General features: G+C 33.6%; 5 protein-coding genes and 1 long non-coding RNA gene across 7 annotated transcripts; 3 read left to right on the plus strand and 3 right to left on the minus strand.

Moving 5' to 3' along the window:
* Nucleotides 1-6,477: 6,477 nt before the first annotated feature.
* On the minus strand, nucleotides 6,478-9,759 carry LOC132713060 (uncharacterized). The gene is made up of 2 exons (XM_060695524.1): nucleotides 8,944-9,759; nucleotides 6,478-6,739 (listed from the first exon to the last, which is right to left on the minus strand). The coding sequence occupies exons 1-2, from the start codon at nucleotides 9,628-9,630 to the stop codon at nucleotides 6,662-6,664; spliced, it is 765 nt and encodes a 254-aa protein (XP_060551507.1). The 5' UTR covers nucleotides 9,631-9,759; the 3' UTR covers nucleotides 6,478-6,661.
* Nucleotides 9,760-9,780: 21 nt separating this feature from the next.
* LOC132713077 (uncharacterized) lies at nucleotides 9,781-21,892 on the plus strand. The gene is made up of 7 exons (XM_060695539.1): nucleotides 9,781-9,903; nucleotides 14,891-15,090; nucleotides 16,021-16,093; nucleotides 16,792-16,864; nucleotides 17,807-17,913; nucleotides 19,690-19,832; nucleotides 20,846-21,892. Exons 2-7 carry the CDS (start codon nucleotides 14,935-14,937, stop codon nucleotides 21,890-21,892), a joined length of 1,599 nt encoding a protein of 532 aa, XP_060551522.1. The 5' UTR covers nucleotides 9,781-9,903; nucleotides 14,891-14,934.
* A 9,285-nt stretch (nucleotides 21,893-31,177) lies between these two features.
* LOC132713061 (uncharacterized) lies at nucleotides 31,178-39,170 on the plus strand. Its single transcript, XM_060695525.1, has 8 exons — nucleotides 31,178-32,715; nucleotides 34,487-34,594; nucleotides 34,902-35,131; nucleotides 35,505-36,606; nucleotides 37,512-37,677; nucleotides 37,885-38,171; nucleotides 38,478-38,663; nucleotides 38,990-39,170. The coding sequence occupies exons 1-8, from the start codon at nucleotides 31,561-31,563 to the stop codon at nucleotides 39,026-39,028; spliced, it is 3,273 nt and encodes a 1,090-aa protein (XP_060551508.1). The 5' UTR covers nucleotides 31,178-31,560; the 3' UTR covers nucleotides 39,029-39,170.
* LOC132713063 (uncharacterized) lies at nucleotides 39,112-40,978 on the minus strand. Its single transcript, XR_009623397.1, has 2 exons — nucleotides 40,197-40,978; nucleotides 39,112-39,814 (listed from the first exon to the last, which is right to left on the minus strand). It is a non-coding gene; the product is annotated as an uncharacterized LOC132713063 (long non-coding RNA).
* Nucleotides 40,979-45,615: 4,637 nt separating this feature from the next.
* Nucleotides 45,616-59,930, minus strand: LOC132713064 (cilia- and flagella-associated protein 141-like). 2 transcript variants are annotated; one of them, XM_060695527.1, is made up of 4 exons: nucleotides 59,601-59,930; nucleotides 49,856-49,896; nucleotides 48,323-48,452; nucleotides 45,616-46,706 (listed from the first exon to the last, which is right to left on the minus strand). In XM_060695527.1, the coding sequence occupies exons 1-4, from the start codon at nucleotides 59,658-59,660 to the stop codon at nucleotides 46,605-46,607; spliced, it is 333 nt and encodes a 110-aa protein (XP_060551510.1). In that variant the 5' UTR covers nucleotides 59,661-59,930; the 3' UTR covers nucleotides 45,616-46,604. The 2 variants fall into 2 exon arrangements, with proteins under 2 accessions (XP_060551510.1, XP_060551509.1); XM_060695526.1 differs by lacking the exon at nucleotides 59,601-59,930 and adding an exon at nucleotides 57,702-57,877.
* A 2,175-nt stretch (nucleotides 59,931-62,105) lies between these two features.
* On the plus strand, nucleotides 62,106-66,032 carry LOC132713073 (angiopoietin-related protein 7-like). The gene is made up of 2 exons (XM_060695536.1): nucleotides 62,106-63,483; nucleotides 65,055-66,032. Exons 1-2 carry the CDS (start codon nucleotides 62,529-62,531, stop codon nucleotides 65,699-65,701), a joined length of 1,602 nt encoding a protein of 533 aa, XP_060551519.1. The 5' UTR covers nucleotides 62,106-62,528; the 3' UTR covers nucleotides 65,702-66,032.
* Nucleotides 66,033-70,627: the final 4,595 nt, after the last annotated feature.

Consider the following 70,627-nt stretch of genomic DNA (forward strand, 5'->3'; position numbering starts at 1 on the left):
ACATTGACTATTGAAAATAATTTATAAAAAAAACAACATTTACATGTACTTGCAAAATTTTTTGTGAGAAAATGCCCTTAAGGAAATTACAAGACAATAATTGCAAGAGTTACAGGTCTTATTAAATGACCTTCAATAAATTGACCCAAAAACATGTGTGAAGATCCCAATCAATGCTTCCAGTTGTTATAGAAAAAGAACTTCCCTCAAAAAACATTAACCAGAATACTAGTACATTGAAGTTCACAAGGGGGGTATATTTATATTAAGTGAAAATTCATGCCGAGTTATAAATCTTAGACAGTGACAAGTATACAAAAATTAAAGTTTGTATGATTGCACCAACAATGGTTTATCACACAAAGTGTTCTATCTGTAAATTACTGCTGGGTTTTAGAGTAATATGATCTCTATTATTATATTTCTTAAACAAAAAAACAACATTTTATTAACTTATAAAAATGTTACATTTGAAACTATGAAATAGTTTAAAGCAATCTTAAATTATAAAACCACAAGCATAATAAGCTTTAGCCTTTATAGGGTAATCTTTACTTTATTGTTGAGTTTTAACTCACAGTAATGCCACATGGTGGCTTTCCTAGGGCATTATATCGGGCTCAAGCAGGAAGAGGTATACCGGAGAAGAACCGCCAACCTTTGTAAGCTAGTCAGATAGCTCACTGACATGAAAAAAAGACCTCAAGTCAAAGTTGAAACCCAGTGGTGAAGACAATGATCTTAATCACTTGGTCAAAGAGGCCTCATATTTCAGTAGAAAACAGTGCTGGGCAGATCAAGGACACATCTTTCAGTAGTCCTTAATTCTGAAAAAAAATGCTTGATGATTTTGATCTAAATTAATTGCCAATTTTCTGACATGGACTCATTAACAATAATATAAAAGTCATGAAATAAACAAAGTGAGAGTATCATAAATATCAACCTTTTTCTTGTTACAAATTGTTTCGAACTTTAAACATGACTGCTTTTAATCCAGATCAAATGCATAACAATAATATCAGAACAAATATAATATCAATTTTGTTTTGTAGACAGTTACACATAGAAGAAATTATTGTAATCTAGATTATTTCCCCTTTAGGTTTACACTACATTACTTTATATAAGAACAAGAAAAGGATTATTGCAATCGAAAGTTATTTCCCCTCTAGGCTTACGCTACATTACTTTGGTGAACATATAGGAACAAGAAAAAGAATAATTGCAGCTTTCACAAAACCTACACATAGAAAAAGTTTACAAATGGAACAGTCAAACATATACACAGACTACCTCAGACTGTAGTTACCTCATTTCTTTTCCTATTTTATTACCGTACATTATAATCTTCAATTATTCCCTAAATTACAAATGGAAACTTTCAGAACAAAGCAAGTCAAATACAAATTTGGATTATTTAAGAAAAATTATGTAATACTTTTAAACAAATCAACTAAACTTATATATTCTTTTCTAAACAAAGAAATAATGCACCTGTCACAAGCCCTGAAACCTCTGTCCTGAGGAAGACGGGGGTGGGAGTCAGATGGTAAAAGCAATACCAATTCCTGCCCCACCCCTACCCCCTCCATTGTGGATGAGAGAGGTAACAGATGACTGGTACATAAAAACATATTCTTCTACAGCTGTTCCTAGATGTTTTATTTTGAAAACTAATACAAGCATTTAATCAACAAGAGCTGTCTGTAGGACAGCATGCTCGACTATTCTAAGTGCTTGATAGTAAAAGAGCCTTGATATTGTTAAATTTTTTAAGTTCACAAAAGGGCTATTTTTTTTTTATAAATTCATGTTATAGGCCTTACAGAGAGTCTAATTATACAGAATTGGCTTGACTATTCGGAAGGTAATGTCACAAGGGTTTTTTTTATTGAGTATAATAATACTAATTACCTTTGAATACATAAATTTGACAGAAAAGGTACAAAGGCTTGTTATTAAGATGTTTTATCAAGTAAATCACTGCTTTATTATTATGAATGCATAAAATTGTCCCAAAAAAGGCGCAAACCCTTCAGTAGTTATTGAGATAACAGCTTACAAACAAAACGTTACCATGAATTTCTAAGTTGAAAAAGGGGAGAAAAATCAGCCTAAATGCAAGATTGAATTATGGATCTTTGTCAGTGACCTACAATTATGACCCTAAATGCATATGTGAAGTTTTAGATAAATATCTTTAATAGTTATTGAGATATGTAAAACTTGCATGTAAACATTAACCAAGAGACTAAGTAGAAAAGGGGATATGAATCAGCCTTAATGCAAGATAGAGTTATGGAACTTGGTCAGTGACATACAATTATGACCCTCCAATTATGACCCTAAGTGCATGTGTAAAGTTTCAAGTAAATATCTTTGAAGACCGTTAACCTTTAACCAAAATTTCTAAGTTTCAAAGGGGCAAATAATTCTGCAAATATTGCAGACAGAGTTATGCAATTTTGCAAACTGATGTACATTGTTACTATAAATAAGTATTTTAAATTTCAATTGAATATCTCAAGCAATAATTGAGATATTTGACTTTACAAAAAAACTTTAACCAAAATTTCTAAGTTCCAAAGGGGGCATAATTCTGTCAATATGGTAGGCAGAGTTATCCAACTTGTCAATCTGATGTACATTGTTACTATAAATAAGTATTGTAAGTTTCAATTGAATATCTCATGCAATAATTGAGATATTTGACTTTACAAAAAACTTTAACCAAAATTTCTAAGTTAAAAAGGGGCATAATTCTGTCAATATTGTAGGCAGAGTTATCCAACTTGTCAATCTGATGTACCTTGTTACTATAAATAAGTATTGTAAGTTTCAATTGAATATCTCAAGTAATAATTGAGATATTTGACTTTACAAAAAACTTTAACCAACGCAGATGCCGACGCGGACGCTGACGCCGACGCCGACGCCGGGGCGACTACAATAGCTCTCATATTCTTCGAATAGTCGAGCTAAAAATTTATAGACAAAAATATCTAGTAATATTAACACTTAAAGAATGTTGATTATAAGAAACTGACAAATACAATGTATATAGTAATATTTTTAAATCACTAACTTAAAAATGATTTATAAAAAAAGAAAAAAATCTTATATATGACATAATAAATTGTAAGTCTTTAATAATTGACTATAATGGTTAGACCCTAAGATTTAGTGTGTCAAACATACAAAAATATGCTTTTCCATGGTTTAATGTCAAACACATCACTGTTCTTTCTTTGATGAATAGGAACATGCACAAATTCAATAAAGTTGTTTATTAAAACTATGTTAAAATAATCTATTCATTTAAAGATGATATTTTATTATGTGTAAGAGTTTACAAAACAAGAACTGTCGGAGGACAGTAACGCTCGACTATTCGAAAATTTGTCACAAGGGTGTTTCATTGAGTATAATAATGCTTACCTATATGAATACATAAAATTGTCCGAAAAGGTACAAACCCTTCAAGTTTCAATAAATTCCCTTTAGTAGTTATGGAGATACAAGCTTACACACAAAAACTTAACCAAGAATTTATGAATCAAAAAAGGAGCATAATTATGCGAAAAAGTAAATCAGAGTTATAGGACTTGTGCCAATCATCTTAGATAATCACAGACAACAAGAGTGTGAAGTTTCAATCCATTCCCTTTAGTAGTTATTGAGATACCAGCTTACACGCAAAAACTTAAACAAAAATTTCTAAGTCAAAAAATGGGCCTAATTATGCAAAAATGCAAATCAGAGTTATGGGACTTGTGCCAATCATCTAAGATAATCACAGAGACCAAGTGTGTGAAGTTTCAATCCATTCCTTTCAGTAGTTATGGAGATACCAGCTTACACGCAAAATCTTAACCAAAAATTTCTAAGTCGAAAAAGGGGCATAATTATGTATAAAAGCAAATCAGAGTTATGGCATTTGTGCCAATCATCTTAGATAATCACAGAGAACAAGTGTGTGACGTTTCAATCCATTCCCTTCAGTAGTTATGGAGATACCAGCTTACACGCAAAAACTTAACCAAGAATTCATAAGTCAAAAAAGGGGCATAATTATGTAAAAAAGCAAATCAGAGTTATGGGACTTGTGCCAATCATCTTTGATAATCACAGAGAACAAGTGTGTGAAGTTTCAATCCATTCCCATCAGTAGTTATGGAGATACCAGCTTACATACAAAAACTTAACCAAGAATTTCTAAGTCGAAAAAGGGGCATAATTATGAAAAAGAGCAAATCAGAGTTATGGGACTTGTGCCAATCATCTTAGATAATCACAGAGAACAAGTGTGTGAAGTTTCAATCCATTCCCTTCAGTAGTTATGGAGATACCAGCTTACATACAAAAACTTAACCAAGAATTTCTAAGTTGAAAAAGGGGCATAATTATGTAAAAAAGCAAATCAGAGTTATGGGACTAGTGCCAATCATCTTAGATAATCACAGAGAACGAGTGTGTGAAGTTTCAATCCATTCCCTTCAGTAATTATGGAGATACCAGCTTACATACAAAAACTTAACCAAGAATTTCTAAGTCGAAAAAGGGGCATAATTATGTAAAAAAGCAAATCAGAGTTATGGGACTTGTGCCAATCATCTGAGATTATCACAGAGAACAAGTGTGTGAAGTTTCAATCCATTCCCTTCAGTAGTTATGGAGATACCAGCTTACATACAAAAACTTAACCAAGAATTTCTAAGTCGAAAAAGGGGCATAATTATGTAAAAAAGCAAATCGGAGTTATGGGACTTGTGCCAATCATCTTAGATAATCACAGAGAACAAGTGTGTGAAGTTTCAATCCATTCCCTTCAGTAGTAATGGAGATACCAGATTACATACAACAAGAACTGCCGGAGGACAGTAACGCACGACTATTCGAAAATTTGTCACAAGGGTGTTTCATTGAGTATAATAATGCTTACCTATATGAATACATAAAATTGTCCGAAAAGGTACAAACTCTTTAAGTTTCAATACATTCCCTTCAGTAGTTATGGAGATACAAGCTTACATGCAAAAACTTAACCAAGAATTTCTAAGTCGAAAAAGGGGCATAATTAGGTTAAAAAGCAAATCAGAGTTATGGGACTTGTGCCAATCATCTTAGATAATCACAGAGAACAAGTGTGTGAAGTTTCAATCCATTCCCTTCAGTAGTTATGGAGATACCAGCTTACATGCAAAAACTTAACCAAGAATTTCTAAGTCGAAAAAGGGGCATAATTATGTAAAAAAGCAAATCAGAGTTATGGGACTTGTGCCAATCATCTTAGATAATCACAGAGAACAAGTGTGTGAAGTTTCAATCCATTCCCTTCAGTAGTTATGGAGATACCAGCTTACATACAAAAACTTAACCACAGGGACGCCGACGCCGACAAATGGGTGACTGCATTAGCTCGATTATTCTGCGAATAGTCGAGCTAAAAACTTAACCAAGAATTTCTAAGTCAAAAAAGGGGCATAATTATGTAAAAAAGCAAATCAGAGTTATGGGACTTGTGCCAATCATCTTAGATAATCACAGAGAACAAGTGTGTGAAGTTTCAATCCATTCCCTTCAGTAGTTATGGAGATACCAGCTTACATACAAAAACTTAACCACAGGGACGCCGACGCCGACAAATGGGTGACTGCATTAGCTCGATTATTCTGCGAATAGTCGAGCTAAAAATGCAGTAAGAAAGCAAGAATAGGTATTTGATACCTATTTAATTAAAAGGCATTGGTATATGAAAGAATGAGATTTTTAACATGGTTTATTTTAGACTTTAAATATTAACCTTCGATGCAGATCTTTGATTTGAATAAAAATCAAAATTTAATCAGCTCATAAAAAAGTGTTAAACAAGCAATATCAAGGTTGAAGGAAGCACTTAAATGAAGTAAATCGTTAGTATTTCAGTCCATATTAATGTATTAACATATATACATGTATACATATGAAAGGAAAACATGTTCATTAACTTACATGTCAAAATATCAATAAATAATGTATTAGTGATTGTAATGTGGCACATTTTTTTTCTTTTTACAAAGACTTAGCACTTACATAGGCAAGAATACCAGCAGCTTTATAATTAGATGTGAATCCATAGGTATAATTTTTAACTTTGTAGATATGACATCTTAGGATCTAGGCTACATGTATACAGTATAACTTCTACCTTTCTCATTATACATAAACTCTGTAGATATAACTCTATGTTACTTCTACAACATCAATCAGCTAACAACAAATTACCTCGTGTTCCTGCAAAGTAGCTGATTTACAACACTGTGAATCAGGAAAGAATTAATAAATAATACATTGTATTACTGTAGTTTCATCAGGTAATGGTATATTGCAAGTAATGTTTTGCAATTCTCAAAGACACCTGGATGTTATATTTTACCTTTTGTTGCTACATGATTTTTAAGATTTCTTTCGAAAAAAACAAAACAAACAAGTACAAATATATCAGACGGAAATTATTTTGTCTTGCAAAATCAAATTGCAAAATAAAGAAAAAACATGCAGTATTATTGTTTGTAACAAATGGGAAGCACCAGATCTAAACTTTCAAAACAATAATTTTATAATTGTATTAACTAGTTCTTCATTTATGTAAAAAGTGAATATCATAGAATATAATTGTTTATGTAAAATTAAATCTGTCATTCCACTCTGGTTTCGGTCCTGATGCTTTCTTTCTTCTAGATGGTGAATCAGAATCCTAAAATATAGAATATTATACTATAATCAATTAATTTAACTATAAATATAGAAAATTATACTGTAATCAATGAATTAAACTATTTTAAAATCTGGTTTTGATTTGACTCATTTCTGGGCAAGTCTTAAATGTTCTTTTATTAAACTTTCCTTAACACCATTGTGTTTATCATGCTATCAAATGTGTTGTGACAGATTAACTTCAAGAAAATTTGATATGTCACTAAATTAATAAAAAATATACATTGTAGTATTGATTTTTTTCTTGCATGAATAGAGCATATTGTTAACAATTTTGTTGTTAACAAATATTTCATTGTTGCAAAAAACACGGATTATTTATTATATACTACAATGAACAATACAGTACAATGGTGAAAAAACTGATGAATAATCATTAGAATGACAGAAATCAAAACCTCATAGATTTTTATACAAATTATTTAAACTATAAAGTTTTACTTAACAAATATCATTTTGTTGCAAAAAACATCGAGACTTGTTAAAACAAAACAATGAACAATGGTGAAAATACAGGTCAATAGTAATGGCAGAGCCTGAGATAGATTTTGATACTTGTATAACAAAAAAACATAATTATTATTATCAGTTTAGACATTTAGTTTACATTAACATTACAAAAGATTTAAAATTAAAGAGAAATTATTTTCGTACACAATAAGGCAGCATGCAATTGTAAGACTTGATTAAAAAATTTGGCTTAATAACAACCAAATTCATACAAATGGATAAACGCAACACCCCTTTTTATTTTTAAAAAAGACTTTAATAACATATGTGTATATTTCTATATCTTTTGGTACTGTTTACCAAAAGAGGATATCAGAGAATATTGTTCATAGTTAAAATTTATGTGACAAAATGCACTTAATATGTAAAAAAAATTGATATAATGTATTAAGTAATAGAAAGAGCATCAAAACACAGGGTTCTCTGTGACGCTTTTTTCGGCGTCCCAGTAAGCATGCTTATTACAGCTGGATGCAAATATTTCAGAGCAAGGATTCCGCGTACGCTTAATTCTGTCTGGGGGACGCATAAGCATTACCGATTGTTTAAACACAAGGCTATCTGATATGTACTAGGGGGCAAATCCTCAAGTTTTAATCAGATTGCTGAGTGTTTTGATGTTCTTCTTCCTTTGTATAATAGGCAAAAATAAAAACATGTTCCCTGTTGTCACAGTGTGAAACACCAGAAAAAAAGTAACCAATGAAGGAGGATCTGTATATGATTTCTATCGCTATCCCTTCTTCTACTGTCTTGCGTGCGAGTAACTAATACCTGCACACCAGTAAGGCCCCCACGATTACACGTTTAAACGGATTCGTTTCGATTTTCATTCGTAAACGGTTACGATATTTTTTACCGTTTAATCGAAATAACCATATTGTCTTAAATTATCTTAATCATTACCTGTAATCATGGGTTCTATCTATTCTAATTGGTTGATTCCAAAGTAAAAAAAAATGGAAAATTGGTGTTTACAACCCCCCACACAGCATCGCCGTGCAATAATCGCTCGTGTCATAATACATTTTTGGTAAAAATGATTTCCTTTGATCTTTCAAATAATGAAAGGGGGATATATTGCAGAAAATAGTTGCCGACTCAATCGTGATGAGCCCTGAATATGATTTACTTGTACATGTATTTAAACTCGAAAGTAAGTCATCATTTAGCTAACTCTTATACATTGTGTAGTTTAATTCAAAGAAGTACCACCGTTTAAACGGTATCGTTTCGGTTCTTAGCAATCGTGTAAACGTTTACAAAAAAATGTAAACGTGGGAGCCTTACACTCCAGTTAATGCACTGTGCATGTATATGTATATGATTTAACTCTGACACATATTCAACAGAAAGGTCCCCAAACTATGATACAACATATCTCAACTTCAAGGGACCTAGACAGGGACTTTTAACTGTACCTGACTGCTGCTTGTTAAAAGTCTGAAATCACAGTATATTTACACTAGTGTGAATTGAGAGAGTTGAAGGAAATTCTTTGTCACTAGTTAATAATTATCATGACTTAAACAAAAGTCTTACAGATAAAAAAATAAAATAAAAGTTTCTGAAGTGCATCATTTTCAAAGTTAATTTTAAATATGAAAGAGCATTATAGTCTAAAAACAGGACAGACTAACATGCTCTGTATTGAAATGCAATATCAATAATCACCTTTCTAATAGCAGTTTTAGATGTTGACTTTGAACGGGGAACTGCAGGATCACTCATTACCGGTTTTGTATCTTGAACACTTGTTTTAGATCTTCGTAGTTTAATAGCATAGACACTTGTGTCTTTTTCTCCTGTAATAGGTGGTAAAACTTTTCTGATACCAAATGATGAACCATTTCGAGATCCGTGATTTGATGACACTGCCGAGCCTGATGCACTTGCTTTTCCATTACCTAGTCGTGATTCCATATTAGATTTACTTCTTGATTTTACCTTTGGTTTTGAATCTGAGGATTCATCATCTTGACGTCTTAACATTTCTTTAAGCTTTCTATTCATTTTATAAGCTTCCTGTAGCAAATCCTCAGTGTCTTCTTCAGTTAAATCAACATTTTCCAACATGTTTATGACACTATTTGGGTCTGTAAGATCTAACTCTTCGGTGTAACTGGTTGGACTTATTTTACCACAATTTGGCTCATTTGTAGAATCTGTATCATTCTTTGATTTTTCATGACCATCACTGGTCATTTTATCATTTACCTTGTCACAGTGATCGCCTAATCCAGTCGGTACCTCATTTTGAGACGCGTGTTTTTCCTGTTCCAACATATTTTCTCTTTTATCAGCCGTTGAAAGTACATCAGAAATCCCTCCGTCTTTAGTCCGAAATTCCGATTCATCCATATTAAACAATTAAATCATTTACAAATAAGCTTCAATATAAAACAGCTTAAAATAAAATAAATGGCAAATATCACATTCCAATTCATTCAAGGCGTCATTCGATACAGAAATAGCAACTAATAAGGGGAGAGTACTCTTATAATACTGTTAGACTGGGCCAACGCATTTCATCTACAAACAATAACTGTTGTATTATTGATGGAAACCAATCTAAATGCAGACGATGCACGTGTGAGGCAAACGAGCAAGTGTAAATAAATGAGAAATACAAATGTATGTGTATTAAGTGTTTTAAAATTCTTGAAGCATTTTAAATGATATTTAAAGTTTGAAACATAATTTTTATATGAAATTTAAATTCACAGGGCGAGACAATAGCATGGTTACCATGCAATTATCGTATAAGTATCTAATCTCCCACCCAACCTATTCTCAAACCTTTCATTCATGTGCTGTTATTTTTTTTTACTAGAAGTGACTATGATGTCCTTAACTTGTGTGCATAAAAGCTTAGTTTCAGACAGACATGTGTGCTGATGTCAAATGAAAACAGTGCATAGGAACAAATATTTACATAACATATTTTATTACTTAGCGGGCTAGTTAGCGTTTTTTCATACAAATTGCAATTACCATTGTAAGTCCCATAAATACACCATTCACTATTTGTGAAAATGAATATTATAGACAAAAATACCTTAAAGCAGGTACCTGCTAAGGCTCCCACGTTTACAATTTTTTGTAAACGTTTACACGACTGCTAAGAACCGAAACGATACCGTTTAAACGGTGGTACCTCTATGTACTATACACACCATGTATTTGAGTCGCCAAATGATGTCTTTCTTTCTATTTTTAATACATGTACAAATAAAGAATGTGCAGGGCTCATCACGATTGAGTCAGCACACATTTTTTGCATTGTATCCCCATTTTTTACTAAAAATGTATTATGTCACGAGCAATTTTGCACGGTAATGCTGTGTGAAGGGTTGTAAACACCCATTTTCCGTTTGTTTACTTTGGAATAAACCACTAGAATTGATAAAATCCATGATTACAGGCAATGATTAAGAAATTTTGTAAGACAATATGGTCATTTCGATTAAACGGTAAACAATATCGTAAACGTTTATGAATGAAAATCGAAACGAATCCGTTTAAACGTGTAATCGTGGGGGCCTTAGTACCTGCATCGTGTAGGGTACTTCATTGTCATGTGATAGTCATATAACAATCACTTTATCGGCTAAACTAAACAGTAGAATTTTAGAGATACTTGAAGGGGTTTGAGATTAGGTTCTTTATTTTAAGAGGCCATGTCAGTTTTAAAACAGAGGGTTGTGCTTTTCCAAAACGGAAATAGAGCTTTTTAATTGTTGAATTTCAGTCAAATTTTACAGGAATGTTACATAAAGATTATAGTGTACCTTATTATGTAAAAACTTTTTTTGAAGATATATTTTATTTAAACTAAAAGACCTCTTGAATGCTTTGAGGTTTGAGAACTGGTTAGTCCACGATAACTGTCACTGGTGCCTTAATTAATCACAGAGCTAGGTAAATCTTTAAATGGTTAATCTAGTTGAGTAGTTCTCATTAGAGTATATGTACAGATTATGCACCAGTCACCTAAGTCTGTCAACACAACCTGGGGTTTAATTTTTTATCTTGCTCAAGGTCAATGTATTCTGGTCAAATTGGTACCCTCTTTGCAAAATCTACTATTTAAAACAGTACCCTCTAAGGCTCTTTGTACTTGCACAAGTCATTCTCTGCTGAAAACAAGTAGGCAACATACATTTTCAGTTCATAAAAACACCTTATTTCGGCTTCTCAATGGCAGGGATTACCTACTTGCTATTGATTTTTCCTATGACACTACCCCTCTCTCTCTTAGTTTGTCATTGTCCATGTTGGACATTCATTACCGAGTGTGTTAGGTCCTTTACTACAAACCACTTGCCCCTCACTGTTTAGGGTTCAAATCGTGCCTGTGACTGAATTATTTTACTTGAGGTAGTTATAAAGCTAACTTACTGTTCTTCTCAGAAGTGAGACATATCTATCTAACTTCTTATTCCATTCAGAGGCAAAAAGGTCTATATCAGGTTTGAATAAAGTTCCACAAATTCTTTCAAAAATGTCTGGTTTCAAAGACCATTCAGTACTCTCCGAGAAATTCCTTGAAAAATAATCAGCATACACATTATCTACACCAGGAATATAGGATGCAGAAAGAAAAATATCCCTAGACAAGCACCATTCCCAAAGGTCTTTGGCCAACAAATCCATTGATAAGGAAGTCATTCCACCTAGGTCATTTACATAAGCTATAGCCGAAACATTGTCTGACTTTATCTCTATATGGGTATCCCGCACCTCATTATACAAAGCTCGGACTGCATTGAAAATAGCTAATAATTCCAGATAATTTATAGATTTATCAAACAAAGAAGAATTCCATCTTCCATTAACAGATTTATTAAGTTCTTCATCATACGAGCCCCACCCAACAAACGAAGCATCACAATAACACCAGTATTCAACTAGTCCAGGCCTTATATGTTTTCCATTTTTGATGGTGACATTATTTTTCCACCACAACAACTCCTCTCGACTATCCTTACTGAGGACAACCTTATTATCAAAATTCATGTTAGAACCAAGACCTAACAATTTATTTCTTTCTAAGCTTCTATAATGCAATGGGGCTTCAAGAACTGCATAAAATGCATTGATCACTAACCCTATAAAAGAGGCCAGATCTTGGACAACAACAATCTCCTGTAGAAGATTAGAAGCCGAAGAAACTATTTTTTGAACTTCTCATCTGTCAGGAAAACCATAAATAAAACGGAGTCCAAAACAAAACCAAAAAATATCAACCTCTGTGTGGGGACAAGAACAGATTTCTTTTTATTCACTGTATAACCCAAAGAAGATAAAGTGTCACACATTAAAACTGTATCATTCCTACAAATTTCTTTATCTCTGTTCATGCTTAAAGAGTCATCTATATAATATGAACATCTTATACCCTGATACCTAAACCAAGCATAAATTGGCTTTAAAATCTTGGTAAAAACTCTAGGAGCTGATGACAAACCAAAACACAAGCAAACAAATTCGTACAGAACTCCGTTCCACATAAACTTCAAAAACTTACGAAAATCTTTGTGGACAGGAATAGCAAAATATGCGTCAGTTAAATCAATTTTACAAAAATAATCAAACTTTTGAACCAAATCTAACACCAAATTAAAATGTTCTTGTTTAAAATGTTCGTAAACGATAAATTTATTCAAATGTTTCAAATTAATAATGGGTCTAAACTTCCCACCAGGTTTGGATACCGTAAATATGGTAGAAATATATTGTCCAGGTTCTGGTACAGACCTTTCAATGGCACCTTTCCTCAAAAGGTCCTGCACTTCCAAATCAACAACATTATGTTCTTCCTCATTAAAATGAATTTGTTTAGGAACAACATTCTGGAAGAGGACTGACTCAAATTCAATACAATAACCAGTTACTGTTTGAAGAATCCACGCATCATGAGTAAACTGTTTCCAAACATCCAAACAAAGTTTAAGCTTACCTACATGAGAGGTGTCCAGTCTGTTTAGTTTGGGGCACTTGAAACTGTTGCTGACGCCCTAGCTCTTCCCCGTCTCAAAAGAGGGTTTTGCTGCCCATACTGCTGCTGGCTATACTGTTGCCTGCCATATTGCTGACCATAAGGCTGGAACCTGTTTGGTCTTCTTCCCCTGTAATTAACACCTCGACCCCGAAAGGATCTCTGGGGACCATAATAAGATGTACCATATTTTTCTTTTGCTAAAGAGAAACCAACATCACAATTTTTAACCTCTTTTGCAAGGTCATCACCAAACAATTTTGTGGTAATGGGTACATTAATATTACAAAGATTGGTATATTTCTTATTCAGAAAAGGCCTACATTGGTATCTACGTCTTAAAGACAGATTAAACTGAACTTGACCAGTTAAAGAAATCAAATCAGTTAAGATACTTTTTGCTTCAACATTGCTTTTAATATGATGCTTGAGCACAGAAGCCAATTTAACAACTGCAACCATCTCAGCCGCAACTATATTTTGGATATCTACCAAACAACGATCCTGACTCTGACCCTTCTTGCCTAAAACTTTCCAAACATCAAGGTTAACAGATGGTGGAGCCAAGAAATCACAATTTTCTGGCACGTTATACTTGTGCAAAATATCTGAGACACTTGACTGAGTAGTGCAAGAGGAATTAACTAGTTTTGCCAAATTCTTGTCAATACTTGGACCTTTCTCGGAAACCAAGATCTGGGGTAAATCCCACTCATCATCATTCTCTGAATTTTCATCATCATCACCAAACAAAGCCTTTTCAAGGTCTCTTCTATCTTCTTCATTGGGGAAAATTCACAGTAAAACAGTCATCTGAATCAGCTAAAGAAATATCATCAGGGTTCACCTCTACCCGTAAATTTGGTCTATTTCGAAAACTCTGCGAGTTTTCCTTATTGTTCAAACCTAATTTTGTTTTCAAAATACCAATATCATGAGGAGATAAATCTTCCAAATTAATGTCACTCTTCTTTTTCTTACTTTTCTGAGACTTAGTCTTAGACTTGGCAGTAGACTTTTTAGTCACAACTGATTTTAATTTCTTTGGGACACGAGCCCTAGACTTTTTCTTCCGTTTGACAGGAGAATCATGCACCTCAATTTCTGCGCCAACAGCAGGCGTTACAACAAATTCAGAAGGCAAATCAGCTTCTTCGAAGCCTTCGAACTCTTCCCTAGAGTCAGATGAATCGGCGCATAGACTAAGGACTTCGTCCTCGTTTTCCTCGTTGCAGCTCATTATTCCTTAATAAAAAGGACCAACGATAAAAAACTAATACCAACACTACGTGCCGGCAAAGAGCTGTACAAAATAAAAACTGTCTCGACCAAGAAACTTACCGATAAAAGATGAAAAAAGCTAAATAAAATTCAGCCTGAGACTACACGTGTGTACCTATCCAGCGCTCGGTAAACTATGATTATCAAACGCTCGAGTGATCATGATGTGTGTGACGTAGTACGACTAGTTTATTTTGCGTTTTTATCTTTGAAATGCGGTACCTATCTCGCGAACCTCGATAAACATGCTATTTGTATACATGTGCAAGGCCGAAGGCCTTACGAAAAATAATAAACATGACTGTGCAGGCAAATTGATTGTAATTTGATTCATTTCAGAACTGTATGACCAGTGCATATGTTTAAAGATTGTCAAACATATAATGGAAGTTAAGAACGTGAGGTGCTGTGACACAGCAGCCTTAGTGGCACTCATTAACATGCTGAAAGTGAACCTGAGTTCAACACCTGAGATTTACAATACACTTTTAGCTGTGCTTTGTGACTTTGATCCATGTAAACTTGGCAGCAGAGATAGAGTAAGAATGAAATTCTCACAATTCAAGCAGAGACATTAATAGTATCTTCTTGTTCTTAATTAGAAAAGTCCATATGTTTTTTTGTTACGTGTAGTGTTTCAGTTTCTGCATGACAAGGATTAAATCACTATTCTGTTTTAAAAGATTTATTGTCATCAGTACATTTTTTGTACTAATTCAATTATGATTATTTTTTCTCTAAGCACTATCAACGTACTTGTCTTATTATATTGAAAAATGTGTCTTGATTGTTGAAAATTGTCATTTATTTTAACTTCTTTATAATTCATTTATTATTATGTAAGTTAGTGTAATAATTTTACAGTAAATGGACCCCATTGGAAATAAGCTTTTAGCTTAATGGGCAATCCTAGGGTTACATAGAACATACTCATTAATTAATCTTATAATTATTTTTGTTGCATTTATGTGTGTGTTTTTATATATATGCAAGTTGATATATGTGATAACATTGTATGTGTATATGTCTATTCCCCTGAATAAATCGATACGATCAAACATTTTTCAATCCAGTACTTTCACTCACTGATGTGAATAAGGAGTGCAAAAAAGTGCAGGGTTTCCATATGAAGTAAAAATAATTTTTTAAGACCACCAATGGGACTGGATCAGTGTGCTTGATATTGAAATCAAATCGAACATTTGGCAAATCATTGCAGTAAAACTCTAGTACAATGTATCTGCATCATTCATATCATTTGTTCAGTAGCAAGCAGGAAAATTATTTTTAAATTATATTTTACATAAAAAGAAGGTTTAAAACAGAATTGTTAAAGAAATAGAAAGAGAAAGATACGTTTTCTTTGCTGAAGATTGTTATTGCTATACATTTATTGATGAATTTTCAAAGACCATTGCATTCATCTGTTCAATATAAGAATGGAAATTTTATATATTTTATGATTACAGACTGTGAGATATATTCGCTTGTTAATCACAGACAAAGTACTAGCTAACTGTCTTCTTATGTCACTTCCACAAGGTATGATAGCTTTAGATATTTCAAATGTTTTATTTAAGTATTAAGCACATGTGATTTGAAATTAAATATTGTTCATTGGTGTAGGGCTTTTTTCACAGGTATAGGAAGTTGCCTTTCCCAAAATTTGGGAAAAAATAACAGTATTTTTGCAAAAGAGGAAGAAAACACTAGTAGGTAAAATTGTGCGGTATATATCTGACAAAATGTTATTATATTAGAATAATAAGAATAAATAGTGGTCAAGTTGTTCCCCTTTTGATATCATGGTAAAAATGTGAGTACCTTAAATGCAATTTGTTTGTATTATAGAACCTGATAGTCTTAAAATACTGCCAGAAATGCTGCTTCCTCTTGCAATTTCCCTTTAATATCTTTGATAAATTCTTTACTATCATCATTTAATTTTTTATTGTGTCTAAGTCATTAGTTATTTATGACAAGGCAGCAGTAGATGTTTAAAATCTATAGATATGAAACTTCATAATTTATGTCATTCTATGTCATGCCATCAGTTTAAGACCAACAATGAAAATAACAGATTAGTACTTTCTATAGTTTGTTGTAAAATTTAATATCATATTTATTATATTTGTTACAACATTACATAACATGCACTAATTGATACCAAAATAAGTCAATCTGTCTTTACTCTTATTTACGATGTTATCATCATTTAGTATTTTTCCACATTATTTCAGCCTCCGAAGAACTACAGAATCTACCGTTTTACACCGGATCCCTGCCAGATATGAGGAGAGCTCTAAAACAAAAGTTTGTATTGTTTAAAACTTTTAATATGATGTTTAATTGAGGTCACTTTGAAGTATGCAGTCTTGGCTTACAATGGCAAAACTAACTTGCATTTGTGGAGACATGGTAACCTCTGCATACTAATAAGCAACAAAATATAAATGTAAATCTGTACTTTTTATCTATTAAGCCCTGGTAGTTTCAAGCTAAAGTAACTATTACATTTGTTTCATTATTTATATACATTGTATATTATTAAGGTGTGCTCCCTTTTGGTTGCATTTTGTTTTCTAATCGAAAGGTTCTTCCCCAGAATTTTTCTTTCACTGATGTTTGATACTACAATAACTTATTTCTGCTGATTTAGATTATGAAAGTAGCATATTTACGGGAAAAGGTAATATAGGGGAGATAGTCTGTCCAAATTAAAAGCAACCTGATCAACAGAAGTAGAACATTGTTGTGTCCACCATACTAACATTTTGAGTAATTGAATCATGGTTCAGACTGTGTTGGCTCTAAAATTTAATAGGAGTTAATTAACCTTTTATTGCACTAAGGTGACAAAATATGGTAACTCTTCAACACTCATATAATTATGTTTCTTCTTAAATATGTGTAGGCATATAAATAAAAAAAGGAAATAGCAGTCTTATGGCCAGTTATTGTCTGTTGTTTTTTTTTGCTAATTTTACACTAGAATGATGATTAATGTGTGAGAACTGTTTTTGTTTTGTTTTTTTCTAACAAGGTGTACAAAAAGATGTTCCAAGTAAATTTTTTGTTATCTCATTTGTTATGAAATCTGATATCTCATAAGTCTGCTTGATGTTACTGACCAGTATTGGTGTCATATTAGGAAACACATGTTGCCTTGTATCCCTCAGTTGAAACTAAGAAATTCATTATCAGTTCTATAAGCTTTAATTAGTAATATTACATAGTATATGTTGTTATATTCAGGTTTCAAGGAATGAAAGTAAGTGTACAGTCCCCAAAAAGAAGATCTGAAGAGCCTAGTAGTGTACCTGCTGATGCCTTAAATCAGAATATAACGGTGATTGTTACAGGTATGGATTTATCCATTCTTTAAAATAAGCATTTTCAAAAGATTATTTGCCATGTCAACTTGGTTCTTACCTTGAATAACATACAATCAATTATCTTTTGATAACTGAACAACAATTGGAAATCATTATTTAGAGTGAGCACAATGGTTAAGTGGTTATCAGTACTATATAGATTAATAATCTATTAGATGAGTCTGTAAGCAAGGTCCTGTTTGCTTTGCCCATTTCTGGCAAAAGAATCGGTGCTTTCATCTGGAACGTAGAAAAATTTACCTCCAAAAATAAAATGACTGGCACTATTCTTGATAAACTGCCCATATGGGTTTTCCAATGTCCATTAAATGTCCATCCCTGACATTTTAATTCAAATCTTTGTATTAAATATTGAAGACAATATCTCTTATAAATGTTTTTGTTTCTATCACAGTGTTTCATTTTGGGTAGTTGACAGAATTTTGTAGCACTGTGGTTTGAAAACTGTCCTAAATTGATGAGATATTCAACATTGCTTATTTTATGGCCTACCTCGACAACTAAAGCATGAAATATGCTGTATAACCGTCACAGTGTTGGTGCAACTTAAAATCAAACTCAGCTTAGGTAGTTGAGTTAAAATCAAACAAAACTACTAACAGACTTGTCCTGTTTTAAATTTTGAATCTTTTTAGTCCCCTACCGGTTTACCGGAGGGGACTTTAGGTTTACTGTCCGTCCGTCAGTCCACAAAACTGGATCCCGCGATAACGCAAAAAGTACTGAAAATATTTTAATGAAACTTGATATATGGATAGATGGCAGTATGGAGATTATGCACATCTTTTTCTTTTCTTCCTATGTTGAAAATTCTGGTTGCTATGGCAACAAATAGACTGAAAATATGGCAAATTTTACACATAACCTGGATCCAGTGATAACACAAAAAGTACTGAAAATATGTTTATGAAACTTGACATATGGGTAGATGGCAGTATGGAAATTATGCACATCCTTTTTTATCTTCCTATGTTGAAAATTCTGGTTGCTATGGCAACAAATAGACTGAATTTCAAGATTTCTGATTCTAGTTTTTTCACTATAAGTTCTTTATTTCTTAAGGTATTTTCTTCAAACTTAAATATAAGTTGCTTGTCATCAACCACATCATATGTGACAAGGTTTACAACTCTAGCACAAAATTTATCAGAATTACCTCCCTTGAACTTAAAATTTTCATGAAAAAAACATTGTTTTTTTTAATAACTTCTTTTTCTGAATGTATCTACTTCAAACTTCATATAAATGTTTCTTATTGTCACTCAACATTTGTGAGTGTTCAATACTCTAGCAAGACTATTTCCAGAATTATGCCCCTTTTGAACTTAGACTTTTTTTTGAGAAATTGGTAATTTTTACTCCAACTTCTTCAATCATGATAGGATTTTAAAAATGTTATATTTTGATAACAGGGATGTTTAAAAAATAACTTTAGAGTGTCCTTCAGTCCGTCTGTCTGTACATAAAAACTGTTTCCTGTGATCACTTTTAAAGAACTTTTTCAACAAATTTACTTAAAATAGGAACCTAAGTGAATGGCCAATGGCCCTTCAGAATGTTGCTTGGGCTCTTACCGGTAGGGGACTTATGGATTGCTTGTAATACTATGATAATTGCTTGTTATTTTGAGTTTTAGAGGTTTACAACATCATATACAAAATTTTAGTTGCCAACAGTATTGTAGAGTCTTGTTTCCACTTTTTTGCTGCTAGCACTCAAAACTAACGAACAATTTTATTCCAGATCAAGACCAGACAAAGCTTATTACAGTAGATGAAACAAATGATCCTAATAAAGTACGGACAGAACTGGATCCATGTTCACCTTTCCATGGCAGAAATAAGAAAACAACTGCAACAATAATACCATCTTCTCAACCTAAACCTGTAAGTTTGGATCATTCTGCTTCACAAATATCAAATAAGGGTAACAGTTAGTATTAAATGAGGGGAACAATTAATATTAGATAAGGGGAAAATTTTTTTATCTTATAAGGTGAACAATAAGTATTTTATGAGGGGAACAATAAGGAGTGAAATATTTTCAGTTTTGTTTTCAATATATTATATAAGCTCCACTGAGGCCCAAATGACAAAGATCAACTTGGTTACTTAAAATGAAACAATATGCAAATGATGATAAATAAATCTACTCAGAATCAAATTGTAAATCAATAAATATTTGTGCAATTTTTAGCCTAAGTTAAAGGCACATTATGCTTCAGAAATGAACTTTTTTCCCCCTACACATGAATTTTATAATGTTTTATTAAAAAACGGTTTTAGAGCATAATAGATGTTTAAGGCTTGAAGAAAGTAGCGCTGAATTTGAAATCTTTGTCATAAAGTAGCAAATATTAGTAGTAATAAAGTAGTATTTTGACTTCCATACAAAATATCAAATCACTTTAAATGTACTAATTGCCAAAACGCAACAGGATCAAAGGATGGCTCCGGGAATTCGAGTCAAATTGGCCAATGCAAAACTTTTTGGAATTTATAACAGGACACCATAGATAAAAAGCTTTAAAATGAAAAAGAAATCATTTCTGAAGTATTATGGACCTTTAAGTTTTAAAACAATAAAATGCTTATTTGTGTGTCATTTATCACAATAAAGATGAGTATTCTGGAAAAACAAAGTGAGTTAAATATATTTTGTTGCAAATGTTAACAATATTTCCAGTTGCCATGGCAAAAAACTTCAGTAGAGTAACTTTTTATAATTTATGTACTGTATAATGATAGGTGCTTCTTTAAGATTTGCTGACAGGTTACTAAAAGATTGTTTAATGTTGATCAAGGTGTTATTATTGTACATCCAAATGTATTGTATATTTCTGTTGGAATAAGCTACATTTCAAGAACTCCTATGTTAATTTTTATTCTTTCATTTCCAGGTTATCACATTTACCAAGTCTTCATTAGCAAGCTCAAGCCAAGACACACTAGCTATGATGAATTTAAGCAACCCTGTGATAAACAATGTCACTAATCAACCACCTGTCACACTCATTTTGGATGCTCAGAGTCAAAGTTCAGCTGCTAAGGTGTCTAAAAATGCATCACAGAGTAGATTGGATGATTTAGTGGCACTGGTTAAATCTAGAAGCAACAGTAAACATGCTACAGTGCAAGAATGTGTTACTACATCAGCTGAAGTTCCTGTGACAAATGTTTGTCCCAGACCTGTCTATTACGCGGGATCAGATATGAACTATTCATTATTATGGGGACAAAGAGAGCAGCCCTTTTCACAAAACTGTAAACAAAATACAAACCCTATCTCTCAAGCTAGATTGCAAACTCCTCTGGTACCATTATTATATCAGCCTTATACATACCCAGTACAAGGAAGTGCAAGTTACCAATCCTGCTTGGCTGGGTATGCAGCAAATTCTTTGTTACCATGGACACCATTGACCTATTTTCAAGGTTATACCCCTAATCCTCATTACCCAACTGCACCTCTTCATTTTGGTCAGCTATCATCCACATCAGGTATTGATGCTACACTCGATTTGTCCTTGAAGAAAAAACCTGAATCTCAAACTCAATCAAGGCACAGTGACAATAATGGGAATAGCAATGAAAATAATAAGAAAAAAACAAGTCAAAAAAGAAGTGCTTCAGTATCAACTGTCCCAAATGAAAATGAAATCCTACAGCCAAAACAGAAGGTAAGAAAAACGTCGACTGAAACACCAGAAAGAAGTATGTCACCTTATATAAAGGAAACGGCAAAATGCCAACCAGCTTTGAACAAAACAGCGTCATACCTGAGCTCAGGAGATGATCGCAAGAGTATAGATGAGAGGCCAAACAGTCTTAAAGCATTGCAAGAATTAACTTTAAGAATAGATGGAAATATGGAAATATGGGAGTCAGTTCAACACAAAGTCAAAATCTCCTGTCTTCAAGGAGGTTCTTGTCAACTGGAAGTATAACAGACACTTTGAAACAAGCTCATGTGAGCTTTAAACAGAAAGTAAATGAAAAAGTTTTATCGAAGAATTTAGATATTATACGTAGCACTGCAGTCTTAAAACACTATGCTGGTTCTAGTTCACAGAAATCAGCATTGCCTGGTAACAATTCTGCCTCAAATATGACGACATTGATACGTCCAGCAAATGTATCAAATATTAAACTGCTTCAACCTAATACAGGTATAGGTATATCTACTGTAGAAACTGATCAAGGTATTGACACTTCATACCCAAATAAACAGGTAACTGCTGTGAGAGATGAAGACATAGTACAACTGCATGGTGAACCAAAAGTTTCCCATAGTGCATACTATACAGAACAAGTTTCAAATTTTAAAAATAAGAAAGCTTTAGAAAGTGAACCTTCTCTTTCATTGTCCAATAACCAACAAAAAAGGCCAGTCTGTATGCGATCTTTTCCCTACAGTCAGCATATACAGTTACCTGATGGAAATATCTCAACACTTGATTTTCCTGCCCTTCTATCACTGAGCTCTACAAATTCTGTTAAATCTTCATCACAGTTTGATAAATCTGATGTCAAGGGTGAGAGCGTTTTTTACTATACAGAAGACTCAAGTGCAGATGTCTCTGATACATCCATATTTAGAAATAGGCCTAATGAAACATTGACAAGTGAAAATGGCAAAGATTATGCCAGTAAATATTCCTTATATTTGAAGAAAAGTGATATATCAAGTGAAACAGAGGGGAATATACAACCCAAGTCAGTTACTCTATCAAATAAAGGACAGCAAAATGTAGCAGAAAATGAAACCTCTAAAAGTAAGGAGACTTGCCTGATAATTGAAACAACATCAGAAAATGGGACAGAACAGGTTGAATTTAAATTAGATAAGAAAAGAAGCGCTAACCTATTAGGAGAACTGCTCAAGTTTAAACCGTTATCACACACTGATCATGAAAGAATTGATTCCAACAGCATAGATTCTCAATCCACTAGATTATTGTCAAGTGATGGCCAGAAAAATTCTTACCAAAGAGTGTCAGAGCTGAACAATCAGACTGAAAGAAAGAATGATGTTTACAAGTCAATAGACAGTTACCAATCAGTACCTGGGAATATCGATAGTGTTACAAACAGTGAAACAGAGTCATCATTTTCCTCGCTAAATGTTTCGCCATACCTTTTTGGCATGTTGCCAGATACTACAACATTGATTGATGATGATGAGAAGAATGATGGTATCAGTAATGATAATGATGATTTTACTGATTGTGATGATGGAGATGATGATGTGTTCCTTCATCCAATTTTCTGACATGATATGTTGAATAACACAATGAGATATGTTGAATAACAGCATGAGATGTTTTGTTGAGTGCCATCATCACTTTTTTGTAATAAAAAGTATTTGTTTATTGATCCCTTTCATGGAAATTATAAGAAAGTATTTAACTTTTTTTTTCATTAATGTTGTACAAAATTGTTTTATTATATTTTCTAGCGTTTTTTTAACACACCTGTCACAAAGTGACAAGATAAGCTTTTGTGATCACAATTTGTCCGGCTTCTGTCCGTCTAGCGTCTCTCCGTAAACTTTTACTCCAAACGACATCTCATAAACTGCCATGCCAATTTCATCCAAACTTCACAGGAATGTTTCTTTGGGGTCACCTTTAAAAATTGTTTAAAGAATTTAATTTCATATAGAATCTGGTTGCCATTGCAACTGAAAGAAAAAACTTTAAAAAATCTTCTTATGAACCATCTTCAAGTGAGTATCTACCAAGTTTGTTTAAATAAAAGCCCTGGGGTCAAATTGACACCACCCCAAGGGGTCATTGATTTTCTTATATGTACAAAATGTATATAGTAAAAACTTTAAAAAAAATCTTCTTTTAAAATCCCAAAGAGCTAGAGCTTAGATATTAAGCATGAAACATCTTCTAGTGAGTGTCTACCATGTTTGTTCAAATAAAAGCCCTGGGGCCAAAATTTGCCTCGTCCAAGGGGGTTATTAATTTTCCTTACATGTATACAGTAAAAATTTTTTTTAAAATCTTCTTTTCAAAAACCAAAAGAGCTAAAGTTTAGATATTTATGCATAAAAAATCTTCTAATGTGTGTCTACCAAGTTTGTTCAAATAAAAGCCCTGGGTTCAAAATTGGCCCTGTCCAAGGGAGTTATTAATTTTCCTTACATGTATAGAGTGAAAACTAATCAAATATGTACACATCTTTTGGAACTGTTGTTTTCCCTAAGTGAAAGCAACCAGTAATGTTTTTACACATGCACTATTTCAGATACAATTATGAACTTTGTGATACCAGTTTAAGATTTAGGTTTCTTCTTTTGTTTATAGTCTACAATATTACTTTTTCCTTGTCATGGAAAGTTTTTATATTCAGGTTAGCGTTTTTCAGGACCATCATGGCCCCTTTTGTTTAAAGTTTTAAATGCTTATCTTCTTCACTGTCATATTAATAGAGGATATTGAATGAGTGTAAGTTCAATACTGAATTTATTGAACGAGTTGAATAAAATTATATTATGCGAGCCTCTGGCGAGCATAATATTATTTTATTCCACGAGTTCAATAAATTTAGTAGTGAACTTACACAAATTTAATATTCTATTTATCACATACCCAAAATAAAGACCGTTTAAAGTGAAAAAAGTCGTGTTTCATTGACAGGCCTATAGTATAACACTAACATTTAAGGCGTCTTTACACTATGTTTGTATAACGCTAATGACGTCGAGTCAAAATATATGCACGGCCTTGCAATACCATTTTTACAGAGTTGCAAAATCGGCACGGGTGTGTGATAAAGTTGAATTAGTAATACTAGTATACATGTATTTCAAAATGATTCACTATTAGAATTGTGATGAACAAATAATTTATTGTGCAATATAAAATGACCATAATTATAATTATTCATCTGCCTGCCCTGCTCTTTCTAAGAATTACAGATACTTTCTAAAATATATTTATAGAAATTTTCAGTTTGCCACATGGATTATTGATTATTTTTTCAAGTAAAGTATAAAATTGTACACAATGTGTGCAGAATGTCAAGTAATTTTTTTTTTTGACATGCACACTGCCCATTTAGACTTTGATGAGCATAATGTCACTTTTAACTACATGTATATCATATCTGTAATGATAGATTATAAAAACTTAAGATTCTTTTGTTAAAGCAATTATGCATGTATTTATTGACATAGTGCTAGGAGATGGCCTTTTGTGATAACAAATTGTCTGTAGTTTATTTCATTAACTACACAGCCCAGAGCTTAGATAATAGATATTTCTTTTATTTTGCATGTATAATTATCCTTGTGGTTCTTGACAAGTCGTAAGAAATGTCCCCAGGGTCAAAATTGGCCCATCATATGGGTCACTTAGTTAAAATAGCCTTGTATTTAATATTCTTGTTTAAAACTGTAGTGCCCAGAGTTCAGATGTTTGGCATGTAGCATTGCCTAATGAACTGCATGCTTTAAAACAGTCCATGCAGAAGCTACAATGCTGGTAACTAGAATATTTGGTATGCAGCTAAACCTTTTTGTTCTATTCCTATAAATCACACCCCAAGGGGTTAAAATTAGATCTGCCCTAGAGCTTACTTAGAAGAAAACATTTAAATCTCTTGTGAACATAGACCTAATATTTTGTATGATCAAAAATGACCCAGGCAGATATTGACTAGTAAAGGAAACTTTAAACGTCTTCCTCTCAGAAATTAAATTGCCCAGAGCTATGATATCTGGTATGTACCATTACATTAAGTTCCTCCTTCTGTAAAACTTGACTTTACTATGTCACACTTACTTTGCAAAGACTTGTATATTAAAAGTTATTTAAAATATCTGGTGACTGATTGTGTGATAAGTAGAAGTTCAAATTCTAAATGTGAAATATACTTTAGGTATTTTATGCTTTTCTTTTGAATTAAAATCACAAATGCTATAAGTTAGTGAATCTTCTCGATATTCTGAGGTACAATTTGATATATGATATTGAACTTTGATATTTGATAATGAAAAGTGATTTACTTTTTGAATATTTATCTAAAGTTCACATACAAGAAACTTTATTTTAAGTCAGTTTACTTATTACAAGAAACATTAGCTAATAAGCTATTTGCCGACAATAACAGAGACATAAAACATATTTACTAACATATAACAGATCTGAAAAGTAAAAACATTTAAAACAAGTAGCAGATTTAGGCATGAAATAAAAGTAGCAAGATTGAGAACTATACAATAAGATGACAAATTAAAGCAAAGTATATTGACATGCACAGTGCATATTGTATTAAAGGGACTAACAGTTTAAAAGTAATAAACAAATTATTATAGTATAGAATGAGCTGACAATCTGAGTATGATGCATGTAGCAATATGAAATGAATAATTAATTATGAGAGTGTTATCACTGTGACTGATATCAAACTTAAACATTGATTGACTAAATGAGTTGTAACCAAATGATCTGCTTTTGCTGCTCCGAAGAAAATTCTGAACATGTCTACAATGGATTTCAGGTGAGCAATCTAGGCCCTTTTCGGCTCTCTTGTGTAATGTCCAAAGTAACGTGGATAATCAATGTACATGTGGATAATCAATGTACATAGTGCGTTAATAAATGTTCAACTGAAATGGTTTCAATTTTGTGTATGAATTCCTTCTTAAATCGTTTTTATATGTAACTAAAGGACAGGTTTATAATTTTCCTGTCCGCTTGACTTTCACAAGTGATGTCACAAGATATTATTAGTCTGTCACGACAACAGTATAGAACACTATTTAAACGTTTATTGAAAGTGTAGTCTTCCACATCATGATGGTGGTAGTTTACACTCCGAATCACGACAGTAAGCAACATTAAATTTACCAAAACACAGTTCAGCCTCAGCAGACAGTCGAACGGTTTACCAGTACTAGTTGCCTGCCTTCACTTTCTTTAGGGTCTGTTTTATACTACTGTTCATCGGATATATCAATGACCGTAGAAAGGATTTCATGAACAAACGACGAAAGTGACCTACACCGTCCGGGAATCGAACTCGGGTCGCCGGATTTTATGAGGGTCCATCGGCCCTTTCAGGCACTGAGAGTACTGACCTCGGATATGTCACCCATTCATGGCCATAAATGTTATTATCAACCAAAAGGTGACCATATAAAGTTTGAACTGAATAATACTTGATATGTATCAGGGTCTTTCAAATATTTGAAAGACCCTGTATGCATGCAAGTCGATTTTTGTGGTGGTACTAATTTACGCTAACCGGGCGGTATCTATTTGATCTTTTTATAAGAGCAGAATGTACAGAATAAACCTTACTGGCGTGCGATGTTTCATCAAAATGTGGCTTCTGTTTTTTCTTCAATATACTTGAATACAGACAGGAACAACAGTTTTAGTTTTCAGTTTATTCCGTAGAAAATCTTATCAGCAAACATCTATTGCAATGACTGTTCTGCTAAATATTGACCATGTATTTTCTATTTAAACAATAGAGTGAAAATAAAGTTGCACCATTTTTCAAGTTTGGTGGATGGTTTTCTCAATAAGTATGATTTTATTTGTTTGAATGTTTAACATATGTCCAAACGTTTTCTATATAGTGTAAAGTTGTAAGTTCACACCGTCACATTCCTTAAATACTTGTATAGTGCACTATGTCGATTCATTTATTAACATTCCGGACAGCTGTTGGTAATATGATATATCTGATTCTAATATTGTGTAAAAGAAAAACTAAACAAGTCCTCTGAAAGGCATGTTAGTAGACCATTAGTGTAAAGGAATACAAAATATGACAGAAGTGTCATCAATAAACTGACCGTGATTCTGTGAAGCAATTCTATTCTTTTCTGCATTTCTATTATTATATTGAGACATGGGTAATTGATTTATTGTATCCAGAATGAAATTTTATATGATTATTAAAAATTCGGAGAGAATGCAATATAGTTCCATGGTGTTATGAGGTGATATGTGTATTCTTCCTCGCCATTCCAAATGTTGCGAATAAAGGTTTTAAGTATTCTTGAGTTAACGCTTGAGTAGAGCAGAGTGCTTCTTAGTAACATATACATCTATGACTCAATGATAAGACAAAACCCTTCATATTCATTTAAATCTTTAAATCATATCTTCTATGTTGTTCTTAATAAAGTCTAAGTCTGATGATATGACGCAAAAAAAATGACGTAGCTTAATTTGATGGATGTTTAAAAAGTATATGAAGAGTAATGATTTATGACGTTTTTTGACGTCAAAGACGCTGCGTTTATGATGTCACTTAACTACAACGTTTATTCAGGAGTAGAATGGAAATGGACATGATAGAAAGGTTTAGTTTAAAAAGGTAACTATAAATTAATTTCACAGCAAAAATAAAAGAAAAAGAATTGTAGATTTTGATATCGTAGCTTTAATTGAACTTTGGTCTTTATTCCAATACAACTTCTTAATAATGAAAAAGAATCTGCATGATCTACTTAATTGAGGTTGTTTTTCACTGTGCTCAATTTTATTCTTAGATAAAAGGCGATATGTATTTCAAGGTTGGCCTAGTTGCACTTGACAAAAGAAATATAGCCCTAATTTATATATTTTTCTTCATTTTGTAAGTTGTTGTAAACATTTTTATACATATTTGACAGCGCAATATCAATACTCCTTGGGTAAAAGCCGCTATCGGGACCTATAATTAATTAAGGTGACTCGGTCCATTAAGATTATATTTCTTTGATTTTTATTCTGTTATTATTTATTAATGTCAATATATTATCTTATGCTTCTATCAAAATGCATTGTATCCTTTTGATTTTTAAGATTTTCCGGGGCGGATAACTTTTATAATATTTAGTTGGAGTCAGCGCGGACTCGCGGGGATCAAACTCGCAATTCTTAAACTGTTATCATACCATGTTACCACTAGAGTATTGCTCTACTTGTCGCAACCATGTTCACATATGCTACATTTGTTACCATGGTGAATCCTTATTATTTCCTGAATTAACATACACAAATCTTGTATACCCTTTTTCAGGTAAAAACGTATGTCTAAGATAAAACTAAATAATAAAGCGTCAACAAAAAGTCTTGTAAGGACACATTCAACCGCCGAATCAAAGGTTATCTCCAGGAAGGGGTCAAGAGTCATCACCAAGAAGGAATCTAAGCATGTAACGGTTGCTAAGCAACTATCCAGGACACGCAGTCTGCAGCGTCGGCCGTCGCTGCCTGTGCAGAAACCGATCGGAAATGCTGTAAGTTTTAATTAGTTAAAGAGCCTATCCTTCATCATATGAAGATTATATAGTTTGATATTAGAGATTTTCTGTCCATTTCTTCGCACTGTATTGCATTGTATCATATTGCATAACAATTTATTGTGTCGCATCGTATTTTATCGAATCGTATAATTCGTATGGCCGAATCGTACCATATTGTGAAATATCATTGTATTGCATTGAATTGCATTGCAGTGCACTACGTCTAGTTGTGTGTTGTTTAAGCCTGTAAAGCTTTAAAATGTTTCTAGATTTTCCTCTGTAACTAAAAAGGTCTCAAAACTTAATTTCGAGACAAAACCGAATTAACGTGAATGCTAAACAGGTTGAACAATTCATCGTTAGATACTTCTAATGTACTGAATTAGTAACTTGCTTGAATAGAAGAAATATTTCGTTAAAAGTAGCTGTATTTAGCACGAGTTTTAGAATGAGTCTGTTAAACAGACGTAATTTATATACATGTACATTCTACATGTGAAACTGTTTCACCTTCGTAAGGTAGTTTGAAATTAACTCTCTTTTTTCCATTTATCTGAGCGTGCATCTTAGATGACATGTAATTAATTCAAATGTTATTTTCATTCTAATTTTAAAATAGCCTTCCAGATATAAGATACATATAGATAAGATATATAATCATAATTGTATTGTCATGTAGAATCGTATCTCTTTCTATATTATGATACTTTTTAGAAAAACAGTTGTGAATTACTCTAGTGCATTACTAAAGCCCCTTTCAGAATTTGAAAGAGTTTGTCAGCTAAACAGCTAAAATGTCATTTTTCTTTAAATAAAATAATTGTACGACGTTGTTACCTTGTTATTCAGTACGTAGATACAATGTTTTCTGTAATAAATGAATGGGGAAAATGCCTATGAAAATTAAGAGGAATGTTTGAAATTGGAAAACATAAATTCAATTATTTCCAGATCAGATTACAAAAATGACGGACTGTGATTGAACTCCATTTTCAGGGAGCAAGGGCAATGTAAAAAGATTAGTCATTTGATTGTACCATGTTGATAAAATGATATTATTGGAAAATGCAGCAATTTGCAGAATAGCTGAGAATTTTGATTACTGCATTAAATAACAACCATTTTACGTTCCTTTAGAATTTGACCTGTGTCACATTATTATGAATCAAATTCTCACGAGAATGTTTTACATAAAGTGCACTTATAAAAATAAACATATGGTACACGACGACTGACAATGTGCATGTTTATATCACGTTAGCAAATATGTCATATATCTGTTATATATTGTATATTAAATTAGATAATAATTGGATATTATACATAATTTGTATAATTGTGTGTTAAATTATCTTGCTGTCAACATTGGATGTCATGTTATCACTTACATACCCGGCTGACGGCTGGCTATGATAGACATGTTATATCCCACGGCCAATAACGGTGATAAACCATGTAACTTTACCAATATAAAATGTTAATAAAATTGTAATTAAAACGAAAGATAAAAGAGAATTTAAAAGCAAGCCACATATCTTATATCATTAAATCATATTTATTTCTTTTGTTGTCTTCAAAGATAAACGATAGATGAAATAAATAAATAAATAAATAAATAAATAAATAAATAAATAAATAAATAAATAAATAAATAAATAAATAAATAAATAAATAAATAAATAAATAAAAAAAAAAAAATAAATAAACTGCAATTTAGAAGTTTCTTTCATATGCAGAGCTAATTCTTGTTAGACCTTGTGCAAAAATGTACTAAGTTATAGACTCTAGACATTGAAATAAAATGCATTGCTGTAATATTATGAAACCACTGCATGAAAAATCTGATGATAGAGTTTTTTTCCCTGTATGAGATAATTTTTTACATCTTTCAATGTTAAGCCGAAGATAATAAGAACAAAAAAGGTCATCTTAAACTTGGTTTAAAAAATACTCGTTTAATCTAAAAACATGCCCTGCTCTGTACTGTGGTCCTTGATAAGCCAGGGTGATACATGTATAAATAATTGATAAAATAAAACAAACGAGATTAACACCTATATTGTATACCAATAAACATTCGCGAATCAGGTAGAATAAATTATTCATCAGTGAGAGAAAAAAAGCGATACATCATAACAAAACGTCAATCTGTTCGATAGAGGGCGCATGGCCTTCAATTACACTGGTCATCAGGAAGAAGACCCTCTGGTCTTTTCGAGCAAAGACCGGCGGTGATGTTCATATAGATTGTTTTCTACTGGATAAAGTTGATATGAGTTAACATTTGTTGTGAAAATATCGTTCGAAAGCTAGATTATAATTAAGTTGACATTTTCCGGATTATTTTGTGAAAACATGGATTATTTAAAAAGAAATTCACTTTTCCGCTCGATGTCAATGTCTATGAAGGACAAGGGTCATAATCAGGAAGGACATGTCAGTAGGCTTCCAAAGGATTCCAAGAAACCGGTTAGTTCCTCGCTGGATAACATGGTACTGGACATGTCACGTAACACACTAGAGGAATTGTTCCCCGGAGGAAATGGCTCCTTCAGTCGGACAGAGGGAATGCAGTGTTTGATCATTCCTGACAAAGTTCTCCTTACTGAGATTGTACGTCATCAAAGGTCATTTTCGTTAAACTATGGGTGCGATCATTGTAATCATGAACCAGTAAAGCCAAATGACAGAAAACTGCCACTTTCCCGGAGCTCAAGTCTGAAAACACCAACCAGAAAAAGTCTGGCAAATGCAGTCGTATCTTCATCAAAGACACAACCAAGAGACACTAAAAAAATACCACGCTCACAAACAATCCACTCATTTAGCCCCGAAGAAAGAAAAGACGAATCTGAAGTCCAGTTGAGAAGATGTCTGTCTTTGTATGAAAGAAAAAGAACCCCGCATACATGTTGCCACAACGACCAACCAGAACGTAATTCGAAACCTAAATCAAATGGGAATAATCCGAGCCTAAGAGAAAGAAAATTATCTAAGGAAACCTCAACTCGAACCCGTACTTCTAGTAGCGTTTCACTCGATTCTGTCGGTGTAAGTAATGGACGCGGAAGTAGTATGAGCGTGACATCAAAAACTTCCTCCGATTATGATTCTGAGAATTCTTCACACAAAGCGAAGGCTGCAAACAAAAGCAAATGTAAAGAAGTAGAAACATTGAAATCGGCTCGACCGAGTCAAATTCCACGACCGGTAACTCCTGGCAGGGAGCTGGCTAAAAGACCCAGAAGTTTCACTGTAAGTGGAACAAATGTCGCAGATATGGAATCATCAGATTACAAAAGAAATTACCCTAAAGGTTTAAAGAAATCTCAGTCGTTCAGAGAGAAAACAAAATCTGGACTTTACAGGTCTGCGCCATCTTCTGCTGTTCAGACTCCTACAAATGCTTGGCGCGAAAATGTAGCTTCTTCTCAGCACACACGTGACCTTTCTGATTATCTAAAGAGTCTTGATGTTGATGCTATGAAATTGCCGGAAAGGAAGAAAGCGGTATGAATTATTTTATAGAAAATAAACCATGTTTATAAAATACAAACTTTTACAGATTATAACGAGTTATGATCGGGAATTCGAGTAAGCTTTGCTTGAAAACTCGAGTAAATTTACGGGTTCTTGGTTTGCTTATAAACTCGAGTTAGTTTACGGTTTCTTGGATTGTTTGAAAACTCCAGTAAGTTTACGGTGTCTTTGTTTGCTTGAAAACTCGAGTAAATTTACGGGTTCTTGGTTTGTTTGAAAACTCGAGAAAGTTTACGGTTTTTTTTTTTTTTTTTTTTTTTTTTGAAAACTCGAGTAAGTGGACGGTTTCTTGGTTTGCTTGAAAACTCGAATTAATTTATGGTTATCTTGGTTTGTTTGAAAAACTTCCCTAAGATTACGAGTATTTTATTTACAAACTCGAGTTGTATCATGCACTGTACTAATGATTCATGCAGATGCAAACACTCTAGGATGTACATTTTTGATAGTTGAACAGTTAAAGATTACTTTTAGTCAAGATTTGATAAATACACGATAAACTACCTGTTATCAAGTCTTTGTCTGATAATTTAACTTGACGAAAATATTTACAATTGATAATGTCATCCTGGCTTCAGCATGACACAATCATATAGCTATGATAATACTTTAAACAGATAAAATTTATAACAGAAAATCCACACAAATATATTCTAAATATAAGCCTATTTGTCTAAATCAACATTTTTTTTGGGAAACAGATCACAATAATAAAATGGTGTGAGATATCAAGGAAACCTTAAACGCTTCGTGATACTTCAAAGTAAAAACCGTTTTAATCTACGTTTTATATATTATTGCCTGAAAAAACGAAATCCTCGTACCCAAATGATATACGTGGTTCGAGGGAAACGTGGTTCGAGGGAAACCACAAGTACTAATTACATTTTCAGAATAAAAAATGTGATTTTGAGATTGAAATGTCTTTATTACAATGAAATATTTTTCAATATTTTCAATCAACAAGTTATTGATGTATTATTTTTTTAGAAAGTTATTATTATATGTTTTTTCGTAATTTTTATTGACCACTACAAGTATAATGTTATTATTATTATAATTATTATTAAAGCCATACCAGCAAGGATGGAGTTAAAATCGTGTATAACACATCAATTTCCAGCTCAGATTTTTTATATCACTGATATAGTTTACGGACCTTTTAAAAAATACACACTCGATTCTTTAAGCTTACGAAATGTTGAAATTCATGGCTATGTTTCAAACCGATATTAATTAATGAATGGGTACTCGGTCTACAACAAAAACGGGTATTATATACACGTTGAGCAACAAACAAATAATTTCAAGGGAGACAACCTTATCTCAGTAGCTAGAAAATGCGTCAGTAAAATAGAATTGTGAGTTGAAATAATATGGCATTTGTTCAAAAAAATAAAGTTTTCTTACAGGTTTGCAAGGCTATAATATTATCTTTGTTTTCATGTTGTATTCATTACATCTTATCATTGAACATCTCCAAAATAATCTTGTGACGTGTTTTTTCTTTGTTTTAATTCTTCTTAATTTGTTTTCTTTTTTTTTGTATTTATGTCATGCAAATGTTTGGTAACTCGTTTTTTTCCCCATTCATGTTAAGTGTATATAGAAAAGATCAAACACTTTATACATGTTATCTTATTTCTGAAACAAGGAACGCCAGTTGTTTGACTTCCAAGCTTAGTAAGCCTAAAATGACTGACTTATATCACTACTATTCGTTTTGTCATTCTGCGTACAGGTTCCCGATGAAGAAGACGGTTACCCTGTTCCACAACCACCAAGCAAAACACGGGCTGATATATATAACCCCAAAGATTTTGTGCATATAGACCAGAAGGTAGCGGAGGTAAAGTATTTAATCACCAATAATTAAAGAATAAGTACGGAAAATAGAAAATTATCTGTGAAATGATTTTTTTTTTCGGAAACGCTTAACGATATTCGCTCTGTTTTCTGAGGGCATCATCGATTTGCTTATATTCATACTTCTCTTTGAATTATTTACCGCTCTTACTTTACTTTTATTACCGTTCAAAATGTTCAAAGCATAAAAAGCGTCGACATATAGTGTTAAAAGAATGCTCCACAATTATCATTTAATAAATTTAATACTGGAATATTAAAACGTAATCAACTTTGTATATTATGTCTAGGTTACCAACGTGTCACTGCTAAATAGTTTTGACGAGCTGTTAAGAATTTTGTTGGAAGACCTTTCCACTGACATTGCCAAAGTTCGAGCTTTATACTGCTGGCTGGTAACTCAACAAATACCACTGAGTGTACTTCCGGCGTACCGGAGCTTGCACACACCACGTGGATTTCTCTTCAATATCGGACAAAACAAAGCAACCTATGCTGAATTGTTTGCTAAGTTATGCAGGTAATGTCATGCATCATCAGTCATTTGCAGCCCTCCGCGCCCATTTAAGGATAATGGCGACCGGTTAGAATATGCTGCTATTTTTTTTGGCACAAAAGCAAAATTGTCATATTCCCTCGACAACAAGACAAATAATTTTCAGTATTTACTTAAATAAGTAAAATTATTTCTTGTCATTCAGCCATATATCAATTAATACAATGTTACATTTTGAAGATGCAATATACTGATTATGTGTTAAGATGATGGCTAGTGCATGTGTAAAGGAAAATACAGTACCTGTACTTGATACATGTAATATGAAAATAAGGTTCAATAGTTTATTTAGACTTTGTATATAGTACTATATATTCTAACAAATCTTCCTTTACAGAAAAGCTGATATAATGTGCACTGTAATACATGGGATAGGAAAGGGTGTAAATTATAAAGCTGGTGATAAAGTAACTCACAAAAAATGTAAAAACTCCTGGAATGCAGTATACATTGAGGAAGGCTGGCACCTAGTTCATCCATACTGGGCCACACATACGGTCAACGGCTATCAAACAGGACGCTGGACAATTGTCGAAAGCGACACGTTTCATACGGATGATAATATTCCAGATATGAAACGTGAAGTTGAACAGAATGATTTCTATTTCTTGACCGATCCTGATAAGTTTATCACAAAATGCTTTCCTGATGACGATCTATGGCAGTTGTTACATAAACCGTTATCAAAGCCCGAATATGAAGATTTACCCTTCTTACAGGCATCTTTCTATGACTTAGAATTGTCAGTTCAAGGTAATCATTCATGTACAGTACGTTCAAATAATGGAAAAGCGGAAGTGAAAATCGGCGTTCCGTCTGACAGAGGAAAGCGGTATAAATTTGGTTATAAGCTTTTTGCACGACACCAAGTAGAATCAGAAGGTGAATATGACGTTATGCTATTAAGTCGATATATTCTACATTACGTCCATGAAAGCACTGCCGTGTTCGAGCTCCGGTTTCCTATCATTGGTGTTTTTAATCTGGAGATACATTGCACAGATCCAAAACGACCTTTGAAGACTGATTGGATATGCGACTATAAGATAATTTGCTCCGAAGTAATGCCAGAATGTGAACCATTGCCGATTGTTCCACATATCGTATGGGGTCCCGGAGAAGCTCTGGATGAAGTTGGAATGGAAAGTCTCAGTTTCAAACAACCAATTGTAAGTTTAGATGATGATACTGTAACACATCTACGCTTTGCTATGCCAAAAGACAAAACAATTGAAATGGAAGCAGATTTAATTACAAATAACCAATCATCAGATGAGTTATGTAGTCATGTTGTCACAGAAACGGACGAGGACACGGTGATTGTAAAGGTATCACCTCCAGGGGAAGGGGAATATGCATTGCAGATTTACGTGAAAGAGGAGACGGGGGACCGCAAGAATGTTTGCAACTTTCTAATGCACAGGACGCAAATTGTTGAGGTAACTTAAATGATTTATAGAAAATGATTGTAAAATAATTATGTGTCATATTTGTGTGACCTAGTTTTGTCAATTTTGATGTTATAAAAGCGCCCAGTGTCGATTGTTTACTTCAACTAACTAGATGTGTGCATGTTATTTGCGTTTTAAATCATTTGTCCCCATGAGTATTTACCTCCTTTATCACACACCCGTGCCGATTTTGCGACTCCGTAAATATGGTATTGCACAACCGTGCATATATTTTGGCGTGACGTCATTAGCCTTATACAAACATAGTGTAAAGACGCGCTAAATGTTAGCGTTATACTATAGGCGCGTCAATGAAAAAGGACTCTTATTTCACTTTAAACGGTCATTATTTTGGGTATGTGATAAATAGAGGATATTGAATTAGTGTAAGTTCAATACTGAATTTATTGCACTCGTTGAATAAAATAATATTATGCTCGCCAGAGGCTCGCATAATATAATTTGATGCAACTCGTGCAATAAATTCAGTATTGAACTAACACTCCTTCAATATCCTCTATATATAACATGTTCATGATTGTCTTTTGCTTAACTGTATAACAATACAACTGCGTTTATTTTATTTCATATGCATTCATTGGAAACAAAATAGATAAATAAGAAATGACGTGGACAAAACCGTATCATTTAAAGTAAAAATTTCAAAATAACTAATGACTGAATAGCGTCACGATCGGACGGCAGGGATGTTCTGGCTAAATTACATGCTGTACCGGCAACATGAGTAAAATCAGTTGCCGCAAGCAGGCTAAGGGTTAATTCTACTGAAATAAATTACTAATTTTCTATTCATTGCACTTTCATTAAAAATGTTAATTTGCTGAACTAACTGTATTCAACTATTTCACACACATTTTCATGATTTGAATTAGGACCCAGAATTAGCAGACATACGTGCAGAGCTTCTTACAGCAACTGAGAACGGTGACGTTGACATACTGTCACACTGGTTAGACAAGTTTAATGAGCATAATATGGAAGACCGTGGGGACCTTTCTTTGGCCAAGAAGAAGCTTCAAGCGCTGAGGTTGAACAGAGGTTTGTATTTTATATCTGTACAAGGACACATACCCTTTACAATTCGAGTTTGTCTTGACCGAGCGTGCCGTGTTGTGCGACCATTATTTTCTTACAGTCTAATTACCTTATAAACATGTCCTTCACTTCAGAATTCTAATATATTTTAATGATACGAAAATGAAGGAATTTACATTTTTGTTCAATGAGATATTTGTAAAATTGCAGATATTCGCGAGGCAATGGATAGAAAAGACCTTGATCTTTTAGAGAAACTTCTTCACAGCTCTAGTGCTAGCGATATCAGTATTCGACAAAGTCTTGGCGACCTTGCTGTTAAGGTAGAGGCGGTTAGATCCCGACTCCGACGTCTGAAACGATTGCGGCACGAGGTTTTAGCTATGGATCAGAAAACTATATCTGAAATGAGGAGCTATCCGAAACCACCTCAACCGGTACATAGTGTAATGGCCGCAACTTTCTTGCTACTAGGGAACAAGGAGTCTGACTTGAAGGTCGGTTTCTAGATACTGTTATGTCGTTGTTCGAAAATTTTTTTTTTAATTTTGTCTGCATAATTACTGTGCTAATAGTTCATCCAGCTATATTTTTCTATAGTTACAAAATGTTAATATATCCTTTGTAATATAACGTTTTTTGACATAATTGATAAATCAAGATGACATCTTACATTAAGAATTTATTATTTATATTAATTTTATATTCAACAATGGCTTGTACGAATGATATAAATGTTTGACATTATTTGTCTATAGTTTTATTAAATGAAATTATCAATGCGATTATCTTCTTTCCAACAGAAATGGTCAAAGATACAAAGTCTGATAATGAAGAAAGGGAAAGACGCGTTAAAGCGGCGAGTGGCTGAGTTCAGCATTGACAAAGTTTCCCCGGCAGTTTTGGAACGTGTTCACTCTATCCTGTCAGGTTTCGATCTGGAGACTGTTCAGATAGCCAGTGCTGGAGCCGCTACATTCTACCAATGGGTAAAGTGCAATACTCGATAATTAAATTTAAAAGGAACTTGTAAGACTTTCTTGTTACTGAAAGACACTATATCATAGAACAGGGAGACCATAATAAAATTCCTCTTAACGTATTAATATGAAAATCAATCAGAAACGCATATACATGTATAATGTCCAGGTTCTACTACATATATGAGAATCATCAAACAAAAGCAAATAGTACAGCATGCTTCCTTTACATGTTTTCCACTTCTGTTTTCCTTAAATCCATCGGGGCTTTTGTCTATACTGTTATGCTTGATGTATTTTGTTTACGGTAAACATTGCATATTCTTGTTTTTCAGGCAATCACTATGGCCGGGGAAGCTGAACACTTGGACTAAACGTGTTGTTACTTTGCCTAGATGGACTTCAAAAATACGAACACAACAATAAACAGTTTATATTTTGAAAGAAAAAAAACACGTTACATGTAATTTTTATTCACAAATAATGTAAATAATAAAAATATCGTTAGATATCAAAGTTCGTTTACATAATGCATTGACACATCAGTTTTATGATATTGTGATACATATTGAACCCATGGGTAGAAATATCAAGTTGATGATACAACGTCCGAGGACAAACAGCCTTAACCGTTTACATGATGGACCAAAACTAGTATTTGACTCGAAAGTCTCCACTGTTGGTAGTTTGTTAATCAAAGACACTAAATTTCAAATGTATTGTTCCGAATTTGAAGGTGGACAAATTCATTACAGAAATTTAAACAAATTGTTTTCAACAAAAAGCCGAGAATTTTATAAGGTGCGTCAGGGCTTCTTACTCAAGACCTGCCTATACTGAACAATGGTCTAACAATATAACAAACATGGCGTCATATATTTGTATGTACACCCTTTATCTTCCCAAAACTCTATGACCAATTTGAATAAGACAATTCAACACGGCACAATAAAGCACATAGTCACTTCCAATCACTCGGAAAGTCGCGCCCTATTATTTGTCTCTCGTTAATAATTTCGATTGCAGCATTGGAGTCTCCAGATTTATCGTTTAATTGTTGGACCAGCTTTCAGGAGATCGTCTAGGTCACCAGTCCTGTACATTAACTTCAATTTGTCATGACCACCAATGAACTTTCCGTAAATGAAAACAATCGGTACCTGTGAAATAAATAGTCTCGGGGTTAAACACGTCAATACTTTCGTTTTAATATCAAATTAAACTCGGTATCATAGTATATTATACAATTAAGTTTATTTGACATAATTAATTCGACTTGTCTTTGTTAACATACCATTAAAAACAACTTAAAGGAAAAATTATTGGTGAAGAATAAGTTGATTTATGTCTTAATTAATATATATTACATGTAGAAAAATAGATTTTAATTAAATAATGTATAATAATGTTTACGATTACCCAACTCTCTTAAAAGTCCTAAAAGCGAGTAATTACATAAAAGATGATTCAAAGTTATATAAACCATCACAGATCAAGAATGAGTAATGTGTAGTCTCCAGATTTAAACAATAACTATATTACCGACGATGCCCCAGTAATCAGTTTAAGGTAATTTTGCATTTCTCTTGAGTCGTTTTCTTTATCTACATTATAAAAAGCGACATCTGATTGAGATAGCCTCTTCCCTGTAAATTTCCTTATGGTATTCCGTGCACCAAGACAGTATGGACATCCCTGTCGAGAAAAAATAGCAACCTTGTGCGTCCTTATTATTTTATCCACAGTGTCCTTGACCCCACCTGTAGTCATTGTCAATTCTTTTATCAAGTTTTCTCACAGAATTGAAAAACACTATTTCAATCCCTACCAAGTAGCGCGGTTACTAAGTCAAGTATGTAAATATTTCTCCGCCATATTTTAAACATTTTACTTTTCAGCTATTTCATACATATTCAGATTTCTCAGCTATTGTTAAACCTTTAACAATATACAGAGACCAATTAGTAAATTAAATCAATAAAATAAATCCAGTAAGGAACTAAATGAAGCATGTTCTCTAAATCCTCCTATATGTGATACAATAACGAGGAGATGCCTTTACCTAAACCATGCAAATAAGTTTCGATTTTAAGATAAAATTACCACCTTTTAACGGTTAATTGTAGAAATTGTTTAGACAAACAATGTAATCACGATTGATCTTTGTAGTCAATTTTGTATCTTTATAGATTGCATTGTTCTATATTCTTTGGATCATGAATCTACCTACTGTACTGGAATTAAAAACTTCACATTCGATTTTCTTTTATAAAAAAACACAAGAAATGTGTATTTTTTAAATTTTTAATGTACTTTATTATGAAATTAATTACTTAAACATATAGCTATTCAACAGAGTAAACAAAATTAATTTGTTAACAAATGAATGAATACACAATCTCTCTTTTATGCATAGGATTATTTTCAATTATGAAATTCATAGATGTTTATACTTTTCTTAATTTTACATGCATATATTATAAAACTATCGATCATTTAGTATTTTGGTCAGTGGCAAATCATATGTATTGATTTGCATCAGATATATTTCATAACATAAAATGTTGAAATCAAGTCTGCTATTCTTGATTGATCATATGAGCCGCGTCACGACAAAACCAACATAATGGGTTTGCGACCAGCACAAACCAGCCTGCGCATCCGCGCAGTCTGATCAGGACCCATGCTGTTCGCTTACCAACCCTATAACAAGTAGAGAAACTGATAGCGAACAGCATGGATCCTGATAAGACTGCGCGGATGCGCAGGCTGGTCTGGATCCATGCTGGTCGCAAATGCACTATGTTGGTTTTGTCGTGACGCGGCTCATATGTATTTGACCTCTGTAAAATTCATGTCATTATAGACGCATTAAGATTATTTAAATGAAAGTTAAAAAAGGACACAGTCCAGAAACGTCTAAAGTGAGATGGTGGTCAAGTTATTTGACAGAATGTCAAAAATAAACCTTTCAATTTAAAAGAAAGTCTAGATGCGATTGAAGTTTGAAATATTCTGCATTGATTTTTTTGTTTGGTTTTACGTCGGACTAACACGGAATAGCTCAAATTGCGACTTTCCAGCTTTACTGACAGAAGAAAAGAACCACCGAGCTAGATAGCTTCCTCACATGAAAGAATTCAAAGTCCCTGTCGAGATTCGAACCACAGCGGCGAAGTGCAAGTGGTAATTCATTAGTTCACGCAAATGAATTACATGTACTATAGAAAAGTAAATTACACGACGTTTTTAAATAGATACTTACTCGTATATCAATAATTGATAAATGTTATAATACAAGTCAGACCTTTTTATGTCTCTTGTTCTGAGATCCCGTAACACATTTTTTTTTCATGGTTTTATATCATAAATATAATGCTTAAATGAAGATTTATCAATATTGTAAGTTCCAAAAAACATTATTTGTAAAGATATTATCGAATTTACATTTTCATATTAATAAAGGGAGGCTTTGGGTCGACGAAGATGGTGTGCAAGGGTGCGTGAGCCTCATTTAGACGACTTGAACGGCAGGTCTTTTTCTGGCACCAACAGCCCTAGTAAGAGCTATCCTTTCATGTTGTCACAGGTAACTGTACATTTAGATGTACAGTGACCCACTTTTGGCTCAAAGTTCATATCTATGGCTAATACTCCGTGGAAATTACATGCAGGTAAATTATCACCACTTTGTGCTACAAAATTAACACTTTAAGGATGTCCGGGGTCCGTACTCGACAGCGAAAGCCTAACGGTGGACCTTGGCCGCAGGGACATAAATTTTGCACGCGACAATCCGCCTCACAATAGTAAACATTTGTACCAAGTTATATTGAAATCCCTCTATGCATGTAGAAGTTTTGCTCCAGACAAGCGTTTTCAATGACCCCTAAGTGTGATCTTGACCTTTGACCTAGAGGCCTGATTTTGTGTGCAACACGGCTTCTCATAGTGGTGAACATTTCTATGAAGTTTCATTAAAATTCTTCTATGGGTGAAGGAGATATGCTCCGGACAAATATTTGACACCGCCCACCCAGCCGCCCGTCCAGCCTTCCGCCAGAAGGGGGGGGGGAGGGCTATAATATGACCTGTTTTTCAAACAGGCGTATGATAATACACAAAAACGAAGTGTTCATACAGACAACTCTATTCGCAGAAGGATGTATATGGATAGTGTAACTAGAAATCAATCAGCTTACAAATATTCAACAGTTTCGAGTAAAGTAGTTTGTCTTCAAGAGGGTACGTCCGCCCTCAGTAAGGACCCCGAAAATGTCACCAGTCATGTCCTTAAAAGGTTAATTTTGCATTACAGAGCGGTGATAATTTTTATCCGTGCAAATATTTTACAATTTTCTATTTCAACTCTTCAAAATAATATCCATCTACAGAAACTTTTAAACGTTTAATAGCTTCAACATAGTCCTCCTCAGGCAGTACCTTTCAATAGCTAAAAATGGCTGGCCCAAGTCTCTACTGTTGTAGCGGTGACCTGCAAGATTTCAGTCTTGGACAGAGGAAAAAGCCACAGGGTGTCAAGTCTGGATAATACGGTGGATGTTTAAAGGACAGTCACTTATTTTTCTCGAAAAAAAAAATAATACAATAGCGCCTATATGTTCAGGTAGCGCTGTCATGCAGAAAATACAAACTTTTCAAACCAGTTTTTTCTGCAATTTTTCTTAACACGATACTATGATGTGACAGAACTACCCCTACTTAACAGTGGCTCTTTAACATTTTGGTGTCTGTTTAAATTAGAGCCCTCGACATTTTTAAATGTGAATAAAATTCTTAATCGATTGATTAGCAACATGATTGTAATAATATCATTTAAAAGCAGATGCTTCAAGTGAAGCATAGCATAGTTAACATAAACAAAAGAATCATCAGCTAAATATGAAAATATACTTCACAATGCATTTCATATTGACGCACCTTCGTATCTAAGATACCGTTACAGGTTATAAAATACAGACTTTCGCGAATAGTGTTTATGTTGACACATCACAATGCCCGGTGATTTCAAGCAAATAGATCGTCATTCTGGCAAGTATTACCAGCGTTGTCCATGACAAGAATACTTATAACTTGCCAATACTTATTCGCAGATTACTCGTATTCTTGTATTCAAAACTGAATGAAATTTAAATGTTTTCCTTTCATTACCTTTGTTTCAACAACAAGTAAACTAAATCAAGTCGCACTATTCGCTACATGATACGATTAGTTTACAGAAAGAAGAGGGCCATGATGACCCAGGTTACAGGTCACATTGAATGCATGTATGTTTTTTTTTATCTTTTCCAGGCTGCATAATTATAAAATAAGTGATTCCCAGAAAGGGGCCATTTTTGACTCCAGGGGCGTGACTTTTAAGTTTAACTTTTGTAGATGTCTCCTTGGCAATGCTACGTGCCAAAAATCTAAGGTCTTGACATTTTTATTTCACAACAGATGACTTAAGGTATGAGCCCCCTAATAGGCACTATAAGGAACTATAAAATTGACGACATAGGTCAGTTATATACCTTAAAAGACACAAGAATGCAAAATTTAAACAAAGTTTACCGTATGGTTTACGAGTTATGGAGATTGCATTGTATCTATATATACAAGTCTAAAAAAGCTAAGTGGCCCAAAGGCAGGGCCAATTTTAACCCGTGTGGTATGATTTACACAACTTTTGTCGAAGACCACAAGATGATGCTACAAGCAAAATATCTAAGCTCTGGGCATCATTATTTCAGAGAAGATTTTTGGACATTTTTATTATACTTTACTATTCAACCCCTTGTAAAATAAGTGACCCACAGGGGGTGGCCATTTTTAATCTAAGAAGTATGACTTATATAGTTTTTGTAGATGTCCACTAGACAATGCTACATGCCAAATATATAAGCTCTTGGCATTGTAGCGTCTTACTTAAATGTATTTTCCCATACATGTCTATATAAACTAAGAGGCCCTTAGGGAAAGGCAAATTTTGACACCATGGACATGATTTATATAACTTTTGTACAGGACCACAAGGTGAGACTTAGTGCAAAATATCTTTAATTTATAACATTTTCCATACAAGGCTATATAAAATAAATGACCTCAGGGCGGGGCCTTTTTGACCCAAGGGTCATGACTTATATAGCTTTTGTAGAGGTCTATAAGGCAATGCTACATGCCAAATATCTAAGCTCTGGGCAGTGAAGTATCATAAAAAGACTTTTTTTATACAAGTCTATATAAACTAACAGGCATAATTTATAGAACTTTAGTAGAAGACCACAAGGTGATGCAACATGCCAAATATTTAAGCTCTGGGAATTGTAACTTGAGGAATAGTCTTTTATTTTTACTATACAAGTCTATATAAATTAAGTGGCCCAGGGGTTAAGGCAAATTTTGACCCCAGGGGCATGATTTATATAACTGTTGTAGAGGTTCACTTGACAATGTTACAAGACAAATATCTAAACTCTAGGCTTTGCAGTTTCAAAAAATACTTATTATTTTCCTATATAAGCCTATGTGACCCCTAGGACAGGGCCATTTTTTTAATCCCAAGGGCATGATTTATGTAACTTTTGTAGAGGAACACAAGATGATAATAAATGCCAAATATGTAGACTATAGGGATGGAAGTTTCCAAGACAAATTTTAAAGATCTCATCTTTAAAGTCCATTTTTCGCTCCTGTGACCTACTTATGCACCAGACTGTAACCATTTTGTACAGGTTCTTTTAATGTTTTGTTAAAAATTCATCAAGTGGTTTAGGAGGAGATGCTGTTGTTTAAAAATATTGTGGACAACAATGAACAACATTCAACAGCAACAGACACACTGCAGCCTCTGAGCACAAAAGGTGAGCTAAGAATTGATCTCAGGTGAGTGACCTAAGACCATCATGGCACTCTTGTTTATAATTCATTTCAATACCAAAAAATGAACATAAAATAAACATTGAGCATTCAAACTTTTTATTTACATAATACAATAACTATAAATGTATAATTATAAAGTTTGATTAAAGCAACAACTTGTATGTTAATCACATACTAGTCCTGTATATCACAGATGTGTTCAATAATAAATCACATTTTTAGCAGAACATAAATTCTACACAATTGTCACTGAAAGTTTGTTTTCAATTTGATAATTCTCTACCTAATTGTACTTAAATGCATTTTTCAATATAAATATTGCAAAATAGTTTCCCAAGGTTTGAAGAGATATCATATTAAACATACTTTATTCAGATCAATAGCTTTATAAAACCTCATTTCATCTCACATGTATAACTAAAAAAATATAAAAAAACAAACTTATTTTAAACATAGTCTTTAAAAACCTAACTAATAATAAATGCTGATAGTAAAAATATATAATAGCAATACTTTTTATGACCATTAGGCCTTTAAAATAATGCTGTATTTGTAATTTTGTTAATATCTTTGGTAATTCTTTATGAAAAATGGGTGAAACCTAAATATACAGTTTTTATCCCATGTTCATAAAATATTGACTTCTAAAATGTAATAAAGCTGTAATACTGATCAAAGTAAAAGACATGAACATTAAAATACAGACACACAATTCCATTCTTGTATTTCAATAAATGAAAATGACAAAATAGTAAAGTTAAAGTGAAGACCTCATTGACTGTAATTGACAAAGTTTGAGTAACAAATAATTATCTTCTACAATATTTTTACATTACCCACAATATGCAATTTCTTTTCCAATATGTAAAGAATCATTCTGTAAAAATAAACAAAGTGTAAGTAACTATGAAAAAAGTAATTAATTTACTGATATTTTACATGCACAATTATTTTAAATTCTTTTTTTACCAGGCCCTTGTAGAATGTTAACTTGTGTTTAATTGTTAACAATTACAAAAGAAATTTTGATAGTTGTTTAATTTTCTATTACAATGAACACTTTAATGTCTATATCCTCTGTTTGTAGAATGTTTTTCCTTTTAAACTGAGTTCTTTTTCCCATATTTCATATTCCTTTTCCAATAACTGTTTTAGAGCCACCCGTCGGACCTGAAATTGGTACAAACACTATAGCATTATATCACAGACTATGATTACATAGGTGATTATAATTACATGTTTACTAATGTATCTGACTAGGAAATTCTCCCTGGCTTGTTCACTTGATGAATAATCTGTCAATATAAAGCCTACAATTTATAAGTCTGTGTACAGATTGTGCTTGATAGATACCTTATCCGTAATAAACTCCACTTTAACTTGACTTTCTTAGAGTTAGACACTTAAATTCTATAAATACTGCTTATTTTCCTCATTTTTACCACTTGAAAATAGAAGTTTATGGATATTGAAAAGACACTAGACGGCAGTAATTTTGCAATTTTCTTGTTTAAAAGTTGTAAATTACCATTAACTAATTTCTACATAACATTTAATGTGACAAGACGATTTCTTATGCAGAGGAAAAGCTGAAAGAAACAGGAGCATTCTAGTAATGTTTCAAACCAACAACATAAACAGAAAGTTTGATTGAATTTTACAATAATCTAGTATCTTCTACTGATTGATTTTCTCCTCTGCGAATATTTTAACATTGTCTAAGTTCAAGACTGGCACTGAATATGCTCAAACTAACATTGTCAAAGTTCAATAGTAACGCAGACCAAGTTCAAACTAACATTGTCAAAGTTCAATAGTAACACAGACCAAGTTCAAACTAACATTGTCAAAGTTCAATAGTAACACAGACCAAGTTCAAACTAACATTTTCAAAGTTCAATAGTAAGACAGACCAAGTTCAAACTAACATTGTCAAAGTTCAATAGTAACACAGACCAAGTTCAAACTAACATTTTCAAAGTTCAATAGTAAGACAGACCAAGTTCAAACTAACATTGTCAAAGTTCAATAGTAACACAGACCAAGTTCAAACTAACATTGTCAAAGTTCAATAGTAACACAGACCAAGATCAAACTAACATTTTCAAAGTTCAATAGTAAGACAGACCAAGTTCAAACTAACATTGTCAAAGTTCAATAGTAACACAGACCAAGTTCAAACTAACATTGTCAAAGTTCAATAGTAACACAGACCAAGTTCAAACTAACATTTTCAAAGTTCAATAGTAAGACAGACCAAGTTCAAACTAACATTGATAAAGTTCAATAGTAAGACAGACCAAGTTCAAACTAACATTGTCAAAGTTCAATAGTAACACAGACCAAGATCAAACTAACATTTTCAAAGTTCAATAGTAAGACAGACCAAGTTCAAACTAACATTGTCAAAGTTCAATAGTAACACAGACCAAGTTCAAACTAACATTGTCAAAGTTCAATAGTAACACTGCCCAAGTTCAAACTAACATTATCCAAGTACAATACTAACACTGTCCAAAGTTCAAGACCGACATTTTCTAAGTTCAAGACTTAAATTGACCAAGTCAAAGATTGACCAAGTTCAAAACTAACACTGACCAAGTTCAGGACTAACATTGTCCAAGTTCAATACTAACATTGACTTTGTTCAAGACTTACATTGATGAACTTCAGGACTAATATTGACAAACTTCAAGAAAATAGCATACAGTTTTAACTGTACACAAATCCTAACACTACACTGTACAGGCATAGATCAACATTATCTAAGAGCCCAAACAACTTACAGATAATGCTGCTTTTGCAGCCATTCTCATTTCAGCTTTGATAACATCTGCCTCTGATCTGATTCGTTTCCCCCAACTAGACTCCTCAAGCTTTTCATTCCATGTTGCCCTCTGATTTACATTCTTCTCCCTATAACATATTATAATTATAGTAAAACTTTGAAACTGCTTGTGTTCAGCACTGATAAAAAGATAACTATAAGTTATATATGTGGGGACAATAACAGTAGGATTTTACTGACATACATAAGCAAACCCACAAACTACAATGATCGTTCTCTCTAAGATTCACTTACCAAAATTTTACTGTAAACAGGCCCAACAGCCCATTATTACAGAGAAAACAAAACAGACAAAAAATAACATTTTACATAAGAAAACTAACAAACAACTTCAAGAGAAACAATTTTACAATTAACATTAGATTATAAACTGTACTTAACGTCAAGAAAATTTGAATGAAATAGATACTTATTTTAAATCATTACAAATACTTTTTACAATGGAAATTAAAGGGGGGTTTAAAATAAGACAATTTGTAGGAAAAAATGTAAATGAAGGAAACACAAGCACATTATTACTTACTTATAATATAATATAGCTCTCATAAATCATTCTGATTGAAGAACTCTAAATATATTTTGATGATACAAACTCATTACTGATTAAATCTATAGCTTGTACATATTTGTGAAACATGCATTTAAGTATGTCTCACTAAATCTATATGTTTTCCTTTCAGGAATATTTGACAATTACATGGCTTAAATGTTCATGTTCTACAGTGAGGTTTAACATTAAACTGACCATATAATTAAACAAGTTGGCCATGATGTCAAAAATTGTCTTACAAAGTTTAATAAGCTCTAAAATAGCTGGATAACTTTAAGCGAATAAAAAGTTTTTTAACTATATTAAAGCTACTTGTTCAACTTGTTCAGACAAATTTAAAACTTACTTATAAATACCTCCAAGGACAGGGTTAGTAAATGGGTTAAGTCCATATTTGATTGGCCACTTTATTTATTTTCATTATTAAAAATCTTTTCTTTTTTTTTTCCTTTAGTAAAAAAGCATTGGGTCATTTATCAACAAAGGGACATTTATAAGGAAATTTAGGAATTTGCATTTATAGATTAAAAATTAAACAGTTAATATTTTTGACAGATGTTTTTAACATAATAATAAGTTAACAAGTAGCTTTTACTAATTTACCTGCACTAATGTGTGGAAATAAGTAACATTTTGATGATAAAGTTATAACATCTATCCTAATATCCGTAGGACAAGTGAAACATTGCATGTGAGACACATACAAAATCAAAGCTTCTATTACCATTAAAGAAAAGCAATGTGCATAAATTACAAAAATAAATAATTTCACCTCAACCCTCATGATTCTGCCTCCTTTTGGTTACTGAAATGGCATAATTGTACATTTCATTTTTGTTTTATTTTGTATTTGATGAATAAAAACCATGATAATAAATAGAAAAGCTTCATGAGATATAAAACTGGCAATATTGTACTTACAATCTTACAACATTTTCTCTGTCTGCCATAACCTCATCATACTGTAAATATACAACAATATACAACCTTAAAATACATTGTCATCATAAGCTAAATAGTTTTTGTTTTTTTAATGCGTTTATTTAAGGTCGCCGCCGGAAAGCCCATATGGACCACCGTACACTCAAGTCGGGCCATCCTAGATCGTCCCGCCGAGATTTTTTCTTCGATTTTTTTCCAGCTTTTATTGGTGGAGGAAGACCCCAGGTGCCCCTCCGGGCATTATTTCAGGCACGAGCGGGCACCCGGGTAGAACCACCGACCTTCCGTAAGCCAGCTGGATGGCTTCCTCACATGAAAGATTTCGACCCAAGTGAGGATCGAACCTACAGCGGTGAGGGACCAGTGATCTCAAGTCGGCGACCTTAACCACTCGGCCACGGAGGCCCCATCAGCTAATTAGACTTCAGTGAACAGGTTTTATTGTACTGCTAGACCTGTTCACTGTTGCACAATAAAAGCAACATAAAAAGTTATGGAAGCCACAACTATGTCATCATTTAACTTTTTACCATAATTTACTTATTTTTATCATCTTTTTTTGTTTTAGTCTGACCCTCCTATAACACTGGATGAATGTTCTCTTTTTTTTTTTTTTTAAAAAGACCAAATTTCATGTGAAGATAAAAAATATGAAAAGAGTATAACAGACTAAAACAGCCAATTAACCCTGTTATCAAGTAGGTCCGGTGTGTATATATAAAATCCTTACAAGAAATAACCTCCTTTGTTAGTCTCACTCAGTGTTTTTGAATGACATTAATTTCCCCTGATAACTACATTAATTTTAGATTCATTGGATTTATTTAGAAACTTGAACATACATTTCAAGATATAAATGATAATTCATTTGATCATTTTGCTTGGAAATAAGCAGACATTCACATGACAAAGTTCAGGACATTTCAAGAGATACATTTTTTTTCCAATTACTTGTTTTTATTTCATTTCCTTGCTTTTTGTTTGTTTTTCTTTTCTAAGATATCATTACAATCACACGATATATATGTAGAGTGCCCCCTAATGTTCTTTGTTAAGATCAAGCAAAAATATTGAACATTATGTTTAATGAAGTTTATAATCTTATAATTAATATAATAATAATTGTAAGCTTGCTGTCATTCTGTTAATAAAATAAGTGTTATTCTGAATTTGATGAGAAAAGATATATGTAAACAAGAAATGTTTCTTAAAGCTATATCTATAAGGTCATTAAATAATATGTAAATAAAAATGTTATGGCAAGACAGCATGATTGGTATTTCATAAAATTTTGTGCAAGACATTGTAAAAGACATTTTAAAGCAAGAAGACAGATGGTTGTTGATAAAGCATTTTTTATATATTCACAAGGCCTGAATTTTAGAGTGCCAAAGTACAAATTTCTCAGATAAGTCAGCACTGGAACATAAAACTATAAAATGACGCATAACAGAGTTACTGCCCGAACAAGCCAAGGTTTTCAAACGCATGAATTCACTCATGGACAGAAAGTTTTAACAAAATATGATATGCCAGCCCGGCAGCCCACTTATACCACTATCAGAGTCAGGTAAGAGTTTTGGCTAGACTTTAGTATATGTTGCAGCTACTTTTAACATTTTACACAAAATTATTTAATATTTAGCAGTTCATTCACTCAGATTACTTCTAGGGTCATGGTCAAGGGTTATTGGTAAAGGTTAGTGTAATGGGCATGGAGCTAAATATAAGATGGAGAAGAGACTGTGACGTCACACAGTTAAAATCAGTATCAGCGGAATTGTGTTCCGGCAAGTTATATGTCGCGAGATTTTGAGAGAGTTGATGCATCCTGGGTAAAAGTAGCCAAAATACCACCATTTTGAATTTCCGGAGGTACATCAACAAAAAAGACTAAACATTTTTTACTTATATAAGAAGCAATAGTTATTTATTCTAAAACGTACAAAACACACTTTTCCACACAAATATTTCTCCGATGAAAATCCATGTTGGCAATGTAAGCAATAATTCAAGGATATCGACGAAGTTAAACGATAGCGTAAAAATCGGAGACTAGCGGGAAAGCCCGATTATCACCAAAGCACGCAAAGGATTGTGGTTCTGAATCGGACTCTCGTCTATTTTCGGAGTTTCCTATCTGTTGTTTATATATCTGTATAATGGGTTAGGGATAGAGGTTTAGGGTTAGGATTATAAAATATGGATTTTACTGCGGAGAGATTCTATAGGTGCTCCGAGAGTTTCATATAACTCTGTACAACCATTACCGTTGGTCTAGTGGTTAATATGCCCCCCTTTCAATTCGGGAGGTTGAAGGTTCGAGTCTAATGAGAAGCGTTAATTGAAGGATGAAAGTTTCTCTTTGGACTTGTTCCAAAATGGCTGCTTCTTGAGCCGCGAGGTAGTTGAAATGAAAACCAGGTTACCGATTGCGCAGTGGTATGGGTTGGGTGGTACATGGGATGCAAGCAAAAGGTGTCTTATAAGTCAGAAATGGCTGGCCTTTTCAGTAGGGTAGACATTATAATAAACAAGACCTTTACATTTATTACCTTTTTATTTTGGTTCTAATTAATTAATTAACTAATTATCTTAGACCATGAATTTATCTAGGCCAGCCCAGATCAGCAACTGTTACACAAACATTTCAAGTTTTATTATGATACTTGTACATGTTTTAGTTACACCCATATTTTCATGATTGAGTATATATCAGATGCTGCTACTGATATATGCTCAAGCATCATACTGGAAATTAGGTCAACTATATTAAAATAAAATTGAATCATTTACTTTAATTTATTTTAAAAATTTAAATTTAAAAAAAAAAATCTAATTCTATTTCTGATTTTAGGGTTGTGTACATATATAGAATTCTTGTATGATGTAATTTTATGTGATGTTTGATTGTAGTGTTATATTTGCTTTTAATCATTTAATGCTTTCTTACCCATATTTATATGTGCTGATAAACCTTAACTGTTTTACAGAGTCTTTCATAAATGTACATTGATCTTCTTAATACTGTGGTGGTCACTGACCTAACCGAAATATAGTGGTGTTTGACCTTGGTGAGATGGGACGTCCCAGTATTCCCTCAGTCCACATCCTGGTTTCCTGTTGAATGGACAAGCAATAAACTGCTCAGATTAATCTATCTGATTACATCCGTGTGTCAAAGTATCCAAAGAACTTGAACATCTATGTAAGTTTGTTATACCATTATAGATTTACTATAATGGTGGCAGCGGTGATTTAATTCTAGCTGCGGCCTGTATTTTTAAGACGCTACCAGTCTTCGGACCCACTTAGGTTTTTGTACCATTGTGGTTTCTAATTAGGATATTTGATACCGGTATCATATTTTTTTTCTTCTATTGTTGTTCCAAAACCTAGCAATTTTTGAAAGAGAATTGCAGAGGAATTTTTAAGAGTGATATTTTCATAATATTGCTTATTTTCAGGCAGAAAGAGGTGTGATATTTTTTATATTGCATAATTCAAAGAGCGATATTTTTTTTTAATATTGCTTATTATAGTTACTGTAAGGCACAATATTGTAGTATTGTGCAGGTGTGTGGAATAAAATAAATTTTATTTCAGAAATTGGTTTACAGTAACGGTAAGTGGTACTTTGCATGACCTGTATTTGCCTGATATTTTTAATTATTTGTAATAAAAATATTGTAATAAGTAATTATTAATATGGCAATGGCGATGAATAGGTCAGACACAAAAGGCCCCCATACCAATAAATCTAAGGTTGCGATTAATTTTGCTTCTGATGACGAGTTGGTTAAAATTCCGGGGGTTAGTAAGAAGGTTGCTGCTATTCTCCTATCTATAAGGGGGGCTGGCGGTGATATCACAGGCGACATATTGTCTGCAATATGTCGTAAAAAGTTTACGGGTGAGGAATTAGATATGATAGATTTTTCACCAAATGAGGTTTTGGAAGAATTCCCTAGGAAAAAGGAGGCTTTAGAGCATCATACTGAAGCTTTTAAAGGGGAAGGGTCCTTGGATAAGTCATTTAGGTCCTTGGATCAGTCATTTTTAGACTTTTCGGAACCAAAGCCTGGGGCAGTAAAGCCTGATGTGGCCAGAGGGTCAGCTGGGGTGAAAAGCACTTCAGTATTTGGGCGTAGAGAAGGTAGACCTGTGATGGGTGGGGATAGCATGGGGTATAATGGGCATATGTTTACCACACCTAGGGTTCCCCAGGCTATTCCTGCTGATTTTGGGTCTGAGCGGTCTCTATGGAAAGAACAGGGGATCACCTCATTGGGGGATAATGAGTTTGAGCCATTATCTCATGGGGGATGGGAACCAGTTTATCCTGTAACAGCCAGGTCAAGACTATCGTTAGATAAACTGCCCACGAATTTAACATTTGATGGCAATGGCAGTTGGGAAGCTTTCATTTTTAAGTTTTCCAGATATGCTGAGATGTGCCAGTGGTCAAATGAGGATAAACTGTGTGCGTTGTGCTTGACGTTAGAGGGCAAAGCTTTAGATTATTATGTAATTTTACATAATAGTGGTGAAGTGCAATCGTATGCTTCTTTATACGATAAACTGGAGGCTCGGTTTGGTGACCAAATCTCACCAGAGGCAGCTCAAGGGCAATTTTATCAAGCTTTTCAAAACCCGGGCGAATCTCTTGATGATTTTGCAGACAGGTTACGTGCCTTAGCCGATAAAGCCTTTCAGGGGGTATGTGCCCAATTTATAACAAGTCAGGTTATAATTAGGTTTTGCCATGGTTTATTAGACCAACAAGCTGGGTTCCATGTTTACATGCATGATCCATCCACGGTCGAACAAGCCAAATTATTGGTCCGTACGTACCAACAGAGCCATGAGGCCATTTTTGGTAGGAGCCAACGCAGTGAAAGGTGTGAAGGAAAGAGGGTTTCTTCAGTCAGTACTGATAGTTATGAAGTTCATTCTGATGAAGATAACTCTTCTGTGACTTGGGAAACTGTGATAGAGGCTATTGAGGAACTTGAAGATAAGTTTGAGAAGGCTTTCACAGTTGATTAGGCTAAGGTCAAAGGTAGCCCTAAAAGTTTATAAAATGCTTTTAGGTGTTTTAAGGCTACAAGGTTGGGTCGATATCATGTTTATTCTAATATGTGGTTCTTCTAATCCCAAAGGGGGGAAGGGAATTGGATAGAATAAAATGTAGGATATCGATCTGGGGAAAATCAGGTTGTAAACATGGTGTTTGGATCCAGGGTGCCATGTAGGAAATCAACTTGAGGGAAATTCCTTGTAGTTGGAATAAGTCTTGGGGAATAAAAGCCTGCCTCTTACCAGTTAGTACTGGTGGGGGTGAGGGTAGCTGCAGATAGGAACCGCCATTGGGGTAATTAAATTTATCTGGTGGTTAATCAGAGAAGAACTACCATGGGGTAATTTAATTTATCTGGTAGTTTAGCTGATTGCATACCATAGACTGATCACTCATATAAGGTGGTTTATTGGTTTTGGGAGCCACAAGGTAATTTGGCGGGATGGTTGAAGGATCTATCCCGGTGTAAGTTGCTGCAGCACAGATCAAATCGTAATCACGGTCAAATGATATAATGTCTAGTACCATGTGGGAAATCGATTTGGGCCCAGAACAAATCGTAATCATGGTATTTAAAATGATGTAATGTCTGGTACCATGTGGGAAATCGATTTGGGGAAAATTGCCTTGTGGTAGGTGTCAATTAGTATATGATGGCCCATGAATTGGGGGATCCTTTATTGACGATGTAGATGTGGTGCTATTGGCAAGTAAAAGATCACTTGGGTCACTAAGGGTCTTGGGAAGCCTGCCAGGGAAGGAACCAAAATCTACGGGTTTCAGGTTAAAATCGCATCTGTCATTGAGTGTGTTACAATCAGTCTTGGTAATAAGGAACCTTGGGAACGAATCCCAGGAGTGTAAGCTCATTATCTAGGAATCATCTTAGTAATAATGGGTTGCGAGCTTATTGGTGATTATGTTTCAAAAGGCCCTAGAGTCCATTCTGGTGTTATTTTCAGAAATCTGAGTCCCAGAACTGAGATGTTTGGTAACAATATATTCACCATTAAGAGACGGTTAGCTCCCATATAGACAAGCAAGTTGCATCTGGTCAGTTAAGTTCACTGCTATGTAGGGGGTCACCAAGCACGCAGTTCCCGTCTCTTCTAAGCTAGATGACCTATAATGTCATTTGGTAGGTTGCTTGTTAGGCCGACAAGCAATTTATATGACAGTTTGTATGGGATCTATTTGGATGCAGGCATCTGTTAATAGTGATCATTACAAATGTTAGTACAATATTGGATTGCGTGGTTGGGGGTTTCTTATGGCAGAAATAGAATGAGCATCTTGCAGAACTGAAGTAGTAATTGTCATGATGTTATCGGTTAGGTTGAGCTCTTGAAATAATGTCAGAGTTATAACAGTTATCAAAGGAAATGTGTTGTCTTTTTGGGAGGTATAAGAATATAAGACTGGAGATTTATGATTCATTGTGGTTATTTAATGTGGTTTCACAGCTTGTGGGTGAAGGTTACTTCTTGTTGGTTATTGAATATAAATCTGAGTTTGGATCGTTTATTGTCCAGATAAGGTCTTATATTGAGGATTGGGGTATAATCCTCAGGATGCTCATGCTGTTAAGCTGGTAGATGTGATAGGTGTTGCGGTAGTCTCTAGATATAAGCTGCATATCCTTGCATCTGAGTGTGAACCAGTGCATGAGTGGGTTAGAGTGTTTTGGCAGTAGTAAGAGATAAGTCTTCAGTGAATCAATTAGACCTGAAGGAGGTTTTATGTTTGTTGGTGATTGTTAGAGACTAATGTTGGTTAATTCTTCTCAGGGTGCTACTGGTGACAATTCATTCTAATAATTTCTAGTGGGCTGCTCAGGTTAATGAGTGAGTCGTAGAATTCTGCATCGTGGGCTGCTTAGGTGATTGAGTGAGTCGTAGAATTCTGCATAGTCGGCTGCTCAGGTAATTGAGTAAGTCCTAGTGGGGCTGCTCAGCTGATCAAGTCATAGCTGAGCTGCTCAGGTGATTGGTTTATGATAATCACCTATTTGGTACTTGTACTAGAGCAGGGTACAGTACCAGTACTGGTAAGGATCCAGGAAATCATTCAATAGGCTCGTATTGAGTGCTGGATTAGATACTAAAAAGGTCTTATCTGGCAGCCAGCCTTTTCAAATAGGACGGGGAGGAGTGTGGTGGTCACTGACCTAACCGAAATATAGTGGTGTTTGACCTTGGTGAGATGGGACGTCCCAGTATTCCCTCAGTCCACATCCTGGTTTCCTGTTGAATGGACAAGCAATAAACTGCTCAGATTAATCTATCTGATTACATCCGTGTGTCAAAGTATCCAAAGAACTTGAACATCTATGTAAGTTTGTTATACCATTATAGATTTACTATAATACTTTTATATATTTTCTTTTATACAGATTTCTTTTATACAGATTTTTTGTTTGAATTGTTATTGGATAGTCAGTTATGTCGGAAAATAGCTTATATAGCTAATGCTTATATGTTTTTATGAAACCGACTATAAATAAAGATTATCTTATCTTTTTTACCTTTTTATAAACTTTAAGACTTCTACTCAATCCTGGGTGTAATTCATGTATTGAAATTTTGTTTGAAAATACGGAAGAAGAAATATATATTATTTAAACCAAATAACTTACTAATATTTAGTGACATAAACATAAGTTCCAGTTATACAAATTGAGAAGTGGTTCGAAAGTTATATGGTACGAATGTTACAAAAAAACTTGGGTTTAGATAATTTTCATACTTTTATGCGTTCAACTTGTGCCTCAAAAGCCTTCCTGAGATTAGGATTAGTTACACGGTCTGCCTCAAAACGTAGTGCCGTTTCTAAACTCATTTTTGTAGCTTAATAAGTATTAAGTAAATGTCAAAACAAAATAAAGTTGCATCCGTTGCTTGCTTTGGTTGCTTTGGTCAAAGTACACCAAATCAACTTCATAAAAATAGTTCCAGATATTGGTATGTTATGCACACTTGTCTTTCTTTCAAATGTCAATAAATCGATTGAAATCAAATTCATATTACAAATGCTTTATTTATTATGATTTGGGGATGTTCTTATTAGTTTTAAAAATATCATAATTAAATCTGCGCGGAGGAACTGGTATCATATGTAAACAAATTAAAATAGTCCGGTGTTGAGTATTTTTTATCGTTCATGGTGTGAAAAATATATATCGGGTGTAATACCACCAAATATGTGACAGATTTATTATCGATCGTCTCTTTTCCGTGAAACACTTGACAATTGTGTAAACAAACATAAGATATTGTACATTATTATTATCAAATCACATTTCCGATGAATATTTAACTTTATAACAGAATCTCCCAATTTTTCCAATTATGGACAAAATAAATTAATTACATTTTGTTAGTAATATATCTATATGTAGATATGTAAATTTATCAAATCAGAAAAATGAATCTTGGAACTTGTAAATATCATCACGGATTTATATTACAATATAAATCCGTGATATCACCGAGCTAAATATTGTTTATAACTGAGCCATGTCACGACAAAACCAACATAATGCGTTTGCGACAGCAGCATGGATCCAGACCAGCCTGTGCATCCGCGCAGTCTGATCAGGATCCATGCTCTTCGCTATCAGTTTCTCTACTTGTTATAGGGTTTGTAAGCGAACAGCATGGATCCTGATCAGACTGCGCGGATGCGCAGGCTGGTCTGGATCCATGCTAGTCGCAAACCCATTATGTTGGTTTTGTCATGACGCGGCTCATATATCTGTGTAAATATAGAGAACATTTTTCTTTGTTTTCAAACGTCTAAAAAATTAACAGCATTAAAAATGTTGTTTGTGAAATATTCAAGATACAATTAAGACACTTCTTAAAATTAATTAACATTGGTTCATAAATATCAGGGTCTTTGAATATATATACATGTTAAACAATTTTTTGAACATGAGCTAAAAAGCTATTAACTGACAAAGGTATGAAATAATTATATCGAATAAAGCGACTGTAAAAAGAGTCGATCAACTTAAAGGTGCATCAGGGTCTTTACAAAGAACCTGAAAAATAATAAAACAAAACTTATAGTAGTACAGGAATACAATAAGTACAAACAGAAGTTAACAACAAATAAAACATCAACATAAAGAAAATATTTAAGCAGTATAAAAATGTAACACATATAACAGCATACTTTGCAATAGCGGAGATTTAAAACCAACTTTGTGGTAGTACTGTAAACTCAATGCTGTGGACCTATTTTGGCGCCAAATAAACGGGTTTTTGCTGTGATTTTACCTGCTTCTGGCTGTTTCAAAATGTTTGATATTTCATGACTCATAGTCATAGATTTGGGTTACAATATAAAAGTACAAAACATCCGGGACTAATTTAGAAACTGGTTATTAAATTATTAATAGTCTCGATTAGGCAGTTAAGTTACTATGGTTTTTATCACAAATAAGCGTGATTTTTAAAAGAATCATTTAATTGTAAAACATTCTCAAATAGTGATTTTTTTCTGTAGGCAGTCAAAACGTGTATCAACATATTAAAAAGAAACACGCATACTAATTGTTTTGTAGTTTGTGAATTTGATTTTAGCTGAATAATCAGGTTGTTCGTGCAAATAAATAATGAGGAAAGAAGTAAAAAGTCTTACGGTGACAAAGCCCCTGTCCCATGGTGGCTCTATATAAGACGGTTGTTTTCCCGTCATCATCAACAGCGTCTAGCAAATTAAATATAAAATCCAGTCAATAATTTAGATCTATCAATAAATAGAGCAGTTCACAAGTTACACATCACTACTTTTATCCTCGTCGTTTGTTTTTCTCAAGATAAGTCAAGTCTTTTCTCTATTTAAAATGCAATCTTTTTATCTATTGACTTTCAAGAATGACATTCGTTTGTTTTCTATTGCAAAGTAAGCTCTAATTAAATAAATCTATACACATTTTTATAGGTTATTTTGATTTGTGCCTAGCAACCGCCATCAACGAGGAAACAATGAGCGTTTGTTACACAGATCTTGTTTGATTTTCAATGCAGCTCGAGTGGTTTGGCTGATAAATTAAGTACTTGATGAAACACTATATATAGGCCTGTACATGTAAACAGATATAGGCACACAAATGTTATTTCATCTTCGATCTGTGAACGATAACAATCATCTCAGTTTACACGCTTTATGAACTTGAAGATCGCTAAATTTTGTAGTTGTGATGGTTAATTGTAAATTAGGTTTATCGCAAATTTAAGATGCTTATTAAAAACAAGATAAACACAATCTCTACACAAAAAGCATGAAAGGAAGCAAAGTGTTGTAAATTTAGTGTTATTTTGTTGGGAAAAATAGATTAATTGCCAAATATTGCTCTGGGAAAATTGATACTAAATGATTTATATGACAATTTTAAAATCTGCCTGGTATTTTCTGAACAGAAAATGTAGTGTTACATAAATAAGTACGTCGTCCTTAGGGCGTTAATAATATATGAAAAGAGTAAAATGGAGACGATGAACAAGATTCTTCATTCCACTTTAGAAGTTACTGGTTTTTAAGAAACAATTGTAAACAATGTGTATATAGTAGGAAACAAAAAGCATAACTATGACAAACTTGTCGAATTCTTTTTTTAAGGATTTATCACAGGGGCTTAAAATTCTATCAATAATCGGTCTAAAGTCCGATTAAAAAAATTCCATACCTATATATTTTTATATATAGGTATGGATTTTTTAAAAACCAGACTTTAGAGCGATTGTGGATTTACCATCAATGTAATTCTAATAAGAAAATAAGTTTGAATTGTATGCACTGCAGTATGTTGATATAGGGGTATCTATCAACAAAACTTCATTTAAATTCTAATTTATTTTTCCCCTCTCATTTGATAGAATTGAAAAGTACGTAGATTAAATAAACATGTAAAAACTAATAAATTACGATTCTTTAAACAACAAAAAAAATCTATAAAAAATATAAATAAAAAAATACATGTAAAATAAAACATGTGCGACAGGTATAAAAATGCACTTTTAAAGATATAAAGGGCAATAACTCCAGAAAAATGCAAAGTAAAATAACCGTTCTTGAACGATAAACTTCGTATCAAACCTTCTGTAGTCTTATACTCTGGCATGCAAAAATAACAAACGGAAATATACCCCAAAAATAATGTAAAATGTTTAATTTTTCAGTGAGATCTATCCACCAGTAAATTGTCAAGATGATACCGGAGTCCCCGAGGTATCTGTCTGTAGTCTATGTTGAACGACGGTCCATCCGCCCGTTACGGCGCAGACAGTATAGCTTTCCTTATCTAGCACGGACCCCAGACTTGTCACCAGTCTTGCCCTCAAATGCATAAAATGGCGTTATTTTACCTCCATGCAATTTCCACGGAGTATTATAATTAGCCATAGATAAGAATTTCGAAAGAATCTCACTGTACAGGGGATAATGGGCCCTAAACGTACAGTAGCACGAGACAGTATGAAAAGGTGAGATAGCCCTGAAGAGCGACACCGTTCAAACCGCCTCTTCGTGGTAGGGGGGTAACGCAGTCTAATGTCCTTTCTCGTCGATTCTGCTAATTGTGTAGGTTCACTAGACAACACATTGATCAGCGGCTGGTCCCAGTATACAAGTTCTGGTTTTCTTTCCCGCTGTCCCAATTTCTGTAAATCTTCTGTTTATGTCCTGTCCCATCTCCACGACTTACACGTATACCGAGGGGATGGAGGGGAAGAGAAGTCCCGGAGTTATGGTCGGGGAAAAAATAAGTACTTAAATTATAAATGGCGCTAAAAAGTTACGGTTTTGTATTCAAAATGAGCTGGTTTGTTGAAATTTAACTTGGATGGGGCGCGCAAACAGTAAATGTGTTATTCTAATAAAGCTTTATTTTTGTCACTAAATACTATACTGGTGTGAAATCTCGGTGCATACAAAGAAAAAGGTTGATTTGAATCTTCAACTCCCAGACGCACACACTTTCCGCCTATGTAATCGTTGGAACATGTTAGATCTGAGATTTAATCTGTAAGAAATGCCAATCAAAAAAGACAATGTCTTTTTTTTCTGAAAGTTGCATGCATAAAATAATCTCTGATTTCGAAATTATCTCTACTGGATGATAGGTGACATTGATTTTTTTTCTTTTCCGGCGAGAACCATTGCACGAGAAATCGTGAAGCTACCTATTACCGTGAAATTAATTGTTTCCCAAAGTTCTTGTTTATGACAGGAACATTATTAAATAAGCGACTGGCGTGTAATTTCGACAGAAAATAAAATATTTAGTGTGTGACAAGGGAGTAAATCGCTCGCAGAGATTATTATTTCGGAAATTGATTGAATAAAGATTTCACGAGACGATGTTACGAAGTCAAGCCGGTAATATAAGTGTTAGTCTATATCCCTGAAAAGCAGCAGCGGATAAATATCTGAATTTCATATCAAATTAATGTCGCAGGATTCTCTTCTTCAGCTAGCATGGATTTAATTATTTGTAAAACGTTTCCTTTATGGTATGAAGAAAACATCATGGAAGGTTTATAAAAAGAGATTTTAAATAGCTACACAATGTTGATTATAACACTTATCTCGTGCATTTTGCACGTGCTGAATGGCGAACAATATTTAAATCGTGATTGTCGGTATGAGTTTAATGTGTGGCAACCCGACGCTGACGAATTGCAACGCATGCGTACATTAGAAATACAATACGCCAACTTTTCAAACTACATTAACAAAGAACTTTTGCTCGTGCAGGTACAACGTGCCAGTGATCTCGATGTATACCGAAACTGGACGATAATGTATGACAAATCACTGATGGAATTAAAAACGGAACAATTACAAAAATACGTGGAACTTCAAGAACTTAGAGTAAAAGTCGGAATTTACGAAATAAAATTGGAAGAGATGAAAGAAAAATTCGAGGATTCAAAATATCGTTCAGCGACTCATAGATCTGGGCGCAAGAAACACGTGCGAAAAGACAGAATGTTACCTACATACGGTTCTCAATCAGACACGCCCAGAGAACAACTGCTTGATAGCTTGAAAAACATGGTTACTGACCTGAAAGCTGAATGGATCCTTCTGAAGCGAGAATTCATAGATATGAGAAGTGATAATAAGAATTTACACAGAGTCCAAAACAGTTTGTATAACTCCAGCGAAGCGTGTCACACAGAGACCAGCCAGCTGCGAGAATTATATAGACTTCTTGGACAGACGGACAGGAGAATAGAAAGCGATATAGAGGGTATACATTTTAAAATAGAGCATCTGAGCCAAGATCTGAAGTCTATTAAGTCGGCCCAAGAGACAGTGAAAAGTGATGTCTTGTCAGCCGAGAATGGACTGTCGGCACTACAGGCCTCCTCGATGGTAATGAGTGAAAAACTGTCGGTTATACAATCGCAGATGGAGCCTAGCATTCAACCCTCGCGTGGTGCTGTCCAAGATAGTAAACTTGGCCATGTAGAAATAGGAAAAACTACAAATCTGACACCCAATAAAATACCTAAAGGTAAGTACTTATCGTTTTCTTCTGGTCGAACATGTTATTATAATTGTCTGTAACTCTTTGCACATCCCCTGAATGTCTCCGGAAAATAGCGACATTTCAATTTAGAAAGTATTTCGTGCGTCCAATGCTGCAAATAACATTCGTGTTCGTAAGAAAGTTGTAAATTTCTCAAAATGTTAATTTTATTAAGTAGACAAGTAAATTTTTATCTACTTAAGAGAATGTGTTTACGTATTATAAAAATGTGGTGCAAATATTCATTTATTTATGTAATATGTCAAGATGGTCAATCGGCCTGGTAATGGTCCGAATTGAAAACTACCAACACCAACACTGCCCTCTTAGCCCCGATTCGAGCGTATTCAATTTTCAATACTAGAAGTTATGAGATCTATGATCCCGAAGGACCTGAAAAAAACCTTGATGCCTTCTACTCTCTCAAATCATCTCGACTTTATGCTTTAATCCCAAAACACTCACCACTGAATTAAATTCACCACACTGAAGATGATCGACGTCATTTCGACGTATATATGTGTTGAATGCAAATTTGATTAAACCTGTCAAATACTCGTTATATGCATTAGATCGGAGGCTTGGCATTTTTTAAAGATCTTGATCAAGTTTATTTTATTAACGATTTTATTTTTTTTATTTGCGCACCAGCCATATCACTGTTGATTGTGGGGTATACAGTGAACCGGCAAAATTCCCCCCATGTTCTTCTCGCTGCGGGTTTATTTTGGCGCCATGGCATATACCAGTACTCGCAGAGTTAAGCATTAACAAGAGATTTGAAAATTAAGTCAAATGTCTTGCTATTCCCCGTATGTGGGGTTGGTTTCAATTTTACTTGGGCATTATTATAACATATTTTTTGAAATATTATTGTGTTATTTTTAGAGGAAATTTTAAGTCTTGTAACCGAGATATCAGTGCGAAGCAGAGTAAGATTTAAAAAGAATGCTTTTATGTATTTAATGTATAGGTGGTCAACAGCTAGAGGTATACGTGCACTTAAAATAGCTGGCTTGTGTATCAATCTTATACCTAAATAGAATAGATGTGGGGAAGTTGGGAAAGATGTGACGAGAAAATTATTTCTTTAACAATAAAACTCACTACATTAGTCCTAAAATGTCAGTTTTCTGTTTATCAGACGTATTGTGATATTTCGCTGATCACTATTTTTTATGTTGTTAATTGATAATCGATTGTGAACACTGAAAAAAATTCTTGTTATTGGAAGATTGGTAGATTTATAATATCAAACGGGAATGCGACACATTGCAGTACAGATTTTAATTTCCATACTTGTTCTTGAAGTGTTTTTAGACTTATTGATAGCCCTTCGTTTGTGCATCGCATTGTTTACGTAAAATAATCATAAAAACATAGTCACGTGGATACGTTAATGTTTAAAATTACTTGAGTAACATGATTTTCTTCTCAAAAGTACATTTTCTAAGGTGTGGGGGCATTAAATATCTTTGCATTTGATGATATTTAACAAAGATGACTTTAAAAATTCTGTATATAAATAATTGACTGACAGTTGTTGTTGTTTGTAGATTGTGGTGATATCGTCGACCAAGGACATGTAATGAGCGGCTTGTATAAAGTAAAACCATCTGACAACATGTTACTAGATTATGTCTATTGTGAAATCGTCGACGGTGTCGGCTATACGGTGATACAGAGAAGAGCCGACGGTCTACAAGACTTCAGCAAGGGCTGGCTGGAATATAAGATCGGATTTGGTAACATGTATGGCGATTTCTGGGTTGGTAATGACTTTCTCCACGCCCTTACAAAAAACAATGAATATGGACTAACCATAGAAATTTGGGACTGGGAAGGGAACAAAACTTTTGCAAAGTATAATATCTTCACCATTGGAGACGAAGACAGTCGATATCGTCTGCACGTGAGTCGTTTCACAGGGGACGCTGGAGATTCTCTCACTTACCATGATGGAATGAAGTTCAGTACTGCAGACCACGACAACGATCTTTCTGACCGGAACTGTGCCGCAGATAATAAAGGTGGTTGGTGGTTTAGTGGATGTTACTTCAGTAATTTAAATGGCGCCTATCATATTGGCTGGTACTCGCCGGGTCAGTCGGCATTCGCGGACGGCACTGTTTGGTACACACTAAAAGACTCGGACATGTATTCGGTTAGAAAAGTTGTGATGAAAATAAATAAAGAAATATAGAATTGTTTTAACTTGAACAGCGGCGTCAGTGTAAAGTTGGCTATTGAGTATAATGATAGAACTTGTACATGCACTGTTTACTTAACTTTTGGTTGTGATTAATTTAGGTTGTAATCGCTCGAGACAGACTGAATTCAGACGCGATGCTTTAGTCTTTAAATGTGTTATTATATTTGTTCCTTTGACGTTATTTTTTTTCAAGATATAAACGGCCAATTTATATGAATAAAGCGAGGTTATATATTATGCTCACAAGAGGAGCTCTTTGTGGATTATGTACAGATTAGGATACCATCTATGCTGGGGATTATCAACTGTTACTAGCGTGTATTACTGTTTTATTGTTTGTTTTATTGAACGCATTTGTTTGTGTACATAAAATCCAATTTCATTCCTAGTTTTTGAGCAAAACTCAACTATTCTCCACTTTAAAATCACATCGTCTAAAAATCAAAAGGTCTAGATGTAATTGCTTAATGTACCGTATTGAAACGCATAATACAACAAAGATGTACTGTGTTAACAGTTTGTCCCACACAGATTTCCGTACTCCTACAAAAAATGACAGTTAATCCTCGGAAACAAACACACTCAAAATTGTTTTTTTCTAACAACGTGAGGTATTTGTTCGTTGTTAAACTGACTTCTAACCCTAACCCTAAACTTACTTTAATGCGTTCTTACACGTAAAACCCCAGTCACACTAGAGCTTACGATTACTTGCGACCACCGGCGACTTGTAAATCTGACGATCATCAGCGATTGTCTCCGACCAAAACCCTTGACAATTGACAATCGCACGACAAGTCATAAGCAAACGTACGATGGTCTCAAGTTTGTGTGGGATTACTTACGACTACCAGTGACCTGTCATGCGATCACTTACAACTTGTCCTACGACCCTCGCACGATAACTCAAGGTTACTCAAGATTATCAGTGACTAGTGGTAATTTGTAAAGACTGTCGTAAGATTGTCGCACTTCCGAACGACGATCGTGCGACAGCCTTAGACCTAATACGATCACTAGCGACCTGTTTGATCGCAGGGAGGTTTTTGTGCAAGCTCAAAAACCTCTCTACGACTGAAATTGGTCGTGGGACCTAAATAAGATAACCTGCGACTGTCAAAGATCACCGATGACCGTCATAAGACGTTTCAAAAATTGCCCGCGACCAAAGGTCACTGGTGATCGTAAACTGGTCTTCACTGGTCGTAAGCTCTAATGTGACTGGGGCTTAACCTAAACTTGTCTATGCAATCTTAGCCAAAACCTAATATGACTCTAGGAGGAAAGGTTAAAGTTCCGAGGTCTGTCTCACAATGTAGGTGAAACACACTAACCACTGACCTCGGTAAGTCAGGTTAACCGGAGCACACACACACGCACACGCGCTCGCGCATGTACAAGGGAATTCTGCCTTGATACAGAAGTGATATTGCATAGTCCAGCGTCTACAGTCGTCAATATTTGTGAAACCAGTCAGATTTACTTCAAATTGCTGTGTAGCAATATATAGTACTACATTTAGCCACATCAGATGGAAGACTATTATACATTGTCTTATCATGAACTAATAAAGTGAGCACTAACAGCAGTAGTCTATGGCATCCTTGTGATAGACTGACCCCCTTTAATTTCAGTTGAATAAAGCAGTACAATGTATCAGAATTTAACTGAATTTGCACTGTATATCCCATTTAAGGTAAAAGAAATAACAAGTTTATTTCCATTTTGTTTTTATTGTACTATTTCAGAGAAAACAATGGTTGACAAAACAACTAGGTGTTAAGCAGATATATACATAAGCTAATTATTGCAAAATGATGATTTTTTTTAAATTTGTTATATAACAAAAAGATGGGAGTAAAATTGATAAAAGATCCTCAACTATTAGGCTTGAATAAAAAATGGGAAAACGAGGTAACAATCTGGCCTCTTGAAATAAAAAAAATGTTTCCTGATGAATTTTTCCTGGAACCATAATTATATATACTAATATAATTGAAATGCCTGTGTATACATGATTTGACAATTTTAAAATATTTAGTTTGCATTTTTATTTATAATTTAAAAAGCGAGTCAAGATAATAAAAATTGACACTTTTTGTTTGTGAAACTTGAAAGATCCACTGACAAACCTCTGAAATTATGAAATGCTAGTCTCTATGGAGTATTGTCTTATTTTTTTAATTTTATTTATGTATTTAACACACATGGTCACTAAATGTATGATATGAAAGTGCTACATTTATATCCATGTGAAATCAGCATTTATTGAAATTATACACAATTACTTTGATTTTAGACAAATCTTGCAATGAACATTGGTTAAATGTCATGTCTGCAGTGGAAGTAAGTAGTGCTTTTTTATATTAGAAATATCTTGTCTATTCTAATATTTTAAGAAATCTAATTTGATAAGAATATTTAAAAAAAAAAAACGTGCCCTATTTTTTTTATTAAAAGCAACATGGAGTGACAATAACATGCCTAAATCTACAGTAACAATAAAAACAATAAAAAACCCTTACAAACAGTCAGGTACATGACTTTTTTTATATAAAATGTATATATACACAATTCAAAAGAGAAAAAAAATATAATGTGGAACATCTGAATGATTTTTCTGTGCTATGAAACATCTAATTATGTGCCATATTTCTTATTTCATGCCAGTCAACGAAACACTGTATCCTGTCAGTGAAAATATAAACTGTATTTTTCACTGTATAACATCTTTAGTCGTTGTAAAACAAATTTCATCAAATAACATGGAATAAAAAGAAAAAATGTTTTCTATGAATATAGAAAAGATATAAACATATCTCACTTTAAAGGTAAATATTTCACTGGCATGTCATGCTGGTGAAAATATTCAAAATTCCTTAAAATTTCAGTGAGATATTATCAAAATCAATTCCAAATCATAAATGAAATACCCTTCTCAGTCCGGGAAATATATGTACATACTCCACTGTTCACAATTATAAGTACACACTAAACAAACAGTTTACTATACCAAAGTAAATATTAACAAGGGGAACAAACAATAAATGTACTTCATATATTGGCAGCCATTTTGTTTCGATTTCAACAGGGGGGACAATTGTAAAGAACATAAAGACTATACCCTGTGGAATGAAAAAAACATATATGCATACACAATGTAAAATTATACATATACAATGTAAAGTTAAGTGTTCATCCTTTACAAAGTCAAAACTGTTGCTGTCAATTTTATATGAGCCGTGCCATGACAAAACCAACATAATGGGTTTGCAACCAGCATGGATCAAGACCAGCCTGCGCATCCACGCAGTCTGATCAGGATCCATGCTGTTCGCTTACCAACTCTATTACAAGTAGAGAAACTGATAGCATGGATCCTGATCAGACTGCACGGATGCGCAGGCTGGTCTGGATCCATGCTGGTCGCAAACCCACTATGTTGGTTTTGGCGTGATGCAGCTCATATCAGTCTTAGGTAATTTACAAATTTCAATCATTGTCAACATCGGTCCCTCTTTCAATCTGGGTCCTTACATTTTTATGTCTAGGAATTTTGAGATCAAAATATTTAAAATGAGCACCCATTAATGTTGGGTAATTCAGATTTTAAAAACACTCTTATATAAAATTAAATGATCAAACAAGCTGTTGTATGCCCTGAATTATTCCAATGGTAGTTTTTGTTTGTTTGTTTTTTTTACACTGACACATTACTGGTCCTACTGCCCCAAATGCAAGTTTTTAGCAGAATATTTAATATAAATAATGTTAATGAAACATGTAAACCTGTATCTTTTAGATAAATACCCAAAGATATTTAAATACCCATTGTTATTTAATATTTTAACACCGAAAGATTGTATAAATATCGAAATCTTAAAATATCCAAAGTATATGTAATCAATTTATATTTTATCTGCACCTATGCCTTATATAACTTTACTGACACCTAAAACTTAGCCATTTCTTATATCTTAGATGTAGACTGGTCTAAAAAAATGGCTAAAAAAAGATTTTTAACCTATTTTACTTCATAAAATTTAATTTGAAAATAAGAAACATGGACATAGTCTACCATGTGCAAAACAACAACATCATTGACAATATAAATGTATATGTAACAAATATAAGCCACGTCACGACAAAACCAACATAGTGGGTTTGCAACCAGCATGGATCCAGACCAGTCTGCGCATCCGCGCCGTCTGATCAGGATCCATGCTGTTCGTTTTCAGTTTCTCTACTTGTTATACTGTTTGTAAGCGAACAGCATGGATCCTGATCAGACTGCGCGGATGCACACGCAGGTCTGGATCCATGCTGGTCGCAAACCATCTATGTTGGTTTTGTCGTGACGCGGCTCAATTATAAGCATTTTACACAATAGACCCTAAGCAATAAAACCACTAAATAAAATTATAATAATAAAAAAAGATAAGATAAAAAAGATACAAATTACATTATATGGAAATAAAATAATCTCTATGCAATAATGATTTCTTTTTGTGCATTTAAAAATAGAATGTTATTTGTATTAATCAATGAGCATTTTGTCTTTACAACCTTTTAATAAAGGGACAGTGTGGAGGACCCTGGAGAAATGCGAACATATGAGAGGCTAGGAATCCAGATATACAGAAAACACAATCATATTATTTTTAGTGGCAATTAATTTTTATCATTTGTTTTCCACCAATCTAGTCACTTCTGCAAGATTTTTTCTGTTGCTGTTGTAAAGTTACCACCATAATTATTCACTTACTCAAAATACTAAAGTAAAGTTGGAAACTTTACAAGATCTGTTAGCTTATAAAAAAATACTCATTTTCAGGTTTTATTTGAACATTATTAATGCACAATATTTATGATGCCTTTTAAGTGACTCTTAGGTCCTGCTAATTGGGAGTTTCTGTA

This window comes from Ruditapes philippinarum, unplaced genomic scaffold (genome assembly GCF_026571515.1).
Source record: "Ruditapes philippinarum isolate M1 unplaced genomic scaffold, ASM2657151v2 ctg100_1_1_1_1, whole genome shotgun sequence".
Classification (NCBI taxonomy): domain Eukaryota; kingdom Metazoa; phylum Mollusca; class Bivalvia; order Venerida; family Veneridae; genus Ruditapes; species Ruditapes philippinarum.

Bases quoted from the DNA above. Each gene is read 5' to 3' on its own strand.
- LOC132713060 (XM_060695524.1), bottom strand. From the start codon at position 9,630: ATGGATGAATCGGAATTTCGGACTAAAGACGGAGGGATTTCTGATGTA. The intron at 6,740-8,943 runs GTGATTATTGAT...TCTATATTTTAG, and splicing joins CTAAAACTGCTATTAGAAAG to GATTCTGATTCACCATCTAG.
- LOC132713077 (XM_060695539.1), top strand. From the start codon at position 14,935: ATGGAAGTTAAGAACGTGAGGTGCTGTGACACAGCAGCCTTAGTGGCA. The intron at 15,091-16,020 runs GTAAGAATGAAA...TTATGATTACAG, and splicing joins AACTTGGCAGCAGAGATAGA to ACTGTGAGATATATTCGCTT. The intron at 19,833-20,845 runs GTAAGTTTGGAT...TTTCATTTCCAG, and splicing joins CATCTTCTCAACCTAAACCT to GTTATCACATTTACCAAGTC.
- LOC132713061 (XM_060695525.1), top strand. From the start codon at position 31,561: ATGGATTATTTAAAAAGAAATTCACTTTTCCGCTCGATGTCAATGTCT. The intron at 35,132-35,504 runs GTAATGTCATGC...CTTCCTTTACAG, and splicing joins TTGTTTGCTAAGTTATGCAG to AAAAGCTGATATAATGTGCA. The intron at 38,664-38,989 runs GTAAAGTGCAAT...CTTGTTTTTCAG, and splicing joins CCGCTACATTCTACCAATGG to GCAATCACTATGGCCGGGGA.
- LOC132713064 (XM_060695526.1), bottom strand. From the start codon at position 57,794: ATGAGTTTAGAAACGGCACTACGTTTTGAGGCAGACCGTGTAACTAAT. The intron at 49,897-57,701 runs GTATGAAAATTA...GTATATTTACAG, and splicing joins CACAAGTTGAACGCATAAAA to TATGATGAGGTTATGGCAGA. The intron at 48,453-49,855 runs GTAAGTACAATA...AATATGTTATAG, and splicing joins AGAGAAAATGTTGTAAGATT to GGAGAAGAATGTAAATCAGA.
- LOC132713073 (XM_060695536.1), top strand. From the start codon at position 62,529: ATGTTGATTATAACACTTATCTCGTGCATTTTGCACGTGCTGAATGGC. The intron at 63,484-65,054 runs GTAAGTACTTAT...TGTTGTTTGTAG, and splicing joins ACCCAATAAAATACCTAAAG to ATTGTGGTGATATCGTCGAC.